At 37.1% G+C, this 60,948-nt stretch overlaps 3 protein-coding genes across 4 annotated transcripts; 1 reads left to right on the top strand and 2 right to left on the bottom strand.

Moving 5' to 3' along the window:
- Nucleotides 1-215: 215 nt before the first annotated feature.
- LOC139132846 (uncharacterized) lies at nucleotides 216-1,221 on the bottom strand. The gene is made up of 2 exons (XM_070699164.1): nucleotides 669-1,221; nucleotides 216-366 (listed from the first exon to the last, which is right to left on the bottom strand). The coding sequence occupies exons 1-2, from the start codon at nucleotides 1,219-1,221 to the stop codon at nucleotides 341-343; spliced, it is 579 nt and encodes a 192-aa protein (XP_070555265.1). The 3' UTR covers nucleotides 216-340.
- A 1,644-nt stretch (nucleotides 1,222-2,865) lies between these two features.
- LOC139132847 (putative transmembrane protein 244) lies at nucleotides 2,866-8,157 on the bottom strand. The gene is made up of 5 exons (XM_070699165.1): nucleotides 8,017-8,157; nucleotides 7,833-7,918; nucleotides 6,899-7,008; nucleotides 5,798-5,923; nucleotides 2,866-4,703 (listed from the first exon to the last, which is right to left on the bottom strand). Exons 1-5 carry the CDS (start codon nucleotides 8,032-8,034, stop codon nucleotides 4,552-4,554), a joined length of 492 nt encoding a protein of 163 aa, XP_070555266.1. The 5' UTR covers nucleotides 8,035-8,157; the 3' UTR covers nucleotides 2,866-4,551.
- Nucleotides 8,158-8,739: 582 nt separating this feature from the next.
- On the top strand, nucleotides 8,740-40,577 carry LOC139132845 (ATPase family AAA domain-containing protein 2-like). 2 transcript variants are annotated; one of them, XM_070699163.1, is made up of 25 exons: nucleotides 8,740-8,923; nucleotides 10,901-10,956; nucleotides 11,342-11,460; nucleotides 12,917-13,092; nucleotides 13,925-14,099; nucleotides 14,370-14,468; nucleotides 14,711-14,819; nucleotides 17,718-17,828; nucleotides 19,198-19,312; nucleotides 20,115-20,405; nucleotides 20,750-20,998; nucleotides 21,328-21,418; nucleotides 21,631-21,945; nucleotides 24,191-24,320; nucleotides 28,702-28,888; nucleotides 29,036-29,221; nucleotides 30,742-30,877; nucleotides 31,312-31,508; nucleotides 33,959-34,118; nucleotides 34,826-34,948; nucleotides 35,651-36,609; nucleotides 37,161-37,263; nucleotides 37,686-37,804; nucleotides 38,331-38,459; nucleotides 38,701-40,577. In XM_070699163.1, the coding sequence occupies exons 1-25, from the start codon at nucleotides 8,813-8,815 to the stop codon at nucleotides 38,737-38,739; spliced, it is 4,485 nt and encodes a 1,494-aa protein (XP_070555264.1). In that variant the 5' UTR covers nucleotides 8,740-8,812; the 3' UTR covers nucleotides 38,740-40,577. The 2 variants fall into 2 exon arrangements, with proteins under 2 accessions (XP_070555264.1, XP_070555262.1); XM_070699161.1 differs by having other exon boundaries at nucleotides 24,155-24,320.
- The last annotated feature ends 20,371 nt before the right edge of the window (nucleotides 40,578-60,948 follow it).

Below are 60,948 nucleotides of genomic sequence, written 5' to 3'. Positions count from 1 at the left end.
TGAACGGTACTGTAGTCATTCTTTTTTGTTACGAAAGGAATTATCAGTAGAGGCACTCGAAAACTTCTCCTTTTTTCCATAATCCCGATAATACTTGCCTCTATAGCTGTACTGCTGGTTGTACTGCTGGCGCTGGTAGGGTTTACCATACTTTGTATTATACTGGCGTGAATAATTGCGCTTGCGTTGATAGCCACTAGTAGTGGAGGACTGTGCTACTTCCTTTGCTACCTTGTGGGCTTGCTTGGCTTTCTTGGCTTCAGAAATAGGCTCATCACCATATAGAGTACCTCCTGTAGGCTCCAGGTTCTTCATTGATACATAAGCTGGGGGTAACACATCATTGAATACCTTCTGTCTGGCAATCTGTAAGCCATGAAAAGCACTGCCAAATAAAGACACACTGTGTTGAATAGCTGGGAGGATTTGATCGAAATCCAATGTAACACCCTCATGGTGAGCTTGCAAAATCTCCAACAGAGGCAACTGAGTAAAAAGCAAAGCCTCAGAAGCCTTGAAAAAATTGTTATCATGAGAAACAAAATTCTTCGTACTGGGTTGCTTCTTCCATTGTGTTGCCAAATGTTCAGGTATCTTGGGGGGAGTCAGCAAACTCTCCTGATCCTGAGAAATTGCATAACGTTGTTGCATTTCCTTTTTATACTCACTTGATACCGTATTGGTACGCTGTTGCTGAAACCACACTTTCACTGACTTAGATAGGCAGACGCCACCATCTTTATTATGGGGATTATCAAACCCGCATTCAGAGTCAGAAGAAGACTCCTCTGATTCAGATTTCTTTGTCTTCTTTTTCTTCTGACCTTTCATAGCAGCCTTGCCACGCTTCTGCTTTCTAACAGCATGCACATCATCCGTAGAGGAGACTTCATCTGTACCATGTGGAGACTCTGGCCTTTCTTCAGCGCATTCATCTCTCCTAAGAGACTTTGACCGTTGGCAGGCTGTGTAACCAGAGGTACACTCCCCTTGCGCTCGAGAGGAGCCTGCTACAGGAGCGTCAGCTCCATGTACATGTCCACCCAGAGGGGGACTAACTGCTAAATTGGCTTGACTAGCCTTTAGCTCTTGTACGGACTGTACTAGCGTGGAGAGGACTTGACACAGTTGGTGGGTCGATACAGCAGGAGGCGGATCATCACATGCTGACGGAACCGCTGGTATATCATTGTCAACCTCGTCCTGAATTCCCGTGCTCATAATGCCTGAAAGGATAAACGCACAGAAAAAACAAACATAGACACGTACCTACCAAACGGAGGACGAGCAAGAAACGCAACGCACACCTTCAACAGAAAGCTAGAACACGACCATGAGCTGCGTCACGCCATGTGCGTTACACATGTACACTGCAAACATGTACAGAGCAACATGGCAAAACGAGAAAAATTTCCAAGAAATCGAAACGAAAAACAAGAACAAAATAAAGGGACACTGCAGCGAAAACTTGGAAAGCAAGTAGCGACAAAAAATCACGCTACAAAGACAAAAAATACTCACCGCAATTACGGGAGCTCAAGCTACTGCGTCCACCCGTACAAAGCCGTTGAGAAAAGATGGCGACTGTTAGGGGTTTTCCCAGAGGGCACTGCGCGTCTGTTTTATTTATTCAGGTCATAGGTCATAGGTGACTTTGAATGGCTGCGTACACCCGGAGGTCAAAGGGAAACAGCTATTGAAAATGAGCGTAACGAACGGAGGATTGGGAGAATAATAGCTGATCTGCTATGCTCTTCATTACAACAAAAGCAGTGTGTAAATGATTCATGTACAAGATTTCTTGTACAACACTTTCACCTAGCCTCTCCTGTTGACGTATTCTCACCAATCCTCACACCAAAGGTCAAAGGTCACCACAGCATAAATGTATAACCATGATTGCTTCACTATTGGTCAATCTAACTGTCATTAACATAACATATATTTGTTAGGCTAAGAGACACAGAAAAGACGAGAGAATTGCAGATACCTAACATTTTGATAAAATCTGATAGAATACTATTTGACCAGTTTAATGTTATCGAATGATGGGTCAATGAATCCTTTTTAATCCGCTAGAAATGGTAAATACACATTTTTTACCCAGTAAAATGGAAACCTGTAATTTGTATACCATATGATTGGACAATAATATGAGGTACAGTGACAACCTAAGACATTGAAACCTGGTGATACAGTTGAGCGACACACTGACTTTTTGTCAAATGTAATTTTTTCTTCTGGCCTTAGTGTCAGAATTAGGTTTATTAGAATCAATGAAAACAGTAATCATGTGACAGATTAAGTGTGAAGAAGATACTGATTGTCCGGTTTTAACCATGATAATACATTTAACTTTAACTTTCTTCAACTAAATTTACAAAAAAATTTAGTGTTTTATATAGTCGGTGCGGAGAGATATCTGTCTATTGAAAACACTACTTATTTTATAAAAAATAGATATACTGTAAGCATTAATTTTTTTCAAAATTAACTCTTACTACCTCGGTATCTCTTTGTACAGATGTTTTCACAAACAAATTAAAATTCTGATATTTCTTGGTACAATAATTTAAGTCATATACATCACATGACATGACAACAATGATTTTCTCCTCATATTGGACTGCAATGTTAATAATCAATATTCAAAAAACAGCTCAATATGCTTTCATTTACACAAAGTAATGATCTCATTTTAGAAAATGAAGAACACACCTAGTACTGTGATACCACTGCAAAATGTGATGGATCATATTTACATTGTAAATATTCAAAAGAATACATAAACATAGAGGTGATTTAGCATGTGGTACAGACTAACAACTATGCCACGTCAGTGAACTTAGCTACATTCTGAAGTCTTGACAGACTTCATGTTGGCAATTCTATATCAGTTTTTGCTGGAGATATAACCTATAACCTAAACTACAACCTTTGTGAATATGATCAACACGATTACCTAGATCACAGTCCCTCCATCCACAAGATATAATGGAGCAGCCCCTGGTATAAATCTGACTGGGAACCCTTGTAATAGTTTGAAGTTTACTTCAATAGCTGTGAATGTGTAATAAACCGATCGCAAAATATCCTCAGTTTTCCAAGAGTTTTCTTTGAATATTAAAGACCCACTAGAAACTGAAAAAGTGTATAACACTGTCATAAGTGGCGAAAGTGGCATGTAACTTCAAATGTTTTACAATCATGTTTTAACACCATTTTAGATTTCCTGCAATTTTCAAAAACTAATCATATGAGAGAGAAAAGATTACAACAACAAAATGTTGGGCATCATGTGTTGTGCACTAAAGTAAATGGCATCATGCTTGTTTCTGGTATGAAAGCGATGTAAATATGCAGGATACACTGTTTTTTGTACTTTTCCATGGGGGCACCATTTTAAGAGTGCGGCACCAGTTTTATTCAGCCTGATAAAATGTGTAGGACCATGGCCCCATTTTAAGAGTGCGGCACGCGTTGTATTCAGCCTGATAAAGAAATGTGTAGGCATGGTCCAAATAAGCAAGCATGGATATTTCTATACATGTCCTTCTGTTAGCACATTTACGAGAAACCAACTTTGGTTTGAAAATAATGAAAATATTGCATAAAATTCACAGCTATTGGGGCTTTTTAACAAAGACACCAGTTATTGGGCTAGCATAGACCTTACACTCACAGCGACATGTATGAAGAATACACTTTGAATGACCAGGTATTTCTATGGTCACTGATGACTTGTTGCTAGTTTGTCTGTGATTTCTCAAATATTATGCTAACACACATCTGTTAAAGTCTTGTTGCAGAGTTTATCACTTGACATTCTAAGGCTAATTACAGGAGATACTCAGCTGGGAGGGTGTAGGTCCCTGTCCAAAAACTACCACTCCTTTCCTGTAATAATTAGTATCTCACTATATAGATGAATATATTTGTCTTGAAACAACATGCCTGGGGTGAAATTTGGTAGTAACTTGTACAGTGTTTTAAGACATCTCTGTGATACGGTCAGTAATTATTTGATGTGTTAACACAATCATACAAGGTGTAAACATAGCAAATACAGCCTTGTCATCATTGCCTGTATTGTTGAAAACTATAATTAGCATATTGCCATCCAAATGTCTTTATATAAAAAATATATAGTGGTTGGTGCACCTTGAAGTTTACATATCTAAATATCTCTTGCTGTAAACCAAAGATTTTGGCACTTGAGTTGCTACTTTGGGAAAAAAGAAATAAACACAGAATTTCCAAAAAAAAGTCAAAAATGAAGAACAGAAAGGTCCTTGGCACATAATCTTGCAGAAACTGATATTAATGAATACAATAGAATTGAAATAAAAATACAGTATGATACAAATCTCATCTAATGATTTGGACGGTGGTTGTCACATTGAAGATGTACTCTCCTAAATACAATACATATGTGTAATCAGTGTACATTGGTACATGCTACTTTGCAGTAAACATCATAAACTTTCCATCCGGAAAAGAAAAGAAAATCTCACAAACTAACACATTAGGAGGAGCTTACAAGGCTGCCTATCATGTTGGTTTGGTCTCCTTTTCAGGCGTAAACTTTCCTTTCTTTCTACAGTTGCAGCAGGCATTGATAGATTCCCCTAGGATAATCATGAGGGTTAGTCCTATAAGAACACACACCCACCATTCCCATATCAAAGGAAAAGTAAGGTTTACTGAAAAAAAAAGAAATTGAAAGACAATGTAGCATTTTTAAGAATAAGAAACTTACATACTAATTCAAGTATACATGAAATTCTTTCCGCCTCATTCTGTATGTTTAGGTCAATATTTATCTTTGAAAACAGTAGGGTTGGTCAGGTGAGCAAATCAAATGATCCAAGGGGTAAGACTACTTAATTTGTTGCACAGACCAGCAGACTTTACCATTCTACTTGTCCAAATGTGAAAATGAACAGAAATTGCTTTACAATCAAGAATGTATGCAGGACTGGCAACCTAGGCTGAAGTACTGCTGGATCTAACTTCACTGAAGACTGAAGTACCAAATTGATTTCACTTTCGCTGTGTTTAGTGGATACTTTCTGGGCTCGTGCCTAGCACTTTTATAGAATTCACAAGGCAATCAAACTCTTTAGAGCACCGAACACAAGCAACTATACATTTCTGTGCTAAAGAAGTTGACACAATTATTCATTACCATGGCACCTGCTTTGCATAAAATTCAGTAAGTACCTGCTTCAAGACAGAATCAAGGCACTACAGTAAATGCAGAACTGAATGCTGAACTTCAAATTCCATGAGTGTACAAGTGCATGTTTATTACATAGCCCTAGGGCATGACTTGTCACGATTGTATGAATCCTTTGCTTGTAACAGGAGTTATCATAACTGTACTTGTTACCAATCAGCCTAATGCTACTCAGTAATGAGTCAAACCCACAAGACACAAAGGTTCTTGAAAGCAGCTCTATCTTATGCTCCAGCATCTGACTTTGAAGTTTGAAAATCCTATTTATCCATAGCCAGTGATTATTTTTAGTCTTCTATTCAAACATGCTTTCTCTTTGTATGTTGAGATATGAAAGGACTCCACATGTTGCAGTGGCTGTGCCTGCAAATGGTAGCTATTTTACATCTTGTCAAATTGTCAATATTTTCATATACATTTCAACATACTAAACCACAATCTGTCAATCAACTGGTGAAAAAATGACACAGCTGATATCTTGGTGTGTACAATCACACCTCCTGACATGACTACCCTTCTGATATGCAGTGAAAGAATAAAATGAAGACCTTGACCTACCTGCACATACTATTGCACAATGGATAATTGTTACTGTGATAGCATAGTCCCAAAGCCAGCTATCTAAAAATATCAAATAAATCCATGTTGTGAAGATGTATGTGGCCTCAAGAGCAATGAAATCACCTGAAAAAGATAAAACATATGATATGAGATCCTTCAGATAGCTGGTAAGCTGTGATACATATCTATACTCACATTTAAAGCAATTGTACTGCAAAAAACCCAAAACCTGATTCTTTCTCGACAGGTTCGACATGTAAATATTTTTACACAATGTTGGCTAATTTTCACAGGATGCATTTTGTTCAGTTTCAAGAGTCTGATAATTCTGTGATCCATTTCAAACGTCTGAGTTACATGACAAAATAATTTGATATCTGGTAACTTCACAAGGATTGGCTAATTCAGAGGCCTGACTTCTAGTGAGTTCATAGGGTTGGGCTGATACAGATGTCTGAATTCCCAAATAATTTGCAAGGAAAAGATGAGTCTACCGCTGCAATTGTCAATGGTACCGTACAACACCCTATCACTGGCTCTGGGAATTAATAAAATAGTGAGATGGAAAATATCTGCACAGCAACTATGTAAGGCTTAAGAGGATGATGGATATGTTTGATACAAGTTATATGGACCGCTGAATACAAGACAGGATAGGATTATGCTCCTAGCAAAGGTCTTAGGTCCACTAGGGACAGCTGCAGAAAAGTACATGAATTAACAGAAATTTGTAATTGGCAATGTTTATAATAAGTAGTAACATTAACAGAAATATTATTCAGAAAATACTAATATGAATTTATAGGAAATGATTTGAGAAATATAAGTATTAATTCTGATGTACATGTGAGCAATGCTGATAGGATTGATGGTTGCTCAAGGTATAGTGTTATTATATTAACTTCACAGACTATGATGAAGTGAATATGTTTGTTGCCACCAACTCTGTTTTTGTGAGGTCACTCAGCTATTTTTACTTCGTAAGTCCGTTATATCAAATGCAATGTTGGTCAATTGCTGTTTGGCAAGGTCTTTTGAGTGACCTTAGATGTAAATTTCATTTACGATCAAAAGTAACAATTACAGAGTGTGACTTACTCAGGAAAGGCTGGCTCGTCCAGACTGTTTGATTGAAAGGTACTAGATGGTAAAATACGTCATCAAAGCTTTCATAGTGGAATGGGGTTGTACCATCGAATGTTTTTAAGCTGTGAAAAAGAAATGAATAATGAGTAAATAAATATTACAACGATGACCTTTCCATATCAGTTTGATCTCAGAGTTAATAAATTCATAAAATCAAGCTCAAATTAATTATGCATGGCGCAGGGTTGCTGACAAAAATGAAGTAACCGTGAATAAGCCCTGAGCGAGAGAATATGTTTAGTCAGTTTTTTCTGTTGTTTGTATGTTCTGAACATGGAACCTGTACTTATGACTAGTACTGTACCTTCGTGTTCTGAATGTAACACACTGAATGGACTGTGAAAAATATGAAATACAGCTGAGCATATTAGCAAAGGTTACTCGAGTCTTGTGTACTCTACCCGACTGCAAACATGAATAAATGCCATTGTTTGGCGGGGCGTGACTACGGAGGAACGTTACAAAATAATTCGCAGTGGACGGTACAGCCATCACAACAGTGGCAGTTCACCAAATCACTTCACGAAGCCCTACAACCGCTTGCATTCAGGACTTCTTAAAGCTTACAGTAACTATGAAAAAGCCACCCCGTATTTACTGTACAACGGATAGGTGCAGGGTGATTACTGGTGTTAATGGTGTCCAGAAGGTATTTAATTTTACGCCCTCAAAAATCACAATAATTAAACTCAGAACAGAAGTCCTGAGTATATCTACACCAATATCTCCGCCTAGTTACTTGACCACGCCTACGAAATGCTGCACGAAGCCTTTGGCAACAGACCTTTTCAAGTCGAGACTGGTATGTTGTCATCACAAGTTGTTTTCAACAACAACAAAAAAGAATTTTGCAGACAGCAAAACCAAGCTTGTTGAGGGGACTCACCTGAACGCACCGAATACAATGGTCGAAGAGATGTAAAAAACTGCATAGAATGAAAATAAACACACTAAGATGTTGAGAAAAATCCTCTGAAATACAAAATGAGAAACGGCAGACAGTTACATTTTTGTGGTTCACAAGCATAATTAGAAAAAATAACCGCCCTACACCTTCAAAGGATACTTACACCGGTGGATATTGTCATTTTCGGCCAGCATGTTGCTACCAAGCTATATTTACGGCACTCCGTGACTTTAGCAAGTTAACCGAATATGCGTACTGGCATTTGACCACGTCCGACACATATTTCTTATGACGTAGATTTATTTCGTCAAAATTCAACTTAGTTGCAAAATTCGGTATTTAAATAAATAAAACCTGAGCTTTCAAATACTAATTACCGGATTTTATTCAGTACAAGAGATTTACGGATTTTTAATGATAATAAGTAGACGCCATCGTAGCCTGACTGTTCGCGCGAGGCTATGTCATAGGTCGCAGAAAATATCTAAACAATATATTCAATGTAGGTTATGTAATATAGAAAACAAGAGAGTGATATCTTTCAGAAAATAAGTCATGGGATTTACTTCAAGTTTAATGTAGGTTCAATCTATGTTCATACAATTCATTATTGAGGAAACAATCATTTTGTACATTTTTTTTCTCATACTGTGCAATCTTTCAGTGCATATTTCGCGCCACTTCAGCTCGAACCAAATGACATCTCATAATATTTATTCATCCGCTACGAGGTATGAACACGTACTTCTTAAAAGTTTGGCTGGTATTTTTGGATCTTTTCTTGTAAAATAAAGTATTCTGAATATGACATACATGTATCGGTTGTCAGTGCTTTCTTGAAAACGTTGCAATTGCGAACTACTTTCATGCGAATTGATATCAACAATCACAACCACTGGTATGTTCACTATCCAATATGGTGGTTCTCTACCCAGCTAATGTAAGTTAGACGCCTGAAAATGGTCAAAACGCGGCACAGCGGAGTCACGGAGTCGGCAGACTCTCCAGAGTTTCTGTCACTCAGGCCGAGGCGAACACGACGAAGAGATGATTTCAAGGAAGATCTCCGGGTGAGTAGTTTTCCCTGTGCTACAAAATTTTAATGTTATTGTTCTCCGCTTGGCGGCCGGCCGGAGCAATGTTTGCGGAAGTGGAGTCTCAAAGTTTACCGTCCGGGGCAGAGTTTTTGCACTCGCGGGCTATGTCCCAGGATCTGTAACTATTGAAGTGTGATGCCGAAATGTTTGACGTAAAGAAGGCCCGAAATATTGTTGATATCAGTGATTTTGAGCTCATTTACCACTAATGCCGCGCCGACAGCCAGACTTGATTTGCATTGATGATCATCGATATCCAACGCAGTGAGAGGGCGCCATTTTTATCGACGTCCGGGAGGGAAATGTCGACTCGCTTTATCCAGGGTTGTATTACGAAAGAAAGTGGCATCTTGGCTGGTTTGATCACAGATAAACAGGATGGCAAGCAAAAACTGTGTTATTTGAGTCCAAAATTCACTATATTAAACAGAACAGCGTAACACAGTTGTTTGACGACCCATTCCACATAGGTTACTCTGACCTCGACAGGAGTCTTATTTGACCTTGAATGTCAGCACAAGCAGTCTGCTGTCTCGTCATATTGCTCATAACACTGCACCGGCGATGAAAGGCAACTCTTGCAGACAACATTAGTTCCGTTGAAAACTGTTCATAAAGTTCAAGCTTTTTTCCAGCACAGATTGTTTAGTGTTATTATACATGTAGGGAACAATAAAAATGCAAATGCCGTTGAATATTTTTTGGCTGTATGGTAGTGAATTCATCACATTAGTATCAGAAAATTAAAAAAAATGCCTATACTGCTTTTAATGTTTACGCATCTAGAGCTTAATGTGAAGTGATTTAAAATATTGCAGTTTTAACATTTGCTTTGGAGAGGTGAGAAATGAGGCCAGAAGATTAGTTTCAGGAGGCTACTGTTGTCAATTGATGTTGTGAGCCTATAGACCCTCCATTTAAGTTTATCTGCCCTGTCCGTCACTACTTAACCATGCCACTTTTCCCAAATGCAAAAGCAAATATATACATATATAAATGTTGAAACAATTTACACCATGCTGATGCACATACATGTACTGGAATTGAGAATGAATTTTTTTGTACTGTATGTTCAATCTGTCCTAATTAAATGGCTCCTGATGATAAGTTTTAGTGCATTGTATTGATTACAGTTTTACTTAAGTAATTCTCTAGTCATGTTTAGAGAGAGATCATCTAACATACGTTCATGTATGCTGAAATTCGTTGTGAAGCACAAGGATGCATGCATTATAATAATGTTATGATGCAAACTTTTGTGCTGAGAATAATCAGAAAAGAACCTCACCAGTAAGGCAAGAAAAAATTACCTGTTAAATGGCCCAACTGACCCATACTTTATCCATTACACAGTTTCAAATATATAAAAAGGGTTAAAATATTTTAAAATCTATTTTGTGCTTGGTATTGCTCAATATGAAAAAAAAAGTCAATGCAAGGACATTTGCAAGGAAACTCACATCTCTGAAAAACAAAAAAATTAAAGAAAAATTCTAATCTTGCACATTGAACAACACTTTTCTTTCCTTCACCCAACTCGTGCAAGATTGACTCCAAACAAATTAAAAACCTGAAATAGTCAAAAGTTGTAGATGTTAACTTTTGTAATATCAGTATCATAAATGTTCCTGTCTGTTGTTTTTGGTATTACATGTATGTGAGTCTGAGAGAAGTTGATTGCTGTTGCAGTGTTCTTGCTAAGGTTTTGTTACAATGTACCTAGGACCAAGGTAAACGGTTAGGAACCCTTCTACAATTTTCTTTTGTCTCCTAATAGGATTTCAGGGAAAATTTTTACCTTGGTACTACCCATGATAACAAAAACACTGGTTTTGTGTGTAACAAGTTCAACTTTGCAAACAATAGTATTTATGGAAGCAGCTGTATCCGTGGGAGGGAGAAGTGTAATGTATGTAGTTTGGTTGACTTGACTTCTGTTTGATCCTACAGGAATTGCAAGATTCTTCTAGAAGTACCAGGAATAACACCTATCCACATGGATTAAGGTACATTTGTTTAGTTTATATGATATATTATAGTTGTACATGTAGACATCTACAGTATGTTTTCCAAGTTGAAATGCAGTCGTCTATCCAGGAAACAAAAACTGCTGTAAGTTGACATTTTCATTGCAATTAAATACAATTGATAAAGTCAGTAGCATTTTGAAGGCTTGAAAATGTTTATCTCAAGCTACGGATATACATCATCCAGACCTTCAAAAAAAAATGAAAAAGCATCGTACACTCATGATGGCATTCTCTTTTCATTGAATCAAAAGTGGTTGCCAAAAATTTCATTCTTTTGCATTTCAAAATATAACATCAAAATCATACATTTTGATCACAGGATGAAACTTTCTAATGATGCATATGTCTTCACTTTCAACAGAGGATCATCAAAGAAGGAATCCAGTGAGCATTCCATGATGAATGGTGATCTAGAGCCAAGGCGAAGTAGTCGTCGAAATAGGAAAATGATTTATAGTACCTATAATGCCAGCTTACTTGGTATGTACATGTACCTGACCAACTTGTCCATATGATATTGTTGTAATAAATAATTTCATTCAATAATTAACGTTTAGCCCTGTCACAATAAGTCTTTGTTCAACACAGTCCGTGTTTTAAGTCGTAATGTTTGACACCTGTATGGGAAGTGGAATACAATGCTGAAATGTAGTACATTTCATCATTTAGTAGCACATTTTCCCATTCCGTTTCCCCATAGAGATGTCAAAAAATTACCGTTCAAAACCTTAAATGTATTTAACAGAGACTTGCTGTGACTTTCGCTCAGAAACACAATGTCTCAGACTATTGCATAGAGTGCAGTGAATTTATTTGCATAAATCGCTTTATTGACCCTTTTCCTGCCAGAGTGTCAATTCCCCAATCTGCCAAATCAGTAAAACGCAGTATTGAGCCACAACCACACAGTATGTATGGACTTGGCCGGAAAAGGTTAAAGAGAGCTGGCTGTAACTGTTACCTAGGTCCCTAAGCAGTTGTTTTTCCAATGTTCTGCCTAGTTTATGCAAAGCAAGCATGCAGTGACTTGGTTTCTGTACTATGTACAGTATACACATATTGACTGGCCATGCGGGCGACAGCATATTGTACGTCTGTACCCCGAGGAACTGTGAGTCACCCCCAAAAACAGACTGTGAGTCACCCCCAAAAACAGACTGTTTCCCAAGGCCGTAGGCCGAGGGAAACGGTCTGTTTTTTGGGGTGACTCGCAGTCCCTCGGGGTACAGATGTATGCTGTCGCCCGCATGGCCAGTCAATATGTGTTTTATAACACACCTCGTCCGTAGCCATGCATAAGAATGTACTATACACAAAAGTTGTCGCATGAATGATGTAATATGTTGAAGTGGCTCGGCAGAAAAAGTTTTTTCCCGACAGGGTCGCAATACTTCTGCAAAACGTTCAGTGCACCTTTGATTATCGTTTTCGTTCGTTTCGAGTCCTTGTTGGAAACCAGAGCATTCAGTTCTTCTTCAGGAATTAGGGTAAACCGAGAAATTTCTCGACTATCGTTCCGCTCAGCTGCAGACGACATCTTTTTTTACATTCCAGTTCGAGCATGCGCCAAGTTTTTTTGACGTCAGCGGGCATCATTTTTCGGAACTGATGCCTGGCAGGCAACAGTTCCGACAAATGATGCCTGATGACATCATTTACGCGGATCAGCACAAAAAGAATGCATCCCACGTGACTATCAATTGGCGTATTAGAACACTGACTGCGGATGAGGTGTGTTATAATACCTACTGATTAACACACACCAGTACACCAGCTACGGATTTTTCAATGTCATAAGCAATGGGATGTTGGCGATTAGATTTGGCCTCTTGACCATTGAGTCTACTGTACTACTCATTCAAATAATTTCTCACCTTCATTGTATCATTGTCATTTCTCAGTGATGACTTATTACTACTTTATCTGTAATTTTCAGGTGAACTTTCAGTGTCCAGGGCTGTTAGCATAACTCCCTACACAAACAAAAGGTCAGATGGCAAAGGCAGAAAAAGGATCAAAGAAGAGAGTGAAGAAAAGGAATCTGATTCAGAGTCTGCATCAGAATCTGAAACTGATGAAGAAGAGAGACTTAGGCGGCAACAAGAGGATGAGGTAAATTTAAGATTCAAAGTAAATGATATCTAATTGCCTTATATTAAATTGGCCCATTTCAGAATAAAATGTCATAGTCTTACCACTGGTGTTGTGTGGCACCAATATTTGGAGGACGGGCACTGAGTTACAGCGGAATAAATGGATAAATGTGTACAGGAATGCACAGAGTTCTATCTACAATTCTGCACAGGCTTTTGTTTGTACTGCGGTCCATTCAAAAACTGGGTTTAACCTATTTACATACTGTTAATAGGAATATGTACTTTCTATACAGGGTATTTGCTAAGGTGTTTGAATCTAGATAAGTGGTATTGGGACCCCAGTATACATGTAATATCTATCACCCCAAATAGGATTGCATTGTTATTTCAATATGAACCTCACTCAGGCTTTGCAGGGTGTTTCACTGAACAGGAACACTGTGTATATCAGTGTATCATTTTGTCCATATAAAGATCTATGATCTAATTGCAGTTCACTTTTCGTGCGCAGTAAAGATGTATTGAGGAATTCACATGTTTGTGATGTTGTAATTGCTATTATTAATATAATTACAATTTATTGAGCCATGCCTTTTGATCAACATGTCAGTAATATTTACAAGTCCATGATGCAGGTGGTTATGTTTGGCCTAGGCAATAAAACTTCTATATCCAGCAATGATAATATTTAGACCCTTGAATTTCTTCATGTCAGAGGGCATAGTTTTAATTTTCTCAATGTTTCAAATGAAAGCACAGGAAATTGTTATCAAGCTTGGTACAGTGCAGGATGTTATTCATTTTGTCAAGTTTATAACTTATCATTTGTTTCTTTTTGAATGAATCAGGAATTCAAGGCTTTGGACATGTATACGCGAGTAAAGCGCCCTCGCCCACCTCCAAAGAAACGCAACGTGTATGGTGTTCCAGTATCGGAGAGCTCTTCCAAAGATGGAGATAGATCTACTGATGAGGATTCTTCTGACGATGAAGACGACGATGATGATGATGATGAAAGTGATGGTACAAACTTTGCTCTCTTACTTTCTTTGCTGTCTGTCAAAGGTTTTTTGTAACCTGCCAATTAATCATAGTTCAGTAATCAAAGAATTGCTTGTTGCTACCATCCCCAGAACATTCTCTCTGACCAACAACGCTATTCTTCTCATCTGTACAGAGCACTCAACAAATACAGGCATTTTTCTCTGATGATCAGCTTTAGTGATTGTCCAGGTGTGTTGCATTATTGTCTTTCCTTGGAAAGGTTGAATTGATTGGTTTGTAATATTCCAGATGACAGTTCTGATGAGGAGGAAGAGTCAAGACCTACTCAAAAATATTTCCTCCGTGAGAAGAAGTCAGCTCCACAGAGATTTGCCATACAACCTGAAGGTATTCCTCAATATTATATTCCCTACTTTTCATTCATTTGTAAATTGCATAGAAAGAGTGTTTCACTTGTTTTGATGTTAGATGCACTTGCAAACATAGTGCAATTTATTGATCAACCCAAGTTATTGAGGAAAACGTCTAATAAATTTGTTCTGTTAAAAATGAGGAAAGTTGCAGCAATTCTTAATCCTACAACAATAAAGATATTGAATATGAATATTTTATGTGATATCGATTTGCAGTTCGACAGCAAAGGAAGAAGAATCTTGGCTTGTTTCATTCACCATCCAGAAAACTCAGGAAACATTACAAAGGGCAAGTGACACCACTACGCAGTCCAGGAATCAAAAGGTATGTGTGTAACTGGCCATGGTTTATACATAATGTGAGTTACTCAAATGCAAACTCACCAGCAAGTCAGCAATGTATACAAATCATACAGGTTGTATGTTTTAGCTTTATCTTGTAGGATACTCATAAACTTGAGAGAGCAATGTATTTTTTGTATTTTTAGTCCCCACGGACACCGTCCGGGGGGACTTATAGGTTTGGTCGTGTCCGTGCGTGTGTGCGTGCGTGCGTCCGTGCGTGCGTCCGTGCGTGCGTCCGTCCGTTCACGCAGATATCTCAGAGATGCCCAAAGCGATTTCATTCAAACTTGGTACAAGGATTACTTCATATGTCATACAGATGCACGTCGATTTGTTTTGTGATACGATCCAATATGGCTGCCAGGCGGCCATTTTATTACGATTTTTTCATGTACAGAGCCATAATTCAGGCATGTTATAACTGATTTTATTCAAAGTTGGTACAAGGACATTGACCAATGTCATAGATATGCATGTCAATTCTTTTTGTGATACGATCCAATATGGCCGCCGTGCGGCCATTTTGTTACGATTTTTTCATGTACAGAGCCATAACTCAGGCATATCTCAACCGATTATATTCAAACTTGGTACAAGGACATTGACCTATGTCATACATATGCACATCAATTTGTTTTGTGATACGATCCAATATGGCTGCCAGGCGGCCATTTTATTACAATTTTTTCATTAACAGAGCCATAACTCAGGCATGTTTCTACAGATTTTATTCAAAGTTGGTTCAAGGACATTGACCAATGTCATAGCTATGCACATCAATTTTTTTTGTGATACGATCCAATATGGCCGCCGTGCGGCCATTTTGTTACGATTTTATCATGTACAGAGCCATAACTCAGGCATATCTCAACCAATTTTATTCAAAGTTGGTACAAGGACAGCAACCTATGTCATACACATGCACATTGACTTGTTTTGTGATACGATCCAATATGGCCGCCGTGTGGCCATTTTATTACGTTTTTTCATGTCCAGAACCATAACTCAGACATGTATCAAGCAAATTTATTCAAAGTTGGTACAAGGAGATTGACCAATGTCATACATATGCATGTTAATTTGTTTTGTGATACGATCCAATATGGCTGCTGTGCGGCCATTTTGTTATGATTTTTTCATGTACAAAGCCATAACTCAGTCATATTTCAACCAATTTTAATCAAAGTTGGTACAAGGACATTGACCTACCGTATGTCATACATATGCACATTGATTTGTTTTGTGATTCGATCCATTATGGCCACCATGTGGCCATTTTATTACGATTTTTTCATGTCCTGAACTACAACTCAGACATGTATCAAGCGAATTTATTCAAAAGTATTTTTATCACAGACCTAATGAAGAGGACTCTATCCTCTCTGAGGACCTGTAATCAAAGCACCCATTAACAAGTGGGGACTGTGTCATCAACGATGACTTGTTACAAATGTATTAATTCAATTGTGCTCCTGTTTACAATAATTGTAGCGGAAAGAAAGAGTTCCCAGACCTGTCAATCATATTCATATCAAACGAGCGTAAAAAATTCTTGTGGTAAATTCTGATAAATAATCAATTATGTCAAGTAAAATCACAGAAAACTAAAATGCTGGTAAAAGTCAATATGACTAATAACTTTATAGTCCTCTTTTCAGTTTTGTTGTTCATTCTCGAATACAAGCTGTAATTTAATTATCTTTCACTCTTGCAATGCACCATATTCTCCTTACGAGTTGGTGAATGTCAAGCAATTGTAGACTTCTACATGTAGGAATGCTATACTTTACCTGACTTCAATTTTTATTAGTGTTTAGGGTTGTCGTAATTCATGCATCAGGAATTTTTTAAGACTAATTAATTTCATTAGAGTTACCTCGGCTTACAGTGGCGGCTGACTCGCAGCGTGTTTGCAAGGTTATATCTGATTGGTCGATTGTCACTATTCACAGCCACTTAGGGAGTCTATTTGTATTGTTTTCATTATATTGGTAAGATTCAGCCACCCAATTGGATAACAGCTTCGAAATCGCTGCGAGTCGGCCCTACAGTGGCAGTCATTTTTAGTTTGGCAAAACTTTAACTTTTGCTTGAGATCATTTATGTCCCTGAGCCCACAACTTGGAAGAACACAGCATTTGTCTTTTTCATCATTCACATGTTTTAACTTTTAAAAAAATATCAAACTGGAAAAAAGCAAAACTTAAAAATTTAAAAATCACCATTAGTTAAATCTTCCTTTTTCCCAAGTGAAAGAGACAAAGTGTTTACAATATAAAGAATGAGACTTTAGGTACAGAGTCAGCTTGCTGCAACATGGATCGCTAACTATGTTGTAGTATTGGTACAACACTAGGAAATCGATGTCGGTCTTTTTTTGACGTCATTATCTTCAACTATGGACAAAGCCATAGCAAATCAAATAGCAGTATGTTGCTCTTGATTTCTGTGTCAAAGTACAATGTAGGTGGTACTGTCAATGAGAATCATGATTTAAGCCACTTTTCAACTTTAGAGACGTATTTTCAGTGCTGTGCAAAAGCTGATTGCAAAGTTCTATAACACATCACATCACTGATTATCCTCAATCACTGGAATTTTATGAGGTTCCAATCTAGAGTGCTGTACATGTATGTAACCCACTGTACCAAAACACAACACTAACTCCCTGCTAAAACTGAAAGTAACAATATAATGTAATGTATCAAAGCAAGGCATGGGTCAGATTTGTATCAACATTATTTCTGTGTTCTGCTCCAGTATCAAAGTGTCATTTCATACAAGGAAGCTGTAACTTTTTACAACTGTACATCATAGTTTGTCATTCCTTATCACAGAGTTTCAAAATAATCACGATTTTTCTCCTGTCAATATGTAGGCGACGTCATGCAACACACAACAGTTCTTCAACAAGTTCTTCCGACTCATCAGATGATGAAAGAAGATTTGAGCGGAGAAAATCTAAGAGTATGGCAAGGGCAAGGCTAAGGTATGTTTTATTTTTCAGAGAGAGAGAGAGAGAGAGAGAGAGAGAGAGAGAGAGAGAGAGAGAGAGAGCAGTGTTCTCCCCAGGCCGTTTAACAGGATCGGCCCTGATCCTTTATTTTTTTCGCCCATGCCCATGCCGATCCTGTTTCATGTCCGCTGATACTCTTTAATGTGGCTGAAGACCTATTGTTTCTCGGCGCCGATTTTGTCACTTTTATTTCAGTGAGCGTTTCAAGTGTGAAATGGTTCTAATGTGGTGATAACACGACGTGCCAGATGATTAAAAGGTTTATTCCATCGCCAAAATGTGTGAAATGTTAGACTGTTCTCCTTTCATGTCGATGCTTTAGGTGTTTTACACACAATGTATAGGCCGTTTAACAGGACGTCCATGGTTTTAGCAATCTGGCTACAGACAAACATGTAGTAACAGAGGATCACATAAAACGCCTGATTTTGAATGTTATTCTAGAGAGAACGGGAAGACTTTGAATGAAAATATGGATGTAATATATGAAGTGCTTAAAGTGCATAAAAGATTTTACTTTATCCTTTTATTTTTTTGTATTGTTATGCAAATTAGCCAATCCTGAGAACACTGGAGAGAGAGAGAGCGAGAGAGAGAGAGCGAGAGAGGAGAGAGAGAGAGAGAGAGAGAGAGAGAGAGAGAAAGAAAGAGAGAGAGTTCACAGTGTACGTACATACCTTGAAAGTTGTTGAATTTTAATGCCAGCTGGAACAGTGGTGGAAAATGAAATTAAATCCTTGAAAATTGGTAATTCACCAAAAGTTTCAAAAATGGCAATATGTCAGTGTTTATATGATAGATATGGTATGTAAAATAATGTATAATAAAAATTATATCTGAAAAATATTTTGTACCTCTAAAAGTCATTGCTGAAAAAGTTTGTGAAAGTCCTTGAATTTAAAGCTACTTTGAGTGTATGGACCCTGAGATCATTCAGAACAGTTAAAGCCATTTCTCCTTTGTGCAAGTGTTGTTTCAAGTTGTTTGAAATGTTTAGGACAATTATTGCAAGGATACAAAAGTTTTTCTTGCCCATTACTTGTTCACTTCTAAAAGTTTACCTTGATTGCTTTTGGCAAAATGACCCCAGTTATCAAGTGGCCTGTGTATTTTAAGCAGAAAACCCTTTTGCTGTGTGAATATTTGTTCTGTGAGTTGGATACATTAACAGTGAAGTTGATTAGTTGTGCAGCCTGCAGCCCCCTGTCATCTATTGTGTAACCTATTTACAATCAGATAGCATGATTATCAACAGTTATGTATTGCTAATCTTCTGCTACTTGAAAACTGAGTTGTATTATTTTGACTTCACATTACTCAACCACTTTCCAAATTTTCACAGATGTCTTCCAATGAATATGCTACCAGAAGACCTTGCACAGTCTGGTATCCTCAAGGACCGTGCTAAGATTGGTACAAGCCTGGCTGACGTGGACCCTATGACCATTGATAAATCGGTTGGTAGAATTCAAGTGCTAAACCCATTCTCAAACCAATTTTGGTACTGCAAGTCATTGTTTGCATATACAGGATTTGATTTTCAAGGAGGCAATACAAAAATGATAATTATATATATACTGTTTGACCACTGAAATCTAACCATGATTTTCTAAGTGATGGGTCATATAGTATGAAAATTATTTACTCTTATACATCCATGAAAAGATTTTTTGCAGTTTTTCAAATATGAAAGTTTCTTTTTCCTCTGGGAATTCTAAGACAGATATGTTTCAGACAAATTACTTCGATTACATCTTTCAGCATTCACACTTGATCTAACAGAAAGATCCAACTGTAGGAATTCACACAACTATAGCCATAGTCATTCTAGATCGTGACAGTTACAATTTGGGCACACTGTAGATAGACGAGATAGAAGAGTGATTTTTCCGAAACGTTCCTTTCTGAATTCCAAGTGGGAAAAGATAACTTGCATATTGCATCATGCTGCTCTCATAATGAAGCTTTTGTTTTCAAAAAGCATTTTTGTTGTTAGTAGCAACTGCACATTGACAGATTCCCAAAGTTTGATTGAATGTTAAGATAACTTACTATTTGCATATACAGTTATTCTACTGAACAATATGTTGATTATTTTATTGATTTATAGTGTAGCAGTAAATATTAAAATGTGATGTGCATGATTACTGATAGACATAGCTCTGGCAACCAGTAGTGTTTGTCCTTTTGGACCAGGATTTATTTGCTTCCATGTATATCTACATCTGGTTAATTATGAGTTACATGTATCTATTGCAGGTGACATTTGAAAGTGTTGGAGGACTTGGCAAACACATCCAGGCTTTGAAAGAGATGGTAGTTTTCCCTCTACTCTACCCAGAGGTCTTTGAACGGTTTAAGATAACGCCACCAAGAGGTGTGCTGTTTCATGGTCCACCAGGAACGGGCAAGACGCTTGTGGCAAGGGCACTAGCCAATGAGTGTAGCCAAGATGACCGTAGGGTATCATTCTTCATGAGGAAGGGTGCTGACTGTCTCAGTAAATGGGTGGGAGAATCTGAGAGACAACTTAGGTTATTGTTTGATCAGGTATGTCTTGAATGGTATATATTGTTAGTTGCTCTGCTGGATATTGTACAATTTAGACTGTGGATAAAGTTGTTAAGAATTGTTAGTCATTTGATCAACCTTAATCACACGCCTAACACCCACCCCAACGCTATTGTCTATGTGTTCTTCTAACAGCACTACAGAAAAGAAATGAATCGTAATATCTTGTGAGAGTCACAGAGTCTTTCAGAGAAGCTTTAATGACCTGAAAATAGTTTTCTTCTTCTCTTAGTTCAGTCTTGAAAAGTGTTTATACAGATTGAAATTTTCTATCTTTCTCAGTACAACATAATGTTGACATTTTTGTTTACATTTCCCCACAGGCATACACAATGAGGCCTTCAATTATTTTCTTTGATGAGATAGATGGCTTGGCACCAGTACGTTCCAGCAGACAGGACCAGATACACAGTTCAATTGTATCCACCCTCCTCGCCCTGATGGATGGGTTAGACAAGCGAGGGGAAATCGTAGTGATCGGTGCTACCAATAGAATTGATTCTATTGATCCAGCATTGAGAAGACCGGGAAGATTTGATAGAGAGTTTATGTTTCCTTTACCTTCAGCGGAGGTATGTGAATCCTGCATAGTTCTACAGTGTAGCCATGTTTATAATTTGCAACGAATACATGTAGTGATGTCATGTCACAGTGTCGTCATCATTTTCATTTTGTTACCATTATTAGTATGATACTCTGCCATGCTCATTGCCGCAGTATTTATCTACTGCTAATCAGAAACATTTTCAAAATCAAAACCACAGATATCAAAACATTTCATGTTACGCTTGACCATTAGAAAGATTGAAAGTTTCAGACATTGTCAGGTTGAATACATAAGTAAATGAAAGAGGTACAATCTCCACCTAACCATCATTCATCCTTTTCATTGACCACATAGGCCAGATACAGTATTCTTAAGATTCACACAAAGGAATGGAGTCCTAAACTGTCTGATCATTTTCTCAAAGAAGTCAGTGAAAAATGTGTGGGTAAGTGATACCTGTCACTTGATGTAGTCTTGTGTGCTAACAGAAAAAGTATGATTTGTTTTCTGTTTGTGGATGCTGTTATGTGTGATTCTCTGACGCTGTGCCTCTCTATTTATCAGTCACCAGTTTATCTTTTTTTCTGCCATATGCAGGTCATGGTTGTGATAGAAAATGTGTGAAATTTCTAAATCATATTATTTTATCTGTTGTAGGCTATGTTGGTGCTGATATCAAGGCACTGTGTACTGAGGCTGCGTTACTTGCACTCCGCAGACGCTATCCACAAATCTATACCTCAAATGAAAAACTACAACTAGACATCAACTCCATTCAACTGTCAGCTAGAGATTTCTTCCAGGCTATTCAAAATCTTGTACCCACATCCCAGAGATCAACATCCTCCCCAGGCCGGTCTTTGTCACCTGTCATCCGACCTCTACTCCAGAATATGTTGAATACAGTGACAGAATACCTACAGAAAGTATTCCCTGCTGCAGTTGTTCAAGATAGTTCTCAGGATTTGCAAGGTGAGAGTTCAAATATGGAGATTTGGTTCTAACAACACCATTGTATATCCACGTCTATAATTATATCATGTAGTTTGTGTTATGTTATTACCTTTGGACATTTGCTACACTGTTGTTTTAGTAGGTAGGTGCACGTTTTGTGGTTTTTGCTGTGCTATACACGCACTGCTTTGGCAATGTGCCATGCTTTTTGCACTTACTCGCCTATCCTGTTAAATCTTATTATAGTGTGCACTGACTTGACCATTGTATCAATTCACTCCATGGTAGAGATTGTCAAGATACTTAACAATAGTGTAATAATACACTGAACTGCTGCCGTCGTTGTATATCTGATTCTACGTGAAATTGAAAGTGCACACACACAACGGTCAGAGTGTAGCAAATAGTTGGTCAAGTAATTACTATCTCTCTACTCTCTTTTCTCAAAGCCGTATTATAAAGGGCAGTAACAATTTGAAAAAGGTGGCATGGAAAACCAGCAAGCAAATTTAAAGGTTTGCTTGGTTGCAGTTATACAATCTGTATATTATATATTGTCACCACTTTGTGTTTATATCATTCTTATAGTGCTATGAACATTGAATGATGTAAGTCATTGAATCTTCATTGTGATGTATGACCAGAAAATCATAGTAGCAAGAATATGTAAATATGTAACTGATAGTGTGACTGCCCTCTACAGCTGAGTTTTGAACAAAGATAGTACGAAGACAGCAAAGCTTAAAGGCCTGCTATAGATGGCTAGATTGGTCAGTTGATCACGTAGCTGCCCCTAAACTTCTTACCAGCTGTTTTGTAGGGGTTTTGTTATAGTCGATCAGTATTAGACTGAAAAATACTTCCAAAAAAATTGTAACAATATGATAAAATATATGATAGAAAAGACCAAATTTTCTCTTCATATTTACATGTAAGAGTATCGTATCTGTAGGTGCATTTTGCATACTTAGCTATGTCAATGTGCAGACACAACTTGCATTTACAGGAATATCTGTAATTAAAGAAGTTTATGTACATGACACTTATGTATCACCTTCGCCTCTTTGCATGTACATGTCATGCTGGCGTAACTATTGTACCCAAATATGGCAATGCATGAAGCATTCACTGTGAATGCTCCCCACCCAATCCACTTACCTTTCAGTTTATGTATCCCTTTAATTTTTGTTCCTTTTTTCCTTAAACCATAACACATTCCATGCATTGGGCTATGTGTAAGTATCCCCAGCTTGTCTTTGCTGCATGTGTTTTCCATTGATACACTGTAATTGTGTCAATTTCATTGTCTACCTTGTGTCAATCTGCTTACCAAAAATAATCTGTTTGTTTGCTGATTCTATCCCTTCAAAATATTTGTAGGGTTTGTAAGGGGAGTGTAAGATTGCATTGACTACGTTTTGTAACATACTTGTTATTGCATGTATGATGTAAATTACATCCCATTGGTAATGAACCATAAAAATGAGTCAGGGCTTACCCTAGAGAGATACCTGACTTGCATGCTGCTATGTGCATGTTCATGCCATGCTGGTGTACGTACATGTAGATTGCCAGACCTATGTATACACATTGCATTGTAAAGTAACGCCTCATACATCTTTACCTAAACATGCTTAATTATCCCACTTTTGACATTAATTTTGACTAGCGAAATTCTGACAGTTTCAATGTTTTGTCACGAAGTAAGTAAATTTTACTGACAGTTTGAAGTCTGTTGGATGAACAGAGGCTGGATAGCTGTAAAACTACCCATGGCCCAGCAATTGAACTTTTGATGCCAAGATAGACAAAACCACATAAGACCTAAATATGGTCATATTGGTCCAATAAATCACAAGGAGTAACTTACATTGAATGATGTGGAGGATGACCTGTAATCTGCCATTGATAAACTATAATCTGATCATTGTACACACAACAGGAAGCAGATGCAGGTTGATGCAAACCTGACACACACACTGATCATATGGGCAAAACACATTTCAACTTCAAGCACTGCATGTCTCAAAATAGCAAAACATCTCATTTACTAACACTAACATGTTGCATATATTTTGGTACAAAGGTTTGTCTGAATACATGTATATTCAAATTATCTCATTTTTTGCAGATATTTATCTTGAAACATAAAGTAAGTCAGTTCGACAATTTCTTTAATGACTTTCTCTTTTTCCTGCACATTTTGAAATGTCACCTCAACATACAGAATCTCCTGATGTAATTCTTGATGTCTTGAATGAAGATGTAAGTGAAGAGGATGAGGGACTATGCATTTTTGAAAATTCCACAAGGGGAGGCAGAACGAGAAAAAGAAGCCTGCTACCTCAGTTGCAAAGTGATGAAGATCCACAAACATTCCTCAATTTTGCCAGGTAAGGCAAGACTGTTGGTCTGTAAGTTACTGTTAATGATGAACTATTGTCTTCTGACGGAGAAAGCTGGAAATTTAATTCTAAATCCTTGTGTCAGATCACTTAACCCTTAAAACGCCATGCCCGTATATCCCTTTTCCTGCCAGACAGTAATAACTGTATCACTTCCCCATCAGCCAAGTCAGTAAAAAGCGGTATTGAGCCAAAACATGACGTATTTTCACCCACTTGGCTTGGTATGTTATAGCATCTTTTGTCCAAAGAAGATCAACTTTACAGTATTATGTTTTCAACAGCCTTCAAATGTACAGTATTATGTTAAAATACATCATATGGAATATGTTGTGTTTCATTAATTTTAACCATCTTGACCTGATGGTGAAATATGGACTTGGCAGGAAAAGGGATATATCTGTACACGCCCAACTCACGCTCAGCGCCACGCACGGATATATCCGTACACGGCCTGAGGTTCGCTAAGGCAAAGTTTGGAACTTGATTTCCCGCGTTTAAGAGGTCACCTGACAAATAAATCCATTCCTTACCCTTTGAACCCACTTCAGGTCCATATAAGGACTAACATAATGACATCATCTGATGTAGCTACGGCAGTTTCCAGTAATTTGAGCGACCTTTCGAGGAAATCGGTTCGACTATTTTCACCTTGAATATCTAATCGGATCTGGTCGCTGACTTCGCCGAAGTGAGAGACATTCTGAACGCATTTTTCTGCCGTACATCCTAAAGACGATGGTTTTGTGACAAGTTATTGGCATTTCTTTATAGAAATGACATATTTTGGTATTTTTTGAGGATATTTTCTGAGAAAATGAAGACTTTTTTTGATCGGTCGAACGTGATTTTGAAGTTTAACAGCGGCTCGAATGGTATCACCACGGAGCCTCTCTGAAAGCACAAGTTTGAGCATGTCAGTTCAGTTTTCTAGGCCGAAAACACTAATGATGAAGAAATTTGAAAGCATTTTCACTAAATCGTAATTTAATATGTGATTTTGGAGCAATCAGGTCTGTTTATGTCAAGTAAACTTTGGTATCGCGGCATTCTTCACGTGTATCGAGATGGCCAAGATGGCCGCCGATCACGGGTTTGTGTGTTCAAAACGTACAACACAGCACGTTCCGAACTGTTGATCTCGCGTCATATTCCTACGTCTAAAACATATTCTTTTATCGAAATATACCCTATATGTAATTATTTATATCATATCTATTGGTTTCTGTTCATTTACTGGCGAATTATGTTGCGTGCTCGGCAAAATACGTGATCAAACTTCCGTAAGTGTTCTCATTGACTGTCATGATTAACGGTGACCTCGCGATCGAACGTCAGGGCCGGTACAGTTATCGAAAGCGTTCAGAGGCAAATGTCATCCTTATTGTACCTTGAACTTATTTTATTTAGTTCTTGAACCGAATTTATTTTCTCAGAAGTTCAGGTTGTGCGTTTTTGTGGTGAAGTTTTTTGTCGTTTGCCAATCACAGGGTAGCTAATAATGTAGCTGAATACAGGCTCTGATTTGAATTGTCTTTTAAGATGGCAGCTTGTTCATGATATCAATCAAATTTGTTGTTTGTGTTTACTTGCAATGCCAAAATCTTTCAAACATATCCTCTCTAACTTTAATGGCAACATTCATTCCATAGCAACAACAACTGAATCTTATCTGATAGCAATCAGAATCCAAATAAATAAACAAAATCAAAGATTTTTCCTGGTTACATGGTTTCACCTTTCGATGCAGAAAAAAATACACAAACAAATAAATAAATAAAAAAAGACAAATGAATAAAAGATCTTGTTTACAAAATTCAATCATGTTGCTGATTAATATTGTTTTAACCTATATTTCACTTGTGTTATATGTTTTTGTGTAACTGTGTTGAAGGGTATGTGGTATTTGTATTATTGACAAATACCAACAATTGTTTGTTTGTTTATTATTTACATTTGATAAGTGCCCCTGCTGAAAATTTTCACCAAAATATGTGTCTTTTCATGACATTTAAGATGTGTAAAAGTTTGCAGATTTTTGGACTATAAGATCTATTTTTAGAGTCTTTTAATCATTTTCAATGCATTTTGAACCATAAATGTGCATTTTCAGCCCATTTTCCCACCCCTGATTTGCTAAACCAAACATGGAAAGACTTCTCGAAGCTTCTTCATTTCCTGATCTTGGAAATTTATACTGGTTTGGCTGGGCTTCCAGTCACAGGAAACACACTGTACCTGTCTAAAAGAAGTGTAACATGTCAAGTTCATCGGTTCAAAAAGTTCTTGGCATGGGAGGCGATATGGCATGAAAGTCTATGGTGTCTTAAGGGTTAAATTTTAAGACAAACCTGATTACTCTTGAACTACTGGTATGCCGTATTCTCCACAGCTTGGGCAAAGCAGAGTGGCGACCACTATAATTTTCATATTCTTTTATTCAGGGCTCCCCCTAAGTCACCAAAATGATTAGCCAACTGATTAGCCAAATCAAAAATCTTGTAGCCACTTTGAGCAACTTTTAGCCATTTATGATGTCAATTAAGCGTGGCAATTACAGCTTTCTCCGCATTCTGATAGTTCCTAATTTTACAAATCGATCTCCCTTAAAAATATTTGTTCAGTTTGTATTGAATAATCTGTGTTTTTATGACATTTCTAGGATAGAAATACTTTTTCATTTCAGATGGTAAACTTTTACCACCAGAAATAAAATAAGGTATCAATTGAATTCTAAAAATCTGGTAGCAAAGTGAAGTGTATATTACAACAGGTACAGAACATTTCTACGGCATTCATTTAGTGTTCACAGTATGATAGCTTGTCATAAGCTACAAGCCTCTAATGCGGCAAATTTATGCATTCTTCCATAACCAAAATGTTTCAGCCACAAGAATAAAAAAAATGGTGCAGGAGAAAGCATTTAGTAGCACACTGGCAGTGTAGATACAATTGGCCCCGGTGTTACTTGTATGTGACAGTTGTGATCAAGCAGGCTGAATAGCATTTTGAGTATTTTTCTTGAGACCAAAGGGTTTAGCCAAACACAACTCTTGTAAAACAAGACACAATGATATATGTTCATTTAAATTACTCACTGTTTGAGAGTATACATTGTTTTAATGATTATGATAACATTTTAACACAGATATATTTTCACTTGATATTTTGATATCATCAAGAAATGTCTAGTGATGTTTACTTCTACATCATTAAACTGGTCGAATCTGCAAAAATATTAAAATAATTCAGAATCACATTATTTCTTTTATAAGTTATAGCAGTTTGAAATAGACCGAATTAACAATTTTAATGAATTGTTGCTTTAATGATTACATGCAAAATTGCAATTCACAAATGTGATGATTTGACAATGGATATGCTTACTACAATTACTGTTGACAATATCCCTTTGCAATGACTCTTAATAAATTTAATTTAAAACTGACAGTCAAGCTGAATGCCATTTAACTATTGACCACCCTAGGTGGCTCTTTTGAACCATAATTGTACACTTAAGGGGTCTCATGCATGACGTCACATGATGAGATGACCTAGACTTGACCTTTCAGAAAACCTCAATTTTTCTCCTCTTCCTTTGCATTATTGCTCCGTTTGTGAAATTTCCCTTTTAAATTACGGTTTTTACTATCAAACTGAGTAGTTGCAGGCCAAATTTTGATTCTAGCAAAGTAGGTAAAACTTCTAGATAGACTGAAGGACGAACGGGACTCACGGAGGCAAAACAAAGCCTCTATGTACCGCAGACGGAACAGCAACAATGTCCGCTCAACGTACCAGGGAACTGTAACTTTGTAGAAAGGAGAGTAAACTGTTTCAATACATTGCAACTTTGTAGGAAGGAGGGTAAACTGTTTCGACATCTTACAACATTTTATTGTTAGCTGTATATTTTTGTTGAGGTGGCACCAGGGCAGGAAAAATTCATTAGCCACTATGTTCGCCAAACTTGAATTTTTGTAGCCATTTTTAACTTTCTTTCGCATTTGGCTAATTGGCGATCGGGTAGCGGGAGCCCTGTTTATTGTAAAATTTTAATTTGCTATGGTTATTAACAGATGAATAGACTACTAGAAAAACAGAAGGGTGGTCCATCCCTAAAATCCGCTTGTTGAGCACACTGATACACTGTCTATTTGCAACACCAACAGCAATACAGTGTACGTGTCACTGTTGTACTTAGCAAGTTTGTTTAATATGTGCATCTCTCATGTTTTATGTATGACCATCTTTAATATACTGTTCAGCTAGCAACACCAATCACTCTACCAAAAGTGTCCAGAATTTCAGTTATATGATCTACTATTATATTTATCTTTGAACTAATCCTAATTTTTCTATTCCACAGCATTGCCTTCCAGTCGCCGACGACACACCGCCCTCGCCTGCTGATTGGTGGTGAGGCAGGACTTGGTCAAAGTTCACATTTAGCTCCAGCAATACTTCATAGCTTAGAGAGGCTGCCAGTCCATTGTTTAGACCTCCCAGCATTGTTTGCAGTCAGTGCCAGAACTCCAGAAGAATCTTGTGCACAGGTTAGACTCAGTTTATTTCCCTTCTTGGCTTTGATCATTTTCATAACCATTTCAATAAGAAAATGCATGTCTTTTCCCCTGTAATTTTTTATTTTGGCTACACTCTATCCTGTGATTGAAATAGCTGTTATATTAATTTATTTGTAGGTATTCCGTGAAGCCAGGCGGACTGCACCATCCATTATTTACATGCCTCATATTGGACAATGGTGGAGTGCTATTAATGAGACTCTCAGGGCTACATTCTTAACACTACTACAAGATCTACCTCCATCTTCTCCAGTACTTCTACTTGCAACCAGTGAAACACACCACTCTGAATTGGAAACTCAGGTAGTTTATCTACATACACAGAGACACTGGCCTGTATCATTTAGACACTGAACAAGTTGAGCAGCTATTCATAAATATTGGCCAGCTATTTTACCATAAGAAAATCCTCTGTTCCATAAAGAGGGATATATACCCTACAAACTCTGTAACACCTCTGACCACTAATCACACACCATTTTTACTCACATTTGGTATACCAATGTGAGGTTATCGTATAAGCTGAATTGATTTGCATGTCTGTATATTTGTGGGTATGTGCGGATGTATGTCCGTCACACACAAAGGCTCCCATACTGCCAAAGCTACCGTCTCAGTATTTGGTGTACAGGTAGATGTAGGGGTTGAGATGTGAATTTGTTCAAATGAACACATCAGTGTCAAAAATGTGCAAATGAGGTAAGAAAAAGGGAATTTCTGCATGTGTGCAGGAGTGACAGGCAAACTCCACTTATCTTGAGTCATTTCCTGTCATTGTTTATGAACTGTTACATATTAACAGAACTGCCCAAACCATAGACAGTAGAGGGGAGGAAGACCGTCAGTAGAGGGGAGTTGTTTATGAACTGTTACATATTAACAGAACTCTCCAAACCGTAGACAGTAGAGGGGAGGAAGACCGTCAGTAGAGGGGAGGAAGAGCGTCTATGGTCAAACTAAGAGGGGCTAGCTGCCTTTCAGCTATGCATGTTGCTAAAGTTGACCTCCAGTACCTAAAATTTCAGACCTTAATTACTTTTGTCATTCTTGTTTTTCTGGTTTAAATATTTCTTGTTGTTTTTCTGGTTGTACTGTGCAGAAATCATTGTCATAACATCAACGTAGAATTTTCCTGCACTGAACAGATAGAAAGAACATTTATTGTATATACCAATTTTGATCAAATGTGAGCGACACCGTATAATTGCGGTATTTTCTGTCTATGTGAAAAACCTTTGATCAGGCAGCCAAGTTGTAGAAGCTGATGCAAATTAATAACAACAATACAAATTGCTACAAATTTCATGCGTCTTTGCAGAGTGTTCAATAGCTGCATGACATACCACAAGCGCTACCATAAAAAAAAACATTGTTTCAAAAATTTCAGTTTTGGTTTTATTTACACAATAATGTACAAAATCTTTGACCATAATGGATAAAAGACAACTTTGAACAACACAATGTAGGAGGTCAAATCAAGTACATTATGTGGTGCAAAGTTTGCTTAAGTCCACTATGGGCCAAGAGGAGTACATTATTGCTATTATTTTAAAATTTTTGGCAGTGTCAGGGAATTTTTTTGTGTAGAAAATATCTGGGGCCACAATATGATGTGACATAAACTAGTTACAAGAAAATTTTCATTTTGTCTTAAAAGGATCAGGTATATATTGCATTGAGACAGAAATGACTACACAATATGCCTGATGGTCAGCCAGACAAGATTTACTACACATACAAACAGTGTACTGAGTCAACTATCCAGGGTTATCATCTATGTGGCAGCAGTTGAATGTTTTGTGTTCTTATCAATCACATTTCAGGTACAATATTTATTTAATCCCATTGGAGGAGAAGTTATCCATGTAGCGCCACCAACGGATCAGGAGAGGAGAGACTTCTTTCATGATCTGATTATAAATCAAGCTGCTAAAGCTCCAGCCAAAAGGAAGAAAGCAGGTAATGGATACAGGTTTACTTTTCATAGATGAGAAGGTGATGTATCTGAAATCCAGTATATGATCAGTATCTTATCGAAGTCTTTCAACCAAACTTGTTACAACAGTGATTCAAATGCGTACATCTATGTATGTTCTACTCAAAAGTAGGATTAAGAGATTAAGAAAGTCATAGTCTGTCCAAATATAATGAAGTTTCTGGGATGCAATCAAGTGTAGTGTGTTCTGTTATTTCACTACTATTCTTACATGACGTGCAATCAAGGGCTTTTTGTTCAGTTTCCATAAATTTACGAAAACAGTGACGTTAGATCTTATTTTCTATTTGATATGCTTGAAATACGCACCTTTGTTTATCAATTTTTGTCTGATGATTTTCTGTGTATACATACACACAGCTGCAAGTTTTGTATGATTTTCTATGTGCACACACAGCTGCAAGACTGCTAGAGGAACTGCCTGTGGCACCACCACCTGAACCAAGGAAACTGAATGAAGCTGAACTGCAGAGACTTGAACAACAGGAGGAAGTGACAATGAGGGAGCTTAGACTCTTTCTCAGAAGTATCCTGACAAGGTTGGCATCGGATAAGAAATTCAAGATCTTTACCAGACCTGTTGACTTGGAAGAGGTAAGCTTATAAAGGCGTTCTCACTGATCTGTCATTAGTTATGTCAGTCTATTCATATGGTTACTTCAACAAGGATAGCTTTGAATCAGAGCTGAAGTTGTTGGAATGTTGTCTCAGGAGGTGATACAAATATATCATGATGCAAATATATCATGATGTTACGAGCCACTGTCAGTAGTGCGGTGTATTAGCAACTGTTGATACATGTATGTACGTTTATGATGTCCATTGTGTGCATCATGTATTACAACAGCTCTAATTCATGGAAATTCAATAAAACTTATTTCTGTGAGCAAACAAGTCTCCTCTCTATCAAAGTCCAAGGGTGAAATTTGTTCATCCCTGACACCTTTCAGTTCTCGCTCAATACAGGGAAAGATACTAAGGGTTGCCCGATTGCCCGGGGCAAGTGAAAGTCTCATTCAGGCAAGTGAAACGCCGATGCCCGACGGGACAAGTGAAGAAATCATTACCTAGATATCAAATCCATGAGATCGATTTTCTGATGTGGGAACACCGACTTACACAACAAATAATAATCATTTATGTCATTGTGTGAACCAGCATAAAGTTTTTCACAAAATTGCATGATCGTTTTCAATAAACAATACCATCGGTTAATTACCGTACGCTGGTTGAGCGTACGTCCACAAAGTTCCTTGCCCTCACAAGACAAGGTTATGGTGTCATGATGTCTGTACGATCAAAAAGACATACGGAGTTTTTGTGTTTTGTATGAATGTTTACAACTCTATAAAAATAAAATTAGGTAACGAAAATTAGCACCAAAAATAGTACTTTTACTAAAACATACTCTACAATGCAATGTTCAGTTCAGTGACTGGCATTCACGGGGGTCATTGCACAGGGGCTCATAAGTGGCTATTTAAGTCAATATTACAGCGTTTTTCTTTCTTTTTCAATGTTACAAATAAACCAGCTGAAGAGCACAACACTTGTGTAGCTGTCTTTTGTGTAGCTTGTATTGGCATGTATAGTGCGTCCTCGTAAATGTGACCTTTAGTTCCGTGACCTCTAGCCATGCCTACTTCCTGCCCTGCCCTCGCTATGCTTACTGGGCTTGTATTGGCATGTATAGTGCGTCCTCGTAAATGTGACCTTTAGTTCCTTGACCTCTAGCCATGCCTACTTCCTGCCCTGCCCTCGCTATGCTTACTGTACTAACAGTAAACACAGCGACGTCTGTACGCATGGCCAGTAGACAAGGCCAGAGGAATTGGCCAGAGGTCACGGAACTAAAGGTCGTATTTACATATGATCACATTCCCCATTGAGGGCGCACTATACATGCCAATACAAGCTACACAAAAGACAGCTACACAAATGATGTGCTCTTCAGCTGGTTTATTTGTAACATTGAAAAAGAAAGAAAACGCTGTAATATTGACTTAAATAGCCACTTATGAGCCCCTGTGGTCATTGTTGAAAGACTGCATGCAAAGATGACAGCATGCATGGTCACAAGCAAGCTTTGGTGTCAACGGGTCCAGAATTTTCAATGAACACTGACTTATTTCTCAGGTCAATGAGCCAAAAGTGACTTGTCCGTGGCAACCAACCTCTCTGTTTTGCGAATTTTCCCCATTCTAAAATGACTGTCAAGAAGCAATCGGACTGAATTTCACGTCGAGAAATTCAGCATGCATCACACAGTAAACTCGCTGATACCCTAAGTTGTTGATTAAAAGTTTACTTAATCTGCGCATGAGCATTAAAAAGACCACCTAGGTCATCAGAAAAACATGCATAGTGCAATGTAATGAAAACTTCATGGTGCCATGGTGGTGAGGGATGATATAGGCAGTGTAAAAACATGACAAAGAAGTACATTATTTTTCAGAAGCTTCAAAACAGGCTTTGTAACGTCTAAAGATTTTTTCTTTCTGTATAGTTCAGTTAAAACTGAAAAAATACCTTGAAGGTACAGTGGAAGTGGCTGTTATTATTTGTACATTATTATAGCCCTAAGAAAGTAAACATACAAGCATATTGAATATTATAATTGTTCATGAATATTAATGAACATGAATATTAATGAGCTGTCCAGCAATAGTGAGAGAGTGACTGACATTTTTCACTACATCATGAAGTTTGATGAATAACATGATAAAGGTTTTGAAATAAAGTGTGTGAAATAAAAAGTCACTGATTTCGCTTTTCGAACCACATAATTTTACTGGGCAAGTGATTTTCCCATTCGGGCAAGTGAACTTAACCCCCCACTTGCCCGAAGGGCAAGTGGATAAAAAATAAGCGTCTTTCCCTGCAATATGGTAGTATGCTTTGAAAAGGACTTCATAACTAGTAATTGTTCCATCATACAGTTATTCATGTTACTGTTTCAGACTTAACTCTGTCATGAACTTTTACCAACCCTGAAAAACAAAAACTTTTATTAAACTTTGGATGTGATATTGCATTTCTATCAGGTTCCAGACTATCTAGATGTTATAAAGACTCCTATGGACATGTCAACTATGATGAGAAAGATAGACACCCACCACTACAGAAATGTCAAAGATTTTCTCAACGACATCAAATTGATTTGTAGCAATGCTCTGGAATATAACCCAGATAGGGATCCGTCCGGTAAGTATGAATGTAATGTGTCCTCCTCCAACAATAAATAGACCTGAGTAGTTTGCAAACTTTGTTCTTGTAGATAGTTCTGTAGTTGTATACTTGTGTGAGTGTACATCGATGTATAGAGAGTGTTGGAAAGTTAATTTCTTGTTCCACAATTTTCACTAGTTGCGGTAGTATGGGCCTGTAACATATAAACTTTTGATTGCCACAAAAATGTGACAATGAAACTTTTATTGACTTCAAGAGCTTCAAAATCAGACCCCACAAGCGGGAGATCAGAAAAGTATTGTAAAAATCTGTGAGTTCAAATATCTGTCCGTAAGGCACATTCTACCTTAATTGGTTGATGTTGTACTTGAAATTTTAACTTTAGATGCAATCATGTCACTTGTACTTGTTTACTGCAACTCCATTGTAGACTGATATCGTATTTTTCAATGAGGATGACTTCAGTTGCTTTTTAGTGATTCTGGGTGACACTACCCTGTGTCACATTCACTCCACTCATCACATTCACCCAATTCACACGTTTCATATGAAAACAGAACACAAATCATCAGGTTTACCCTACTCACACACTCACAAATCACAGACTTGAACCAAGTCTATGTTCAGAGTTACACTGTACTTGAGTTGACAATTTTCAAATCCAAATGGGAAGTGGCATGGATACATTTACTTTTCTATTTTGTTCATCTTCCATATTGTAGATAAGATAATTCGACACCGTGCCTGTGAACTTAGTGATGTTGCCCATGCAATAGTGGATAGTGAATTAGACCCTGAGTTTGAAAAGATGTGTATTGATATAATGGATTCAAAGAAGAGAAGAGGTAAGCAAATAGACTTAAGTAAATTCTGATTTGTCTTTCTGTACCTCACTGTGTCACAAGTGTGGTTTTCTCTTCTGCATACTACTCTTTAAAGGGATTGCTGAAAAACCTTAGTCAACACTTGCCTTTATGCAGGTCAGCAGCACTCGTTCATCTGCTCTATTTATTTCAACTTACAGGCAATGTACCAAACGAATATTACCTAGGCATCATAACTTTTTATGAATACTTCATCTCAATGAAAAATTACATTTATGAACAAAAAAGTGAAAACAATCATCAAAGTTACAGCGACTAGCCCTTTAACCCTTACACCCCCAGTTCCCTGTATACAGGTCCAACTTTACCATAGAAAACAATGGATTTGGGACAAACCATGGTGGTGAAAGGGTTAAAAGATGCCAGAGACAAATTAATAGAGATACCGGTTAGAGAAAGATACATTGTCCTGGGTATGTGTCTGCACATATACACCTACATTGTACATCTTGCATAGATACCTTTGCTTCTGCAAATACAGTTGGCATTCTGTAATTTCAGTTTCCCTGTAAGGTTGCTGATAACCTGTACATCATCCAGAGTTAGTAAGGACATGCATGCAACTACAGTATGTAACTCATTTTGATTTGTTACAAGAAAGACATGTTCTATGAAAAAAAAATCGGTGTTTGACATGTACACACTGGCTGTTATCTTTTACAGGAGAAGAACCATCTAAGACTGCCCCTGCCTTTTACCATGTAAAGCCAGTTGAAAGACAAGGAGGACCAAGTCAATCCTCTTCAACAGGTGCCTTGACATCGTATTATTCATCAAGGCTGAACAAGAAAACCCAAGGAGGAGATACACAGTTGACTCCCGATGGCATGCTGAATGACAGCACCGACTACATTTACTACACATCCGCTCAGAAACCAAAGAAACCTAAGAGAAGAAAAACCAAGTGGTCTATGGGGTTTGTCTCAAAAAAGAAAAAGCGAAAAATCATACCGAAGTCTGATGAGGGAACAGAAACTGAAGTGTGCGAGCAGGAGGAAGGGACGGAAAATGACAGGAATGGGAATGAGGATACAGAGGAACTGGAAGAGAAAGACACTGCCCATGAACATGAACAACAGGCTGTGAGTCAGGGTAAACAGTGGACAAGGAAGAGAAGACGTGCATCATCATGGTCAAGGGGCTACGTTACAAAGTACAAGTCACGGAAAGCAAAGGAGAAGAAAACAAACAATGACACAGGGAAGGATGGAGGCTGTCAGGAAACAGATGAGTTGAATTATCATGCTGATGGAGAAGTATTAAATATTTCTATTGAAGAGGAGGGGGATGATAATAATGGACAGGAAAGTAGAGACAATGATGAGGTATTGAATTGTGATAGAGGTAGTGATAATGAAAGTGTTAAAAGTGGCAGGGTGGCAAGACTTCCACGAATACCGCCCCCATCAGACAGAAAACTATCAGTGGGGGAATCAAGCACTGAAAACAGCAGTGAAACATTGCCAGAGCAGGGTGAAAGATCAGTGTGTCAGGGGTCAGTGGAGCAGGGTGGCTGTGCGAAGACGACAGAGGAAAATGCTGAGGAAAACACACAAGGGAAGGAAACTTCAAAATCACCTGGTGAGAACCAAGAAAAGGTTGATGGATGCCAACAGGGTGAGGTGAGTTAGCCCTACCTTTTCTTTTGTCTTGTCATGTTGGTAGATAATTAATAACAACACTTTTTTGAAGAGTTCAGGTTCTCATGATTACAGAAAATGTCTGCTGATTATTTTACTGAGTTGCATTCTCATGAAATTTGAAATTTTCTTTGGGGAAAATTCACACTTTGATAACATGTCAGTTGAACGAAATAATAACAAAATCCATACATGCTCCCTTTTTATGCAATAATATTTCAGAACAGAATACAGAAGTAGGTGTATGTTTTGTACGAGGAGCAATTCACGACAATGTAACGAGCAGTTGCAATTGTAACCATTTACAAATGCATAAACATAACAAATTATCATACATAACAGTGCTGTGTACTTTTTGCTCACAGATCTGACTTATGGATAGATACACTTGCTTTCCATATCAAAGTGTTTGCATGAAATCCTTATATCAGCCTTTGAAAGTAAGAACTAGTGTTCAGTCAAAACAACCTAGACCATGTAAGAGGCTGTGAGAAACCACTATTAAACACAGTTTTTACCATGTTTGTTTGTAGGCTTCAAATGACACAATATATTTGAGTAATTTGGCTGAAAATGCCAGTGCTACCGAAGGGAAGGAGAAGACTGCCAACCAAGAAAACGATAAAGATGACAAAGGTGTGTGTTCACAGACTACAACAATGCCAAAAATGTGGTCATTGTTGTTGGGTTTTCTGTATTTTCAAAGATATGTGACTGATAAGAGACTTCCTGTTACCCCATATTTTAATAATATGATGCATCTGCTTGCAGATAGCCTTTACCTTGACACAGAGTACTTTGTCAAACCGGAGTCCACATGTAAATTCAAATAAGTACATGTTTTATTGATGGACTGGCCATCAGCCTTCTCATGATGTGTGTTGTGATGTGTGAAGGAGTTAAAGAAAGGTGTATTGATACATGAAACAAAGATAGAAAATAGAAAATACATGTATATATGCATTGACCGAACATCTATCCAACACTGACTTCAAATATGTACCGCTACCTTACAAAAAATATAATTTCTAATCATATTACATAAATTGATTTTTCAGTTGAGACACCACCTATACGGATGACAAGGTCAAGGTCAGCAAATGCACAAGCGTTGAGAGCTTTTCAAATACTTGAAGAACCTATCCCAGCACTTGTGGTTGATCATGAGAAATTGAAGGTAAGAATGCCCTCATTGTGCCTGCTCTGTCCACTTAAAATGGATTCTGTGACTTTGAGCAAGAATTTTCCTCTTAGCCATGTGTATATCAGTGCCAAATTTTGCGGGGGGCACATGGAAAAATTTTAGCAGTACATCAGTGCATGTCATGTTTGCACTGAGAACACACTTGAACACTTCCATTTGTTTAGGGGAAGACAGCCTATGTGTACAAATCAATGATTTCAAACATGTTTTGTTGCGCATTTGAAACCCAAAGTACAGCAGAAAAAAACAATAGTGTGTCTCACTTATCAGTCTCACATCAAGTTACCATGATATCTCACACAATTAAAGCTTTGTTTTACTACCTGAAGTAGGTGGGATAATTTCAGAATGTTCTGAAATAAATTCTGCACTTTGATGACATTAGGGTTTGACGAAAGCGCTGTAAAATATTCACTTTTAAGTTTCTTGAGAATTGCAATGACATGAGACCTAATTCCCAGTACCTGTCTTTGATAACTTACTGTATTTACTTTGACAGAACTTGTTAGAGTATACAGTGGAAATCACCAAGAATTTCAACATTGAAAACTTGGAAAGACTTCACTCAGCCTTGAGCCAGTGTGTATATAGTCATCGTAGGAATTATGATAAAACACAGCTGATAGAGGTGAGTTTGATGTGACAAAAAATAGAAATCTTTATTAAGAACTGTAAATCCGAATGTGTTACTTTCCTATGTGTTACATTCTTGGCCATTTTCAGACTAAAGCCTTTATTTTGTGAAAGGGCACGTTGGTGAATACTATCAGTAATGAATTCTGACATCCCCTTTCCACCATTTGATGCCAAAAGGGAGAGACAGTTTGACTCCCCATTTTATCTTTAAACCTTTTTTTTTTTTGTTTCAGCAAATGTTTTCCAGAGTTGAGGCATTTAGCAGGCTCTGAAGCTGGTCAGGACATTGGAAGAAGAAAAATTATTGCCAAGAAGGGTTTGATCTGTGGTAAAACAGTGTCAACAATACACAATTTATGGCAGAAACAGGCTAGATATTTCATTTCCATACCCAGTGTACAGACATTTTTTATCAGAAATACTTATCCCTTCCACTGTGTATTGCTCACCAGTAGAGAAGGTCAGTCCTTTAATTTCAGGGACATGTTATTTGGATTGGACTGACCTGATAAAGTGTGATGAAATCCGTATTTATTTCCTTGTGTGCGCATGTATGTGTGTGTGTTCGGATTCCTGTACAAATAGCAATGTATTGAGATGCTTTCCCAGATATATGCACATCCTACGGGATTTTTTAGCAAAATATTTAAATGATGGGTCATGTTTCAATCATTGTGTTCTTCACAGCTGTAATATGCTGATATTTTTCAGGGGGAGATGTTTTCAACATTTGTACACTTTGAAATAGTTATGATTACTAATGGTGTTAAGATTCCCAAGTTTTCATTGTCTTCATAAATTAGAAACAATAGTTTGTTTAATCACCATTGAAAATCAAAACAGGTCAATTGGTGTATATTGACAGTGGAACTGCTATGTTACCACCTCCAGGTATCGGTCAATTTACGTCTCTCCAATTTTAAATAATCTCCCGGTCAGAAAAGTCATGTCGTTTCTGTCATATTTTTGTCAGAAAGCTGAGTTGTTGCATCCAAAGTCTAGTCCAAGCATATTTGATAGCAATGATTGCCTTGATGTTTTTTTTTTACAAAAAACACAAAAATATAAATACTAAGGAGAGAAACTGGACAATCTAGTCAAAGCTCATCAGTACAATACAAAATCAGGGAATTGTTATTTTCAAACAGGACCAAATGAAACCTTGTCAGGAGTTGTAAAGATGTAACGTGATGCATTTGTAACTCAACATCAACATATGCATTGTTTTCTACATGTCTTGGCAGTAATATCAAAGTTGCAACATTCACATCAAATTAATGAAGCACAAATTTTTATGCACTGTATTATTTCCTATCCTTCAAAACTACTTCCATCTGTTAACTTGTCAGTAAATATTTCCCGTTGATAGTTTAATAAAGGCTAGCGTTGGCCACTTATGACAGAACCATAATACATCACAATTCAGTATGCAAGTGGCTTGTAGACACCAATATTAATCAACTTAAAACCCAGTTAAACAATGTAACCACAGCTGTAGCTACCAATTTGTACCAGAACAGTGTTGCCACTCGCCATTCTCAGGGAATTGTAATAAAATGCCACTCTGGTAGCCAGCCGTTCGAACAGTTTTAACAATGCAAGGATTTCACTGTATATGTTTCTTACTGAAGACTACATAACATGAAACCTTCAGTGTTCACAATATGCCTCTAGACCAGGAAATATAATTAAATTGTTCCTCAGAATCTTCGCTTTTACTTACACCAGTTTGGAATTTATTTTGAAATTGCACAACATAATTGTGAGACCAGCGTGTAAAATGTGTTGGAAAGTGGTAAAGAGATTAAAACATGGATCAAAGTAAAATAAAAAGGCACAAATGTTAAATCCCACTCTAAGGATATTGAAAAGACCATTCTGTAATTGTTCTCTTTTTTATAGGACATTTTTGTTGTACATATTTTTATACTGTTTTTTTTCTTATTCTTGGATTGTTTGAAAAGGCTCAGAATTTGTTCTGTCAAGATTGCCTGTATTTGTAATGCCTTTTATTGTACAGTTTCAGTTTGTGAAATCTGGACACCAAGTCACTAGTAATAATGTATCTGGTGGGAGATTTTTCTGGCCAGTAAAAAAATTGAAAAATTCACTCACCGTGTCTGTGGCATTGCCAAAAATAATCCAAGGAAAAGTAATTTTGTTTTCTCTGTTCTTACGTACAGTATTATAAGGTTATTCCCAAAATACCGGGATTTATGTCCGAGTACTCGTGCAGCGGAGGTATTGTCCTAGACGCGTAGCGTCGAGGACAATACCGTAGCGTACGATGTACGAGGACATAAATCCCGGTATTTTGTGAATAACCTTATTATTATACACCTTTTTAGTCCAACTTTACTTGAAAAAAGTCGAAATTTAGGCGTTTTTGGATGCTTCTGCACTGAGTGATCCCGAGCAGACTTGGAACGCGTTCAGCGCGTCCGCTAAGCGCACAGAACGAAATTTCAACCCGCGCTGTACGCAGTGCGCGTGGTAGAAATTTTACGTCAGCAGCATAATTTCACTCAAATTCACCGGTTTTGGACTGACCATGATTTGCTTTGTGAAGTACTGAATGTTAAGAAGTATTAATTGTTGTAAAAATGTAAAATATTCTCTTCTTTTTCCTCACGTTGACGTAAAGGTGTTTTGAGGTCAAAGGTCAAATAGCGTCCAATAACACCTGAAGTTATTGTACTCCGCGTCAAAGTTATTGGACTCCGCGTCCTCTGATACCGAAACTTACTGTACGACGAAACTCCATAGGTTACAGACCTAGGTGTATAATAATGTCCCTTATTTTACAGCATCTGCAAACTTGTCATATTCACCCCTCTAAGTGATGAAGGCAGTGTGGAACACTTTGCAATTAATTCTAGTTTATCACTCAGGTATGAAATCTGTTTCAAAGGAACTTCATAAAACAGTAAAGTAAAACATGCAACTAATGTATTTGGGGGACGGGGGGGCAGGACATCTGAAGATTCACCTCAACATTGCCATCAATTTGTACTAGCAAGTATTCTCACTGATCAAGGATTGCGTGATGTGCTGTTATCCCAGTGTTGGTTGAATTCATCACTTCTCCGGCAGTGTTTGTCAGTCATTTATGCAAATCACACAATATTTCACACCTTGGACCAAATCTCTGAACAATGCGGCTGATAAGAGCCAGGTGTTTATGCTACAGATTTTGAAACAATGTCTCATTTCTAGGAAATGAATTCGTTTCCTGTCAGTTGTAACTCAATAAACATGTATTGATTGCAGTGCCATTAATCAAGAATTTGACTAGGAACAGTTAGTGTTTTTAAAGGGATGGTTTACACACATGTTGGTTCTTTTCACTGTTGAAAAGAAAACAATCTACTTATAAACCTTTAACCATTGACAATAACATCCAACTGTTACAGACATTGTGTTTCTGTATATTAAAATAATACAAGAGTTAAAAAAACATGAACAGAGTTTGATGCAATCGTTACAGACATTGTATTTCTTTATATAGAAATAATACGAGAGTTCAATAAAAACATGAACAGAGTTTTGATGTTAATCATTAAATTTATGAAAAAACCATATAGAAAATGTGTATACACACATGGTTATGATGTGAAGATTTCAATGTGATGACCATGTGGGCTTTCTCTTATGAATACTGCTGAAGATCAGGAGTAAAAGAGGAAGTAAATGTCACATTGATATGGTTATAAGGTCTCACATTTTAGGATTGAAATACTTCAAAATAAACCTTCACCCTAAAGTTGAACTTAGCAAATCAGTTTAACTTATGGTATTGTCAGTGGTTTAAAGTTATTAATAGATAATTTTCCTTTCTGCCTTCAAGAGAACCCACAATGTATATAAACAACTTCCACTTCAAGGAACACTGATTGTACTGGGCTGATTGATGGTATTTTGTAATATTTCATTCATAGACACTGGATTTCAACACTGTCGTCTCCCGCCCAAGAAAAAAGAAAAATTGATTTGTATCTGATAGACAAAACTAAGATATCGCATCACTATGCAAAATGTCAAAGACCAGAAACCAGTCTCCTTTATGTTAATGGAACCTCAAAATTCAACTTCCAAACAGTGACATGTATACTTAGTTATTGCCTGTATGCATTTCTGTTTGCTGCTCCAAGGACTTACTGGTATGTGTAACCAAGATTGCTCACCACATAATGAATGCAAATCAGGATGAGGGTGGTATATAAACTCACTGTTTATCCTGTCAAACCATACCATGCTCCAAGATTACTACAAGGACTCAAACCTTTTTTTCAAGAAGGCATATCTCAAAGCAGTTGATACCAACTTATTAAGTTCAAGATGATTTGTAGTTTTCATAACAATGTGTACCTCATCAACAAGACAGTTTTTCTGACAGTATCTCACAAAAGTTACCTACTGCAAATCTAGAGAACTACATGTGTTACAATAAATCCCCTAAATATAGATAGGCCATGTTGTAATAATCTGAATACAAAGAACTTTGCAGGGTTGTCTAAATGAACTTCAAACATACATAGATACATACATACATGCAAGGGTGGCGTTTTACTTCTTTTCAGTAACTGTACCTCCAAAGATGTTGCCATAACGTTCTATGTACTTAAACTACATACCTAACAGATATTTCATTTGGTATGTTCAAACAGGATTGGTTGTAACTATCATTGTCCAAATCATTACTCTACCATCATTCATTGGTCACCAAAGGCTAAATGCGTCATTGTTACATCCAACAGTATGCATTTACATCCTAGCCTGTGTTTAGTCCGTCTAAATTGGTTTTGTTATCATTAGGAGTTCCAAGCCTTGTTAGTCATTTTATGAAATAGTCCCATACACAATGAAGAACTGTATGTCCGTTGTGTTAGACCATGGCAACTTTTTGACGAATAATGTGAAGTTTTACTGTAGTTTTGAAATCTGTGTATGCCTTTCACAATAATTCTTTATTTTCCACATTCCTCACTTGATTAAAAGATCCCACAACCATTTCATGTATGTGTATGTAGAAGACACTCTGAAAGATTTGTATATGTGCGTCTGAAAGCACAGACCATTTTCAGTGAATGAGCAATATTTGAGTTCCACTGAAGGAGCATGATCTCAGACACTCATAAAATGCTGTGTATGGCTGGTTAGGCCTGTACATACGAACAATCTAATAAAAGGCAAATGCATGCACGGGAGCTGTTTGCTTTAATTGAATGTTATATGTGAATAACGTAAACACTGTGGTCTTCCATCCTCCAGATGTTCCAATCACATCAACTAATAATATTTCTGCATCTGTTGTAGATGACTATCTCCACAGTGTAGTGTTTATAATTTTATTTTGTTAGAAAGCAACTTGGATAGAGAAACATGAATTGGTTAAGCCTTCAATGTCTCTGTTTTCTATTTGTTTGGGGCAAGCAAGCACTTGTATAGTTTTCAAGATTTTGTAATTTTCATGTGTTTCATAGAAGGATGAAATACTGTGACATCTAGATAGCTGGATTTTTATGCTTATTTGCTTACTATTGAACACAGCATGTATAGTCTATTTTAGTTTTACTTTCTGCAACTTTTTGTTTATTGTTTATTTAGACCATTATGGCAGTTACTTATTAACACCAGCTATGCGTGTTGACCCATGTTGCAGGATTACAGCCCTTTGCAAGTTTGCAATACAAAGCTACTGATTAGACCAAACTGTTGAATTAGCTGCAAAGATCAGTTTGAATGTGCCTCTCTTAACCCAAGAGGGACTTCAAAATTCATCAAACTCAGAAGTACATTATAAATTATTGCCACATGCAGATTCTAAGTTGATTATTGTCAAATATGAAGGTCATTATGCAAGTCTTTCTGAGTTTACTTTTATACTTCACATTAAAGAGAATTGGGTCACATATATCCATGGTAACCAATGACTGATCACTTTGGTAGCCACCCAAAAACAAGTGTGCCCCCTATATTCCACATTGACGGAATACCTTTGTAGCACAGACAACACTGATGGTTTTATCAGTAGCTTCATCAGCCCAATTCTTCATTTGCTGTTTTACAGGTCTTTGCCACCTGCAGATGTTGCAGATGACAAGTGCAGTGTTCTCGCCAGGATTTTCTGGTAGAGTGGTGGGTAATTTGCATAACAATAAATGTGATTTTTATGGTAATGAGTTTCTATTGTTTTGGAGGCCACCACTGTATAAATGCTTTGGGGAGAACATTGAAGTGGTACTCTATCATTGTCCATGGTTAGGTGCAAGTACTGAAAGAAAAAAAAGAATTGCTTTTTTTGGTTTATTTCGATCTCACTTCTGTACATTTGTAAATGTCATTGGGTGCCATCAGAATAAAGGAGAATAAAGCACTTTAACCATAGAACAGCTATACTCGTAGAGATGTAGGCAAGTAGTCCAGTTTATAGCAACCATATTAACCCTATTACTAACAGAATTTGTGTTACATCTGTGTGCTCAAGCATGGAGGTAGAGACTACTACTACCTCCATGGCTCAAGTGACTGGAATAAAAGACAAAATACCTGCCATAGTTTGACATTATACCGTTTATCACAGCAATGCATTGTTCTCTTTGCTCTCTGTGTGTTATCACCATTCTTTCAGTAGTGATTTTTCATGTAAATATATGAAGGAACTTTCGTGTAAAGTTTTTACCGGTAACCAAACCAATCATTGCAGTCATAACAGACTGGCCAGGTTGTCACTTTTGTCATATTATGTTTTGAAGCAAGGAGTACACTGATCTATTTACTTTTGTACTGAATATTTCTCTGAAAGTGTCGAAATTTTAGACTTTGGTGACTAAATAAACTTTGTGGATATATCTCATACATTCCAGACTATAGTCGCATTTCCTCCTAGTCAAGGAACCCAAAGTCCTGTATTCTGTGCCACTACATAGTAATATGAGCTATGGTTGTGTCATCTACTATTTGGCCTCTTGTGTGCTACGTCAATGAAATATGGCGACATTATTATGGTCAGTGTTGCATGTAGTGTGGTAGCGGCACCTGCATATGCAGAAAGTTGTTTTATTCAAAAAGCTTGTCTTTCTCAAATTTCATACAGTGAACGATGTAATTCTTTTACAGATCCTTGCTGTGTATTGATAAAACGCTTTTCTGTTTTCTTGTTTAATATTTAAAAGAAAGCGTGTTTGGTAAGGAACCTGTTGAACAGGTCTCAAGCCATATTTAAGGGGATGCTCGTGGCTTTTTTGTCTTAATTTGTAGAGTGTTTACCGATAAAGTACATTATCAATATTTGAATAGCATTCCGCAAGTTTCAAAATTTGCCAAGCTCTCACCTGGAAGTTAGGGAAGGGCACTCATCTGGAAGTGAAGGAAAAATCAGAGACAGTGGCAGTGTCTAGAATTCAATGAAATGTTTTGATTTTTCTTATCATTTGGAGAATTTCATATGTCATACCACCCTGGCTCCCAAAATCTGGGGTTAAGGTGTTTGTTTGATCAACAGGCTTCGTTTTTCCTGAAAACATCCAACTTCAATAAATTTGCTGGTCATTCTGATCAGTTGAAATGATGGATTTAGCCGTGACCCAACCATCTAAAACTGAAAGATCCGTCGCTCGAGGGCGCTCGCTACGCTCCCCTCCACTCTTATGAGGCGGGAGTGGCGTGTAGAGAGCGTCCCTGAGCGACGGCTCTTTCAGTCTACCATCTTAGCAACGTGAATCGAAACTAGGGGAGGGATTATTTTCCTTTTTCAATAACGATAACCGCATTTTTCTCCGATACTGAGAGCAAATGAAGTATGAGACTGAACTAAGGAATAGACTTTTGGAGTTCCAATGTTATTGCTGATATCTCCATCACAAGCTACTTGACAAAAGTTTGCGCCTAACTAGCTGGCTTCTTTACGATCACGTGAACATAAATATTCTCTTTGCATAGCAATGACCGTTGGGAGATCAGTGCAACGTGCTCAAGACTCGCTCCCCACCACAGTGACCCCCTTCCTCGTGTTCATTAATAAACCGAAGTTAATATAATATGAACCTAATTTTCACCCAACAGCTGTCGTCTTTTTCGGCAGTAAATACCATGTGAACAGAAAATAGCACATTTGATATGAGTAGCCTATGCATAACTTAAGCACTCATATGGGACAGCGACAGGTGTACACCCTGACGTCACGGTCGTAAAGTTAAGAGAAGACTCCAACTTCGGTCTGCTTGTTGTGGTAAGTGAGCATATCATATTCATATGAGATGATGATTACATTCAGTATATTGCATTGAACATGACGTGCATTATAGAACACTTGTAACTGTGTAAAGATTGTCAATGAGGGCAGAAAAAAACTATATATTGATGTATAATAGGAATAACGCCCTGCTTCGCGGGTGGGTGACACTTCGCTCAACATGGCTCTCGCAGAGGTGCTGGTATCATTGATCCTGCACCATACCAAAACCTTGCACGAACATTGCCACTAACTATAATACGACGGATTTTCTGGTGTGAGAGACGTTACAATGTTCGAGTATTTGCCGGCATTTATCTTGGGCGGCGCCTGCCTGGCATGCGGATATAATATGTGATATGGCCATCTGCATTTATGATTGTTCATAAAAAAACAAACAAACAAACAAAAAAAAACATTATCTGTAGACTTGCTCAAGGTCTCTTGACCAAGGCAATGCCTTTATATCTTTAAAAACCTTGAAGCACCAGCTCAGTAGACAGTCCACAGATGAACTTGGATAAAGATTTGATCCAATTATCGCGACTATACCTTTGGTAGGTCATAAACCTTACGCAGTAAAACCTGTGTGTTTTAACTTTTATTGTGCAATTGTCCAGCTAGACAACCGAGACTGAATTTAGACCAAGTTTAATGAAATTAACCTCGGTTGAATCACTTCTCTGAATATTGTTGGAGAAACATTTTGCAAAACGTGGTAGAATCAGCCGAATAGTTTCCCTGATGTCGTTAAATCACTTGGGGGATACTTTTGCAGAAACAATATTTAAGGGTATTTCCTCTGCTATGACATAAACTTTGCTTATTAGCATTCAGTGTCATTAAATGATGCCATGACAACGAGAAGTATATGCCTGATAAAACTAATCAAGATAGTTGACGTCTAATCAGGGCGACCTCATGCCATAACATAGCTTCACAACTTCCGTTAAAATGCATATTTGAACAAAACATCTCCGATTATGAAATAACCTGCATTAAACATATTTGTAATGTGTGTTCCTTTACACTATCTCAGAGTCCCTCTTTGACCAGGTTTGCTTTCACGACACGAAAGAGAAGAAATACGTTTACAGCAGTCTTTTTAGTTTTTGGCGGGAAATAATGTCTAACAATCCAAACTATCTCACGTGTGTCATTTTACTGTGGATGCCTAGCCGGTGAACATTGAATCTATGGCATGGTCCATGAAATCCCAGTATAGTCCATTCTTTATTTGAATGACATTTTTGGCAATTTTAAGTGTGGCTAATTAGGCCTAGGCTTAGCAGACGATCTGCAATTAAGATAATGCGTATAGTATTTAAGATTAAATGTTTAAGATAATAGGTAGATAATACGTAGATTAGGCGCAAAAGAATCAAACGCATCAGATAATAGACGCAACACAGTGACAAAACTTCGCGTGTTATCAAAGAGGAGAGCAAGACACCAATGGTTGGTAGTATAAATATTTAGTAGCAATACATATCATAGTCAAATGTATTAAACTGAATAAACCATAGGAAAATAGATGATTGATTATTGATATTAATGTACTTGATTAGACTAGGGTGGTTGCAAGTGCATGTGTGTGCAAGAAAATTGATCTTTGAATTTCACTGAAATGTTGATTCACTATACATTGTAGTCTATGAGGAAACTATGAATATATTTTTACGATAAAACCTACCTGAATCTGGGCTTTTATAACTTTTTGACAATTGTTTTTAATGAATGTGATTAGTATAGGGTGTTTGAAAGAGCAGATGTGAACAACAAATATGGTATTGGAATTTCACTCAAGTGATAATTTGTAAAGGTTAAACGTATTCTTTGAAAGTTCAAATGTCAAATGAAAAATTACATGTCAGTTAAGATATTATTGATACGGACTGTGACACGCAGGGGGAGAGTCACTGTTTTTGCCCCCCTCCCTCTCTGTGTAATTTCTGTCCAGCCCGGGTACAGGCTTTAATTATTTCAGAAGTCAGAAGTCATGCCACATGGTACTTCAAAATGTCAACTCCAGCCTATATGGCCTAAGGTGCAGAGGATTAATCAATTAAAGCAGATGAAATATTAAGGGGTTACATTTTACAATTGATGAATGCAGAATGGGAGGGGTCAAAAGTTAGAAATTCAATTTGGAGGGGGTCGTTGTTGCATTGCCTTTGTAGCTTAAGTTCCACCGACCCCCGTAAAAAACGAATGCTCCCGAAGAGCGGACAACACGACTGTATACCTACTCCCTATTTTACGGACAGTACCCGCTACCATAAGCCAAGTTACTTGCCACTTAAATCTATAAATAAAAATTTCAGACTCGTTTGCCCACACTTATCCGCATAAGGCGTATTTGACAGGGTTTATAACATTGATGCACACAATTTGAAGACAGTTTATAGTTACAATGACCTAGGCGTGACACTAGACATCACAAGTTAATTTTTTCAAGTCATATTGTTTCCATTATCACTGATGCTCATAGACTACTTAGCATGGCATGCTAAAAAGGTTTGGCAAAAGGTTGTCAATGGATGCATTGCTCACGGTTTACAAAACGTTCGTTGGAACTAAATTTGAATATGCCTCAGTTATTGGTACAGTATTGACAAAGTGTATTCAGACAAGCGAGAAGCTGTTCAGTGTAACTTTATTAAATATTTGTGTTATCTTGTAAAAGTAAGATTTGATGATCATTCATATGATGATCTGTGCGTGAAATTTAATGTGCCAAAACTGTCTAAGCTGCTTTTACACACATTAATTAACGCTTTTTTGATTGCCATCCCACTTTCAATTTACACATTCCCGGGCGATCAACTAGACAGAAAAGGACATTTCATGAGCCTGGTGGTAGAGTTAAATTTACTAGCAGTTCACTTTTTTATCGCATTCCAAGGCTATATAGTAGTTTTTGTCAATGTCTGGTCTGCAAGTTTTTAATATTTCTGCTTCGACTTTTTAAAGAAAAACTAAAAGCGTTTTTTTTATTATTTTATGCTATGTCCGGGTTGTGCTTTATTTGTTTTGACTGGCTTTCTTGTCCTGTAACGACATTTTATATGTCTTTACTAAAATTCTCCTGTTAGTGGTTTTAAACTGTATCATATCTGTGCTAGAGTTCTAAATAAATAAATAAATAAATAAATAAATAAATAAATAAACAATAAGTAAATAAATAAATAAATAAATAAATGAACAAATAAATAAATAAATGTCTCAGTCTGACGCCTTCCATGTCCGATATCAGGGGATGCAGCCATAACATTGATTGGTTCTCATCATCCAAAGCGCCGAAAACAATTTAAACGTGGGCGCTTGCTATTCATAACTATTATGTCTTTGTTGAGAACATGATCTTTTAAAAGCAATCGCATACTCAGTAAGGCTGTTTATCAGTTGTGTTTACGTAAGAAAGCCATTCATGCACTCGTAAATTGTTTTTTACGGTTTTTAGGGCGGGACCATGTACCACGTGACCACAAGTGCAAAAATGTAAAGCAAGGAAGACGTAAATCTGATGATGTACCAGATTCTGTTTGAAGTCTGATAAGATGATTGACGTTAGACAGTGATTCAACCGCCATGTTTTCATTGTTATTGTGCTCTCTTGTCTTTGCAGAATAACCTGGCTATTTTCGAGTTTGCACCATAACCACAGTAGACGAAAACCAAGTCGTTTTGTCTGTCACCCACACGAGACTGAAGCAATCATGCAGCACATGAAAGGTTTCCGATTTCTCATCTTGTTTGTAGTTGGTGTGATTATCATCGTCACTAGATTAATCATAAATGGGGTTTTCAACGAAGGAAACAGAATAAGTGTGGCAAAACATCCATCTGAAGTCATGTTGAGAACAATGACAACACAAGCTGCTGGAGATAAACGTGAGAGCCGTCAGCCTTTACGGTCGAATTCGTCTCGAAAGAAACCTAATGCTACCGCTGAGTCAACGTCAATATCACAGAAATCGCAGGCTGATACTTGTGAGCATCTTCATGCAATAACATCAAACGGATCATTTTCTAACTGTACTGTGCTGTTTGATTATATACACAATTGCGTGAATACTACCAGTATCGGCAGAACGCCTCTGCCGAACTTTTTTACTCATCGAAGACAAAATGACAACATCACTGATGACGCTTATAGACATGCGCACATTGGTTTCGTGCATTTGCCAAAGGCTGGAGGAACGTCAGTTCAAAATATCTTGATGAAAGCACCGGGGCTGAACAGAAGCGGAAGAACTAGAACATCCCGTGTCGCCCACTGTCGAGACTTTTATCGACAAAGTAAAGGATTGAGAAATAACAGAGAAGAGACGCTGTTTTATTCGAAAAGGACGTTTGGCTTGCATAGCTACACCTATCCCGGATTACACTTTGCCTACGTGACATGGCTTCGAGAACCACTCGACAGATTGATATCGACGTATTACTACGCGAAGCGAAAGCATTGCTTTTTGGTACATAAGGTGTGCGTTCACTACCTTGTGAAGTCAGCAAACCTGACGGACTATTTAATGACGACTCCAGACATTTATTTCCAAGACATGGACAATTTCTACGTCAGGCTTTTACAGTTCGGAAATTACCCTGATGTTGACGCAACGTTTGAAGACTGCTGCGGAGGGATACAGATGGGAGAGGAAAAGAGAATTCCGAAGATTGAAGAAAAACACTACCTTATCGCAAAGAGAAATCTTCAAAAGATGGCTTTTATCGGCTTGTTGGAGGATTTTAAGACTTCTCAAAGCATGTTGAGCTACATATTTTCAATCCCTGATGAAAATAAAGAGACACACGTCAATGCCAATCCCCACAATTATACTTTAACAGATTATGAGTTGAAGGAACTGAGTCGTCGAAATATTTGGGATTTGAAACTCTACGAAGACGCGAAGAAAATTTATGAACTGCAGAAGAAGAAATACCTGGAGATAAAAGAGGATGTGGCCACAGCATTAAATGGGGAGTGACAACTTACACCTAGTATGAACAGTAAACCAAATAATCAATAATCACAACAATGGGCAACAGCTACTTATATACGTTTCAGTGCATTTTCGTCAATCGTGATCTTTCTACAAAGTATTCTCTGAGACGTATGTGAGTCCCTATAATCTATGTAACACTCGAGGATTATTTATGAAGATTATTCGACGTGACCAAGTATTTATATGAACCCTTGAAGGCACTTCAAGTCCATTGAGATATGTGTTCTGATGTTTAAACTGTGTAAAGGACTGGTGGCGACAATACTGTTTATTGAGCTGCCCACTTTATCGCTAGTACACTAAAGACTTGCTCATTTACGTGATGGAGGAAGATACACATTGGAATGATAATTCACGGCATATTAGGAATAATGAAGATATACATGCGTTATCACCATGATAGACTAAAAATGAAATCTTAAAACTTACCTGCTAGTGTAACTTACAATCTGAAAAAGGGTTATCGTTGATTTTAATGGCAGAATGTGAGAGGCAAATGCACCTATACTAAATGGTTATTTTATTTATGAGTTCATATACATGTATGTGTGTTTGTGTTTGTATGATCAAGTTTATATATATATATATATATATATATATATATATATATATATATATATATATATATATATATATATATATATATATATATATATATATATATATATATATATATATATATATATAAACTTGATTACACAAACACACACACACACACATATATAACCACGATTATAGAAAGATAATCGGATTTATATACATGCAGTTGTAGTTTTCATATTTTCAAGGGTAGACTGCCCTCCATGGCAAATAGAGTTTCATTCATTAGTCCCTAAGAGGGGGGTCATAACATTGCCCTGCCTCTTTTGGATCACACCGCCAAACAAGCAGCTGGCAGTTTGGTTTTTCCAACAATTTTATCCTCTGGCCTCCACCCCTCCAACCTCCATTGCTAGTCATAGGTTGGTGTTGGCGTTTTTGAGGCCCACACCTTTGTGGTAGATTAATTGGCCTTTTCTCCAGTGTTTTACAGTTGTGTAAATTTTTCCTCGCCAGTTGACCTTTGACCTGTGACCTCCTTTGTTTTGGGGCTGTTCTGTAGTTTTCTCTCAAACCCAGGAAACTGGAGAGGAATTTTTCATGCTTTCCCATTTTCCATATTTCATTAAAACGTCAAGGATACTTGGCCTTTCGCTCCATCTCATCATTGTTTTGGTGATTATTTATCTCCCACAAACATAGCAAAATGACCAGAAGTGGTTTAGTGTAAATGCAGGGATATATATATATATATATATATATATATATATATATATATATATATATATATATATATATATATATATATATATATATATATATATATATATATATATATATATATATATATATATATATGTGTGTGTGTGTTTGTGTGTGTGAGTGTGTGTGTGTGTGTCTATAATCAAGTTGATGTACATACATACATACATACACACACACACACATTGTACATATATATATTTTTTTTTTTTTTTTTTTTTTTTTTTTTTTTTTTTTTTTTTTTTTTTGACGTGAAAATGATGTCTAAGATTGCCAACAGAAGGAACACACTAAAGATTGTCTTGTAATTCCCGAAATAATCTTAAAACTCACAAGTAAAGTTTTGTGTATCTTCTGCAGCAAACGTTTCATCAAGCAGTGCGCCTGCTTTGTTTGGTTGTTTGCTCTAGCGTCTTTAAACTGAAAATGATACAAAATGGTGCTCGAAATTATTTGTCCTCTTGCTTAGCAAGGTGCTTGTACATTTTTAAACTCGAAGAAATTCATGCCAACGAGTTGTAGCGTCAATAAAGTTATAACTTTCATTTTCACACGAAGTTCTTGTCTTGTTCTGAATCCGTTTTGAATTAAGCACATTTTAGTATAGTAGAACGCAAAGAATATAGGATGTACTTGAATGTGTAATAATTTGTGAACAGTAACATTTCTTCATCGTACTATTCTATGCTATTACATTGCCAGCTAACTGTTCACCAACTTTGGATGAAAATGGCCGTTTACCCCATCGTCGGTATTTCCTTACAACGCAAGAAAACAAGAAGAAAATGAAATTTATGAAAATAAATTGAAAATATGAAAATACAAGCTAGTACAGTTTTAGATTAATATTAGCAGGAATTTTGCATCATGACATTTATAACGTCGGTTAAGGACACTGTCCAAAATCAAGTTCGGGTACTTCAGCTATTGCTCTCGCACAGCGCCCTCAACTCCCTTTATATCAACATCATATCTCACAGTTCCAGACTTCATCATGGTTTCTATTTTTGATGAATTCTGGGATGACCATTGTAAATCCACCTATCAGTCCAGCGATGCCGTAAAAGTGAAAAGAGTTGTTGTAATCGCCTGTTTCGTCGTAAATGAAACCTGCAAAGTCAAGATACGTTTTTAGAAAAGTAAATATGTAGAAATGGTTTATATCAAAAGTTGACAAAAGTAAATCAAGCGAGGTTAAAGGGTGTTCTTACCTGCGCATGGAGGGCCAATTAATCCTCCCGTAGCGAGGAAGGGCTACTACAAATTTAGCGCAGTCGTTAGCAGCACACCAGAGACTAAGTCTTTCAGAACTAACACGATCACTGTCAGAAATATTCCACTAGAAGCGGACAACAGCCCCATTAGGAACTGGACAGAAATTACAGGGGGAGGCAGGTTTTTTTTTTTGGGGGGGGGGGTCGGAACATTTTGCAGAAGGGTCGGAACATTTTTTAAGGGTTATGATATTGCAAGCACGCCTTCGTGGAGGTTCACCATTATTTGCGAAATTATAACAAGCCAAGATATGGCCAGATATAGTTCTTCGTCAGAAAATATCAGATCATAATACTTAAGAGTCTATTTGACAAACTACTAACATTCCTCTCTACAAAACAAGCTATATCTGTGCTATTTAATTAGAACGGCGAAAAAGGAGTTTTACAACAGTATGCTTGACAAGTATTCGAATGATTTCTGGAAGTTTTTTAAACATTTTTCTCCCAAATCAAATTCAAAGAATCCCACTTTTCTTAGCAGTGAGGGCATTGAAATATTGGAACATAAAGACATGGCCAATGCTTTCAATAACTTTTTCACAAATATAGCGTCCAAGTATATAAAACAAATCAATTACAATTGTGATAGTATTATGCACAAATTAAAAGATTTTACATCAAAGAACCTGCCACAGAATACAGAGTTCAACATACCTGTGTTGGATGAATCAGAAGTTTTGAAATTTCTTACTGGTATAAATTGCAAGAAATCCACTGGTTTAGACGGTATAAGTGCACGCTTTTTAAAGATTGGAGCCAATCAGATTACTCCAAGCCTCACAGTACTTTTTAACTATGCAATTACATCAAGTTCCTTTCCACAACAATGGAAATCTGCCAAAGTTACACCTTTATTCAAAAAAGGTGCAATCGATAATGTCTCAAACTACAGACCGATTTCAGTTTTACCTGTTCTTTCTAAGCTATTGGAAAGACATGTTCACACCCATTTTTATGATTTTCTCTCTTGTCACAACTTATTGTCCAACAATCAATCTGGTTTTCGTAAGCTTCATTCCTGTCAAACAGCTCTTACTTACCTTACAAATTTATGGTATCAAAAAATTGACAAAGGCAACCTTATTGGGCTTTTGTTGATAGACTTCAGGAAAGCATTTGACCTTGTTAATCACAATATATTGCTGCGAAAACTGAAACTTTACGGTGTTCCGACAAAACTCTTCATTTCCTTACATCATATTTAACAAATAGATCCCAGTCAGTTAGCTTCAATGGAACCTTGAGTGATGCTCTTCCAATTAGTGTTAGAGTCCCTCAGGGCTCTATTCTAGGTCCTCTTTTCTTCCTGCTTTTTATTAATGATCTCCCCCTAGCTTTAGACAATTCAGAAATCAATATGTATGCTGACGACACAGCGGCACAGGCGGTTGGCCACAATATCCAAGAACTTGAAACTAAGCTCAATGGTGACATGGCATCCATTCTGAGCTGGTGTTGTAATAATAACATGTGTATAAACATAGAAAAGACCAAGGTGATGGTCATTGGAACCTCCCAGAAAAAATCTAGAACAGACAAATGTATAAACGTTGTTTGTAATGACGAGCAGCTTGAATGTGTTAAGCAAGAAAACCTTTTAGGTCTGTCAATTGATGATACTTTGACCTGGGATAAACATGTCAGTAAAGTATGTGGTAAAGTTGCTTTTAAGCTTTTACAGTTAAAGCGTATACGATCATTCTTAACTAAGAAAGCAATGTTGACGTTTTATAATTGTTTCATTCTACCTCATTTTGATTATTGTTCGAACATATGGGGTCATTGTTCAACCACTCTTTTATCTCGTATAGAAAGACAACAGAAATCTGTTGCTAGAGTGATTTTAGATCAAGATTTTAATACTCCAAGTTATGTTTTATTTAAATCATTAAGGTGGTTGCCAATTCGTGAAAGAGTTTCATACAATGAATCAGTTTTAATGTACAAAGTTCTGAATAACCTTGCTCCTGATTTAACGTTTTTAGAGGTGTAAAGCAGATCCACGGACGTAACACAAGGTCTGCAAACAGAGAAGATCTGTATATTCCAGGGCATAGAACCCAATTTTTCAAAAGAAGTTTTATGTACAACGGGGTTAAAATATATGGAATACTTTGCCTGGAGAGATCAAATCTAGCTCTTCACTTCTATCATTCAAATGAAATTGCAAGTGCCATTTTTTTAAATAGATGGGTTAATCTTACTGTTATGTAAATTTTAAATTTGTTTTTAGATTGTTTTACTTGTAGCGTTTTTACATTTTTTTCAGTATAAAGTTTTCTTCCTGACTTATTTTTTTAATGTAAATATTGTAAATGTTGTTATACTCGACTCTGTGTGAGAAGAGCCTCTGGCTCAACAGTTTATCGAGTTTAAATAAAGTCTAATAATAATAATAATAATAATAATAATAATAATAATAATAATAATAATAATAATGTATATATGTTTGATAGTTTATGCAAATGTACTTTACTCGAAGTGGAAAGTAAAAAGTACATACGTGTCCAAAAATATGATTTTTGAATTCCATTGCAAATGTTGAGTTACTACACATGGGGATCGATGAGAAAACTATGAATATGTTTTCCAATATAGAACTAGTAATATTTGTTCATATATAGACGTTTTGCAATTTATATGGATTTACTTTATTAGAGTAGGGTAGGAGATGGTGGTTACAAGTGCATATGTGTACAAGAAATTGATTTAGAATTTCTCCGCAAATGTTGATCCACTATACATGGGAGTCTATGAGAAAACTGTGGATATTTTTTTCCCAAAACAAATCTAGCAGTCAGTAATTTGTGCATTAATAGACGTTGGATAATTGACATAAATGTACTTGATTAGAATAAGGTGGTTACAAGTTAGAAATTTGATTTTCGAATATCACCGAAAATGTTGATTCACTATACATGACAGTCTTTAAACATTGAGATCCGTATTCTCAGCTTGAATTATGTTTACGATGTTAAGATACAGTTGGCACCAGGAAATGATGCATGTTAAGCCCATTTGTACTTTCCTTGTTTATTAATGAGTTGTCAACGTACATGAATGACATACAGCAAGGTGGTTTTTGTGTCGATGAGAATTTTACGTCAATTAGCCTGTTAATGTAAGGTGATGACGTAGTTTTATGTAGTTAAATTGCCGACTGCGCTGCAGCGTAAGCTGAATAAGCTGGAATAGACATCAAATCAGGTCCAAGTATCATTATCATTCAAGGTAACTATGAAATTTAACAGATCCAAGGAATATATCGAAAATGACAAAGGCAATGGGGTCATCTTGAACCACGAAATAGTGGTGGTACCAGGTGTCCGGAAAGGGTAAGCGTACCCTGCCAGCTAGCTGCACCCGTCAAGATTGACTCAAAGCGACAAATCCGTTGTTATTTGGTGAATTCACCAATTTGAAATTACTTTTGTGAGTCAAACTTTGGTATGCTGTCACTCATCATTCGAGAAACAGACAGGTCATATTTTGATACAACATCTCCGTATCTACCGTAGAACTTCTTAAATGATTTCACTAATCTACTTTCTGAGAATCCTTGCCTCACTAACTTTTGAGCTAATAGGCTGTGTCTAACTCGAAAGTCTTCATATGAATGGCATGATCTACTGTATCTAAGGAGTTGTGAAATATACACACCATAAGCTGGAGATGATGGTATATTGCTTGACAAAAAGGGAAAGTTTATGATTTCAAAATTGAAATCGTCTCTTTTGTCATACAGCTTAGTTTTTAGTGTATTTTGTCTAATTTCAAGAAAATACGTCTAGGTATGATGTGACTATGAATAGCTGCTTCAGAGAATAAGCGGTGTTTTTAACATCCCTAGCTGGCTTAGTATCGATCCTAAAACTATTCTAGGAGTGTATAAGATCATGTACGTTAAAATTTTGGAAGGTGTTTTTCCAGGAAATTACTAATGAATTACTCTACTAAATAAAAATAACACAAAAAACTGAGTCATTCGAGAATGTAAATAGCTCAGCCACCCAGAATCTCTTATATATAGAACGATCGTGCCGCAACATGATTTTAAGGATTGGTTGTGAACAAATATAAATTAATCGCTCACGCAGTGTCCATAAATACTAGATCCGAGCAATCGATGTGAAAATTATATATAAGAAAGAAAGAAGACACTAAAGATTGTCTTTTACTTCCCAAAAATAATGTTTAAACTCAGAAGTCAAGTTTTGTGTATCTTCTGCAGATAAAGTTGTATCAAGCAGTGCGCCTGGCTTGTTTGTTTGTTTTTTTGCTCCAGCGTCTGTGAACTAAAATGATACAAAATGGTGTGCAGATATGTTTGTCCCCTTGCTTTTCTAAATTGGATGATGATTGGGCATGGTGCTCGTGTATTTTGAAACTCGACAAAATTTATGACAACGAGTTGCAGCATCAATAAATATATAACTTTCAATTTTTAGACAATTTCTCACACAAATCTGTTCACGTTTTGAAGTAAGCATATTTTAGTGTAAAGTACGCAAAGAACATTAGGCTGTATTATTAATTGCATATAGTACTTGTGAACAGTCACATTTGTCTTCATACACCATTCTGTGCATTGCCAGCTAATTGCGAACCAGGGTTGGATGAAAATGGCCGTTTACTCAATCGTTGGCATCTCCTTGCATGGCAAGAAAACGAGAAAAAAAATAAAAAATTATGTTATTAAAATACCAACTAGTATACAATTTTAGATTGATCTTGATTAGCCAGAAATTCAAGAATTTGAATCATGACAATTATAACGTCGGCTGAAAAGTCTATCCATAATCAAGTCGCAGTACTTCGGTTGTTGTCCTCGCACCTCGCCTTCAACTGCCTTCATTTCAACATCATATCCCAAAGTTCCAGACTTCATATGTCTTCTATTCTTGATGAATTCAGGGATGACCATCGTAAGTCCGCCTACCAGTCCAGCGATGCCGTAAGAGTAAAAACAGTTGTTGTAATCGCCTGTTTCGTCGTAAATAAAACCTGCAAAGTAAATATACGTTTTTAGAAAAGTAAAAATATAGAAATGGTTTATATCAAAAGTTGACAAAGCAAATCAAGCGAGGTTAAAGGTTGTTCTTACCTGCGCATGGAGGACCAATTAATCCTCCCGTAGAGAGGAAGGGCGAATACAAATTTAGCCCAGCCGTGAGCATCACACCAGAGACAATGTCTTTCAGAACTAACACGATCACTGTCAGAAATATTCCACTAAGAAGTCCCAAAACAAGAGTAAATGCCATGTAGGATTCATATGTCTTGCAAAGAACGCTAAAAAAATATGCAACACCAGATAGAACAATGGTTATTCCGAATAAGCGTGAACTGGTCAAATATCTTGAAAATAGGTACAAAATAACAGGTACTGACACACGCCCAAGGATACTGCTAATTCCAAGTGCTGACACAAGGAAAGATATTTCTTGAGGCGTTCCAACTTTTAAGATTTCGGCTCTAGCGATTGCATGAGCTGGAACCCCTAGGTATACCATTCCTATGCCAAAAAACAGTCATATATGCGACAATAAATGAGAAATCCTTCACGAACAAACCGCAGTCACATAGTTGCCTGATTGTTTCTAATATCCCGTGATTTTTAATGTCCGATTTTTTATATACATTCTGAACGTTGATCGCCGAATTTTCATCCTGATCCGTTCGCTGTAAACTTGGCGATTTGAACAATGAAGCAGAAACAAACAGGTGGGCATTTATTGCAGAAAATACGATCAGAGCACCTCTCCATCCGTAGCTGTTGATCAGTAATTGCAGTAATGGTGGAAACACAAACACTTCAATGCCACATCCAGCATAAGCTATTGCATTAGCTAATGCGAACCGTTTCTTGATGTAGAGGGCCATGATTCCAACTTCTGGAGTTTTTACAAGGCCATATCCAAGTCCTTGAAAGGAACAAGTAATCGCAATAACATATCGGTAATTCAAGGTAGTGCATATAAAAGTACACTTGAGTAAAGAGACATGTGTCAGTGTTATAATTCTTCTCTAAAAATGACAAAGAAATGAAGATTAGTGATAAGCTTTTGCAATCTCAGTGGATGACCATTTACAAATATAAGCTAGCAAATATGTTCCATGAGTTTGTAAATGTTTTATAGTTTTTCACAGCATATGCAATTCATTACCTTAACCAGGGGCTGGTTATATTGCATATGCAAAATAATTGGTTTTCATGTATTAAGCAAGATATATTTTTCTTCACATGCATTTTCACTTAAAAATGTCTCATGAATGTAGCTCCACCTTATATAACAGAATCTCGTTCCGCTCAGAAATGTTCATGATTATCACAAACGTGAACCCCCACATTGAAATTGCTTTGTCCAAAATTTTGTACAGCAATTTGACAGAAAACGCTTACAGTTAGTGTTGCAGAATTCATTACCGTACACCATTGCTGTTGTTCTATGGAAAGATAACTGAACATGGCTACCGACAAATAATATTGTTTTTCTTGATATAACTTATTATTATTCTCTTACCTACGATTGAACCAAAGCTGAAGTACAGAAACTCAATATTTGGGGCAAATGCACTCAAAAATAATCCAATTGAAGATATCGCTGCTCCAGACATGACTGTTAGCCGGTATCCAATCTCCTTAACACAAATGTTCACGAA

This window comes from Ptychodera flava, chromosome 5 (assembly GCF_041260155.1).
Source record: "Ptychodera flava strain L36383 chromosome 5, AS_Pfla_20210202, whole genome shotgun sequence".
Classification (NCBI taxonomy): domain Eukaryota; kingdom Metazoa; phylum Hemichordata; class Enteropneusta; family Ptychoderidae; genus Ptychodera; species Ptychodera flava.
This window is presented reverse-complemented; position numbering and strand designations above follow the sequence as displayed.

Excerpts from the sequence above, each read along its gene's own strand:
- LOC139132845 (XM_070699161.1), top strand. The coding sequence starts at position 8,813 with ATGGTCAAAACGCGGCACAGCGGAGTCACGGAGTCGGCAGACTCTCCA. Across the intron at positions 8,924-10,900 it reads ATTTCAAGGAAGATCTCCGG|GAATTGCAAGATTCTTCTAG; the intron begins GTGAGTAGTTTT and ends TTGATCCTACAG. Across the intron at positions 31,509-33,958 it reads GACCTGTTGACTTGGAAGAG|GTTCCAGACTATCTAGATGT; the intron begins GTAAGCTTATAA and ends CATTTCTATCAG.
- LOC139132847 (XM_070699165.1), bottom strand. Across the intron at positions 7,009-7,832 it reads ATTGTATTCGGTGCGTTCAG|CTTAAAAACATTCGATGGTA; the intron begins GTGAGTCCCCTC and ends TCTTTTTCACAG. Across the intron at positions 4,704-5,797 it reads TTGTGCAATAGTATGTGCAG|TAAACCTTACTTTTCCTTTG; the intron begins GTAGGTCAAGGT and ends TTTTTTTTTCAG.
- LOC139132846 (XM_070699164.1), bottom strand. The coding sequence starts at position 1,221 with ATGAGCACGGGAATTCAGGACGAGGTTGACAATGATATACCAGCGGTT. Across the intron at positions 367-668 it reads GCGTACCAATACGGTATCAA|ATTGCCAGACAGAAGGTATT; the intron begins GTGAGTATAAAA and ends CATGGCTTACAG.